Raw genomic sequence first — 70,563 nt, forward strand, 5'->3', positions numbered from 1 at the left:
GGGCCATCTCCTGCTAGATTGTTCAGAAGGTTGTTCTCATCCATCCAGATGGAGGATCACTAACAGGAGCGTGGAAGACTCCAGAATCCACTCTGGCTGGAATCCTGTGAATATGCAGTGTGTACAGGTGAGACCGTTTAAACGGACAGCATTTATAGAACGACTATTAAAAGTCAGCGAGTGTCAGTAATGTTAACTTGGTTATCTTAGTAATACACCGAGTGCTAATATAACAGCTTTAAGATGCATTTGTAGATATTATTACGTGTTTTACTGTCTTTATGGTGCTAGCTTAAAGCTACAGTTTAAACGTTAGCTTATATTAGCAAAGCTGTTACTGTTTAAACGATGTTAGCACAAAAATATTAGCTTCTGTCATGACTGATGAAGTTACTAGTTAATAAAGTTTTCAGTAAAGTGATTAATCGCAGCCACAGATTGACAGTAAATATCTCGATTAGCTTCAATGCATCTGTAATAAATATGTGCAAGTTTCAGTGCTTCGTTTAAACTGTATGATACTTATACTGACCCAGGGTCAGTGTAAAATACAATCCCAGCTGTGTGAACAAAGCCTGGCTCCTTTAATCCTGCATGACAAACCTCAGGATGCAGGTTATTATTACTCTTTCCTGCTGGCACACCTGTCACACCTGAGAGTCAGCTAGAAACTTACAGTTATGTGGGCATCATGCAAAGACTGCCAGACTCTGTAATACTGTAAATGATCAGTGACTCAGGTTAACACTAAACTTTAAACGGCACCTCTGTGTCTCTGTGTGCTGAACATCTAGGATTGAGTCAGGCTGCATTGATTGTGGGACTTTTCTGTGTTAAAAGCAGGTTGAAGACGGCTCAGAAACATTTGAAGATTAAAATTTAGCATTATGGCTGCTGGTGGTTTGTAAAGCCTCTACTCAGCTGTATTTTTGTTACTAATTCATGTTTGTTGTTGTTTAACACAGATTTCAGAAGAGCAAAGATGGGCACTGTTGCTTAATCCTTAATAGTTTAACTGGATTGGAAATCAAAAAATTCCAGATTCTTCTACCACAGAAGTTTCATTTGTTGGTGTGGATCTGCTGAGTCACCTGAAGAACTCGTTTCATTCATTCTCCACAACGTTGACTTACAGAAATGTTTCACAGGAACTGATTCCTCCCAAAGGGTGAACTAGTGTGTTTCCATAGATTACCTCTGTATGAATGTACTTCTTAAATGAAGGCAAGTGTTTGTCCCTTTTTGTTCCTCAGGTACAGTACGTAATAAATCTGTTGAGTCAAATTATTGGTGATGTGATTCCACTTCATCCTAAAATATGTATTTTAAATATATACCTGGATAATTTTGTACCTGCTGCAAACAATAGAGCTCTGTTAACGATTGGATTTTTGGAAGCCAAGCGCTGTATTGCTATCTGTTGGAAAAATCAAAAAACATGTGGACTATCTTAATATTATTATTATTATTACTATTACTTTGTTTTTATTTTTTCTATTTTCACGGTGCACCATGTAAAACCGGTTAAAACCAATAAATAAATGTTAATAAAAAAAGAATTTAAAAAAATGCTGAGTTATGCACTTTTAATGAATTGGTCGTACCCATTTTAAAACTAAATTTAAAACCAACATTTATTTTTTCTTTGTACATTTCTAACAGTTAAAGCTCTCTAAGTGCAGCCTGCAGGCTGATGGTGGCCCTCGACTGTAACCAGAGACACTTCATTGATCAACGGTTCAAGTTAAACTGTGACTCAGACTCAGAGTAGAACAGCATTTCTATTAAAACTCTTCTGTTGCAGCAGTTAGAGCAGACTCGCCCTTCCTCACAGTGACAAACACAGCTCCTGTCAGCTCACACCTCACTGATGGCTGACTACAAAACTACAAACCAACACAAAAATGAAAATCAGCAACATAAACCAGCATCATGTGAACACACACATTAAAAAAAAAACACTTAAAGTTACTTAGGTTGTGTGAGTTTTTCTTTTCTTCCTCTGAAACCTTTAATCCCACACGGACTCCTTCAACAACATCCTTTCTCAGCATGACCCATTTTATTAGTGAAACTGTCTCCTCTCTCACACAAGGAGAAACTTGTTTGACTTGTTCTGCTTGTTGGCCTGAACAGTTATTCTGACAAAGAGAAGCACCAACGTTTCCAGTGGAATTGACACAGTGAAATGAAAGGCTAAGTGTGCTGTTGCAAAAGGTGGGCTTCACAACACCCACTGCCAAATTCAAACATATACAAAGGTCTCAAAGTGAATTAAATACTATCCCTGGCTTTCGTTTTTGAAATAAAAGTGTGATTTATGAACTTGGTGCAACGTTGCATTTTTTAAAATGAGCTGTAAGCCAATACCTATCAAAAGCTATTAGGCCTACACATTTTTTAATTTATTTTTAACTACCACGTTATAATAAAGAACACAACCAGAACAGCACCAGATTAATGAGCTTCATATCCCTGAAAATTCTTACAAGTGTCCCTGTGTGGGCCTCATCGCAGTACCATTCCCCAACTTGGATTAAAAACATTTTGAACCATGATGACTCACACACATGTCCCTGATGAATGACCTCTCAGACCAGCACGTTCTCACTCCTGAGGCGTAATATTTTTCTACACTTTGAACATCAGTGCCCAAAGTGGGGAAACGTAGCACCTAAACTTTTGAGTGCCAGTAAGTCACATTTGGAGTATTTAACTAGCACACACATGACACCAACGCTTTGGCCTGTTATGAACTACCCCTGAGCTGTTTAATATTACCACTATGCAGTAAATCCACAGTCCTGCCTTTGCTACAAAGTGTACTTGACTCTGCTGTATGCTGTGTAAATGTGACTTTTAGGCCGGGTGAAATCTGTGAGGCAGAATGAATATTTTATTTTAACACTGGTTGTGGCCATTCACATTATATGCTTAACAGTAGCCGCTATTTTATTGTATTTATTTATTTATTCATATTTATTTTTGGTTGATTGAGGCTGTTCGTGCTACTGGTGTGTTTGTGCAGTATAGGGTTAACCACAGATGACGTATTTGATTTCCCGTTTCAAGTCTATTAATGAGTTATGTTTTTACTACGAATCTGAAGGCCTAAAGTAGAGGTGACTGGGTGCCCTGGTGGTGGGATATTCCGTGGTTCGTGATTATTTATGCATTCCGCCCACTGGTAATCCAGGCTCTGAATCAGGTAACAGTAGCTACCCCTCCCCCTGCGACCCACACACAATTATTATTATTATTATTATTATTATTATTATTATTATTATTATTATTATTATTATTATTATTAACAACAATAATAATAATACAGCCCACGTATTTGAAAAACGCATAAAGAAAGCAATTGATTCTCCACGTAATTCTGATCTTACTGCAGCAATTTAGAACAACTGACTTTTATTTCTGTTATTTCGCTTTTCTCTCCGCTGCTCTAAATTATCGGGCTGCTCTGTCTGCAGCTCCAATATGTTCGCTCATCTGTTCCGGGTATTTAACCGAAAGTGTGCGAAATGGATGAGAACAAGGTGATTTAAATAATGTGTTGGTCCGTTAATCTGTAGCAGTGCATAACGGTGAGCTGATGTAGGGATGCTGTAAATGTAGCACCTTAAACGTATTTAAATAAATATTTGAAAAATTCTGTTCCAGATTGTTCAGTTAATACAGTTTAAATAGATAAAGTTTATAAAGCTGTGAAGATCGTGTTTGATTTTGTGTGTTGGACATTTTTCACATATTGTCACAAATATAAACATTTTTAAGGAAACAACGATGAAATGTCTCATCGTTGTTTCCTTAAACGTACGTTTGCTTTACTCGTAAAAGCGTGGGCACTGCTGTTCAGCTGAGCTAACAATAGAGAAACGAGGAAGTGGCATTCTATTCTCATCAGTAACCCGCGTCCGGTTTTTTTTTTTTTTTTTTTTGAGGGGGGGGGTTCCTTCCGCGTTTGGAGCCATGTGCAACTTGACGTGCAGTCTGAGCTCTGGAGAAGCAGGAATGTGGATTGTACCGCAGATATCCAGAGAAAACAACGTTTTTTGGGCTTTTTTTTTTAGTTGAGAATGCGCTGCTTCTGCGTCCGAAACTGGAAAGAAAGACACGGCAGTGAGTAGGCTACATTTGTACAAAAACCTTCCGCATCATACTGTGTTATGAAGACTCCTGATTTTCCTGACATTTGTGTGCTTTAAATGAAATATTATAAAAACAGCGCCCTCCTCTTAAGATCATAAACATGTCAGGCATGCTTGTTCACTGTATTTAGTTTTGAGTCGGGCTGCTGCATAAATACACAACGTCTTAAATCCACATTAGACTTCACTCCGCTGTGCATTTATTTGCATTTGCAGTTACTATTAAAAAAAAGAATAAAGAAACTGGATTTAATTTATCGTGTTTCTCCAAAGGATACACCTGTCATGATTAATTTATCAGATTTATCAGATAACAGCTGATAATCTGAGCTGCAGTACATAATATAATGCTTGATTATCTACTGGAGCTGTGATATGAATTAATTGTCTCAGTTAATAAATGTTGTAAATAATGATGTAGTTAAATGTTCTCGTTCTGCGGTTTCACACTTTAGGGCTCAATGAAGAATGCCAGGCTGCACAGCTCTCTTCCTCTCAGCAATAACAGCGACTCTCTTCTGTGCTGTAGTCGGTGAGTAGCTGCTAATGTTTCTGTTTCTAATATATATATTAAAAGAACGGCATTTAATACAGTAATTACACAGAATTTGAAAGGTTTGCTTCTACAGAAAATATGAGATGTGATATCACAACTGTGCATTTTGTATTTTATGTCAACAGAAATATTTTTATACTTCTAAGAATAATTAGAAGAATTCTTATATTCTTTCATTTATTTATTACAGAGGATTTATTCTTGCACCATTCTTCATGTTTAAAATAAATTATTACAGCTTGAGTAGCGAAAGTAGAGCAATTCTGACTTGCAGCTCTTTATTTGTATTTTTTGATACTGGGTTTTTCTGTAAGCTGCTAACTACCATCCTGCTTTTCCCTTCTCCATGAAGCATCTTCTGGTGGTTCCATTGTAGCTTCACACACACACACACACACACACACACACACACACACACACATATATATATATATATATATATATATATTTATATATATATATATATATATATATGAATTTGTGTTGGACTGTCCTCCCACTCACCTTGTAAAGATGAACACTGACAAAAGACCATTGCATATTTTTGAACACAGAAAACTAAAGACTTGTTTGTCTGAAGCAAGAAGTTGTGACTTTTCTCCATTTAGGCTTAATTTCTATGCTAATCTTAACCTAATAGCATTGTGTTCAATGAGTAGGTGGGTGGGGCTCACATTCATATGAGCGTGTCAGAGATTTCCCTATCAGGGATGTCATGTCTTTCACACAGACTGAAGATTAGACAAAAAAAAAAAAAAAACTTTCTAAGTGTAAATAACCAATTTGCCTTAAGTTGTTCATTATTTGTTTCTTTACTCATTTTTTGAGTTCTTTCTGAATTTTTTTCATAGTTCCTCACTTACTCTGTGTCTGTTTCCTCTTGCAGGTCAGACTAAATTCACTATGAGTGCAGAACAGGAGGTCTATCATGCAGAAGGTAACAGTAACATCACGTTGACCTGGCTGCTCCGTTTCGACACCAACAGGCCTCCTGACTTCCTACAAATAGAGATAATAAATGTGGAAAAGAAGACACGGGTTTTCTTCTATAACAGCAAAACTGGCACTGAGGTGTATCCAGATGAGAACTACAGAGGACGACTGCAGTGTGATCCACAGCTCGCCAGGAAAGGACGGCTTGAATGTCTCTTAACTGATCTCAGGCTCAACGACACGGGGACGTATCACTGCATCGTTGTCCTTAACGAAGAAGTTAGTTTCAAAACCTGTGACCTCATTGTTACAGGTAAGATGACATCACTGTTGGTATCCTGGACAATAACTAAATAGTAAACAAATATTTAGTCTTGGATAATTAAGGGATACTAAATCAGTGTGTGTCTTTTCAGTCAGGGACATTTTTCTATCTATATCACTGTAAAAAACAAATAAATAAATGACAAAAAACAACAACAAAGAAAACAACATTTTTTTAGTTCAGTTTGGTGACAATTTACAATTGTCACCATCTTGTATTATCAAGTCATCCAGTGTTGGCTAAAACACAAAGTAGCGTGATACTGGGATATTATTTTTCATAAATATATTAGTGTAGCACGTTTAGTAGTCACATTACAGTTACAATTATGTCAATTCAAGTAAGGTGCAAACTTTATCAAGGACAGAGCCAATTGGAGATTACTGCACTAGCCAAGCTACTGCTGGCTCCACTTTCACTGCTCTGAGATCAGTTTCAGTCTGTGCTTACTGTGGAAACAGAGGTAGCATTCGCAAGTACACAAGCACTTTCATTTATCTTTATAAAGTTGAGTGTGTGTGATGTGAGAAACTTTTAATAACTTGTTTAACACATTAGTAATGAAAGCTTTGATGATAGAGAGGGATAACTCGTGCCTTGTGTGGTTAAATGGCTTTTTAGTAAAAGTGTAATTTCGCTCGCCCCGCCCACTTAAGATCAGTGGCCGTAAGATCAGTAACTTCCTCATCCATGTGTTTATGGACCTTGTTCTGTTTACTGGTGTGCAGTCATATTGGAACAGGAAGGGGCCATCCCCAAACTATTCCCGCAAACTTGAGACCGTTAAATTTTCCAAAATGTCTATCTGAAGCATTAAAAGTCCCGTTCACTGCAACTAAGGGGCCGAGCGCAATCTTGAAAAAACAACCTCACACCATAAGCTCCCCTCCACCAAACTTGACTCTTGGGTCAATGCAGTCAGACAAGCACAGTTCTCCGGACAACCCAGACTCGTCCATCAGAACAAGGCAGCTCTGAAGCTAAATGAGGGTCCAGCCTGGTAACAAGATGTAATGAACAAAGCGACCAGTTGGTGGTTTTGGAAAATTGTTTTCACAAAACGAGGAAATAGAGTAAAGCTAAAATTCACTTGGAGTTGTGTAACTCCAGTGCTTGCTCTGCATCAGCTTCTCCAAACCAAAAATTTTAAGCTACTAAACACTTCACCTTCATTACTTACACTTTCTTGCCCACAGAAGTTTGCATTTAATGATCCTGTCACTCATACTTGTCCAATATCTTTGCAGCTGCTGTTGAAAAGAAGAAGACAGAAACACTGAAACCAGAGAGCCGTGAGAGGATCAGTCTCTATTTAGCTCTGGGTTTGTTTGTAGTGGTGATTTTTGCACTTTCCCTGCATTACGACGATTATGGGTGATCGTGGCTCAAGAGTTTGGAGTTCGCCTTGTAATCGGCCCCGGCTTGGACAGTCTCGGTCGTTGTGTCCTTGGGCAAGACACTTCACCCGTTGCCTACTAGTGGTGGTCAGAGGGCCCGGTGGCGCCAGTGTCCGGCAGCCTCACCTCTGTCAGTGCGCCCCAGGGTGGCTGTGGCTACAATGTAGCTTCACCAGTGTGTGAATGGGTGGATGACTGGATGTGTAAAGCGCTTTGGGGTCCTTAGGGACTAGTAAAGCGCTATATAAATACAGGCCATTTATACAAATACAGGCCATCACATAATTTTAACGTGTTGTAAATAATTAATATAATTTGTATTTATGTAAAGTAGTAGCCTTATTACAGATCACTCCTGAGGTCAACTCTGACTGTAGTGAGGCTGCTTACTGTTTTTAAAATATTGTCACAATTCCTCAGAGCTGTACAAACACAAATTGCACTTTTTTGTCCAAGGTTTTTTGTTTTTTAATGACTTCAGTCCACCCTGATCAGTTGCATCCCATGTTGTCAGGTTTAGACTGAAGATACATGGAAAAGAGAAAAGTGAGGACCAATTAATTGGTCATTTCTTATTTAGTAATCAACAATTATTCATTTTGTAGGATTTCATATCAACAAATTCAGGAGAGGTTTTGTACTGAAGGAGTTAATAATATGCTTCTAATTAACTCTGGAGCTAATGGAGTTCCTTCAGTTTACATAGAAGTGTTTTTGTATCAGCTTCTGTTTCCAAAGCATCTTCTTCTATGGAGCAGTTTAGACTTAATATGATCAAAATAGTTTGTTGTTTGTCATTAATGCAAACTAGTGTTATAAAGTTCACCGATCAGCATTTATCCATCATTGACCTTAAGAAGAATGCACTTTGTTCACAGCTGATGACAAAGACTTGATTGGAATCAGTAATTTAATGAATATTCTTTTCTTCTTTTTTCCCTCCTTCTACCTCATATTATTCAGTTTACATTCGTTTAAAACAGTCGTCCATTACAGATTACCTCTCAGTTCATCTCTTTCTGTAATGAGGCTGGTGTTAATATTAACTGGGATTTCCTGGCCAGCAGTCAAAGCTACACCAGACTCTGTCAAATGAAGGTTTTTTTTAAGTTGTTTTTTGTGACCAGAGAGGTCCAATGAAGTGAGACTGAGTTAGTAGAATATGTTTTATCAAAGGGAGCTAAGTTAAACACAAAATCATTTTCCCTACAGGAAGTACAGCTTCTTCTTTTTGTGGGTTATTACTCAGGACACTGAATCAGAAAAATAATTTCTTCTTAAATGTTTCAAATGTTGCCGTTAATAACTTAAAATAAAAATTTTCATCTCTGACTGGGGTTTTAGATTTTGTTAAACAAGCTAACATAAAGAAATTCAGGCTATGTTGAACCTGGTCCATATTATATCGCTCAGGTCTTAATTCCAGTGTTAGATCTGTTTGTTGTTTCACTTTTAGGCCTTTATTCCATCACCTCTCATTAACTCACTGATGTATGTTTACCAGCAAAATTGGAGGCAAGGTTTAACAGCAATGCACTACATGGGAAATGAAAAATCCACAATTTGTGGAGGTTTACTCAAACATACCTTAGCCTAATTTGCCTTATTATTATTTTTAAATAAAATGCATCAACGTTACTGACTGACACCTGCTCTGTCACCAATTTTGTTGGGGTGTGGAGATGTTGTTGGTGCACTGTAAAGTGGATAAACTCTGAGGGCACTGATTTTTATTAATATTTGTGTTGGTGCTGGCTTTTGCACTTTTTTTTCTCTCTTCTCAGAGCCAAGAAAAAAAAATACAAATTGTATTCAAACTATGTGGAAACAGTTTTTAGTACAGTATAAATTCTGTTTACCAAATAGTGAGAATTGGTTCCTTTCACTTTGGTTGGATAAGACTGTCTCCTTATGCATGTAGTCACCATCTAAATGTAAAATCTCAGCCAGAAGGAACTCTGTTATTTACTAATGAAGAAGGGAAAAACTCTTTTGGTGCGTATTAACACATATCATTTTCATGAATATGTTACAAAGCACTAAATGTGAAAAATCGGATGCTTTTACAAATTAATTATATCAGCTACCTCAAATAGATGTTAGTCAGTAGACCTCATCATGGTGCTGTTTTCATCTGTGAACTGAGAAGGTCCGCACTGAGCACTGACACTAACTTAAATGATGGTTATGTGTTAAATATTACAGACTAACTTGACCATTGTGATACCTTTTCAAAAACACTATCAATATCAGAGGTCAAAGTCTGTGTGACAGAAGAGTTATTCTCTGATTTACATTTGTCTTGTAACAGTTTCCTTCTTGTATAATGATACACTGAGATTATTAAACTAATGTAGTTAGCTCGTATGCTTTCAAACAATTTTTTTTGTTTGTTCTTCATCTTGTATTTTTAAAGTGGATCTATTCTGCTTTTCCTTATGTAATGTTCTAGTGATTGACGTTCATGTTAGACTTGGCCAAAGTTTCAGAAGCCAAAAATACAGGCTTCAGACTGACCCACCCACCCACTGTTGAAATGTTCTGTTTATAAGGGGCAGCTGCTTAAATTAAATTGGACTCAAAGGGGAGGACCTAAAACATCTGGTTTCCAACACAGGATGAGCTAAGGGGCTGCACCATGATCTGGTCTAAGATAAAGATTATTTTGGATTGTAAATCATGCATTAACACCCAGTTATTTGTAGTATTGTAGGGTTATTACCTTACAATATAAAGCACCTTGAAATGACCTTTGATTTGGTGCAATACAAATAAAATTGAATTGAAATTAAAATTAACATCATGAAGCTGGAAATGAGCAGAATACATCTCCTTTAAAGTTGTTTGTTTTGTTTTTTACAAAATCCTTAAAACCACACAAAGCTGACATAGTGAACAAGCCACACAGATGTTTTTAAACGCACTAAATACAACTCTTAAACTCTTAAAAAAATATGTTTTACATTTTCTAAAACAGTTTGTGTAATTTTTACATTTCCCCCCAACAAAGACAGACACACACACACACACACAAACCTGCCTGCCCAAATTGGCCTTCTGAAGAGTTTCCTACTGTTTATAATGTGTATATATTTATATCTGTTTCAAAGAACTTTTACTTTTCTGCATATAATTCTTTTTATCAGAGATCAAAAACTCTGAAAATATGCACAAAATAATTAACAAGTTCACTGTGAGGGAGAATAATAAGTAATAAGTTAATATGTTTCCGAAAGTTGAATTTGGTGCATTGGTAAGTGTGAAACAGATTTACAGTGAGGATGAACATAAAGAAAACAAAATATCTGATGCCTGACTAATTCATATGTGCCTTTTGTGTCTTTGGATTAACTGGTTGATCTGTTACATCAGATGTGAACAGACATTTCTCAGCAGCTCTTCTTCCATTCTGGCTGCAAAGGGATTGAAGAAGTTCTATATACATACATTTCATTCGATCAGCTGACCCTGAGCCTTGGTCCTGGTGTAATATTCTCAGGATGCTGAGGGACCTCCCATAATGCACTGATCATTTCTTCTCATTAACGCTTTTCTTTGTTTTCTTTACTCACCACTGCTGCATGTCATTAATGTGTCTCTCTATGCTCTCCTTTGTTCTCTTCTTGCCCCCATGCCCAACCAGTCATGGCAGATGGTTGCCCCTCCTTGAGCTTCGTTCCATCCAAATTTTCTTCCTGTTAAAAGAGGAGTTTTCCTTCCCACTGTCACCAAGTGCTTGCTCATAGGGGCTCATCTGATTGTTGAAGTTTTGTCTCCAGTATTTTAGGGTCTTTACCGTATAGTGTGAAATGTCTTGAGTTGACTGAATTGAACTGAACTGAATGACTGTTCTGTGTAGATTTATTCATTTGTTATTGTTTTAATATTATATACTTTGTGCTTAATGCTTTAATATTATAAATGTAAATGCATTTTAATTATATGCGTACAGTAAAAAAATAAAAGAGGAAATTTACTCTTTTACCACTGAAAACAGTTTGATTGTAAATAAACTTAACACTGCTCATCCAACAGTGTCAAAGAAAAACAACATATTTCTAAAGTGTGCATGTCCCAAACACAACCTATAATTGCACTTGATGACATTAGATAAAAATTTGACCTATTTTCAAAGCATCTGAACAAAAGCGACTGCTTTTCTGTCTACTGGGAGAGACTGACGAGAAGACATTAGTCAGATTCAAACATGAAACTGGCAGAGATGGGGTTTTCAAGGCCGCTTCAGCAGGAGGGACATTTAGTCTGAGAAATTGGAAAAGTAATTTTTTACCTGACTCACTGTCTCCCACTGTTTTTCAAAACCAATGCTGTCAACTAATAGTTTCATTATTAATTTGCTGAGCGGTATTGTTTGTGAATTTTCCTGCTGTACTCACAGTTCCCTGTGGTGCTCCTGTGCTGCTGACTTTTATTTTTATTTGTATTAATATACTTTTATTTATTCACTCCACATAAAATGTAATAAATAAATCATATAATACAAAAGCCAACTATTAGCGGTTCAACTTTTAACTATTTAAATTTTCAGCTTTTTCCTTTTAAACATCTTTAAAGTGAAACAACACAAAACACTGCAAACCACAATACAATTAAATATAAATTATAATATGAAAACTAAAAGAACATGCATATTCTCTGTCATATGGACCTGCATGAATAAACTTTCTGAATCCTTTATCATCCGCAACTGAAAATAGTTGTGGATGATTACTATACCTTTCTAATGTGACGTTGTTGTCCCTGTCTCTCTTTCTCTCTCTCTCCCTCCTGTAGTTACCTAGCATGTGTAACTACCGCCCCTCCCCCCTCTTCCCAGCACAAAGCACAAGGCTCGCGTGCGGAGTGAAGCAAAAGTGCGAGAGAGAGGGTGAGAGAAAGAAAAAACAAACCCAGGGCTCGCGATAAGGAGCCGGCTCGCGTCATTCACGTCAAAGACCCGGCTCTAAGAGCCATTTTGTTCGCGACCGACACATCACTAGCATTTAGGTATAAACACAAAGAAAAATGAATACCAGCACAAAGAGATTTTAAAGTGATCGCCATTCTGATTCTACTTTAGAAACATGGACTGTATTATTGTAGGGTCTTTACCTTACAATATAACACACCTTCAGCCAACTGTTGTTGTGATTTAGTGCTACATAAATAAATAAAATACCATACAATACAAAGCAATTTGTCCACACTGAAAACTATTTTGCGAGCGTGTACATACAATATAACACAATACAATATAATAGGACGACCACAGATATGAGTCCACTGTCAGAGGCCATCAGAAGATCATTTGATGATCAATAAGCTGTTTTACAACTAATCTTTTAAGCATTTTTGAGATAAAAGGAAGGTTGAAGATTATCTTATAATAAGCTATTAATGATGAGATTTTTTTTTTTAAATTACAGCCACCTTAAAGGCCTGCAGTATGTTTTTGGTTTCAGAAAAGGTGATCAAGTTCGGTTTAATCTATTCTGAATGTCTTCACCCTGAGTTAACCTCATGCATGAGAAAGAAAGCCATGAATGAAACTCTGATACTACAAATCATCGTGTCAACGGTTACAGAAAGGGAGGAGCCACCATTTTAAATGAGTGCTTGGAATATGAATGTGTCAGTGTGGAAACTGATGAAATTGATATCTATCGAAATCTACTCTACATTTTATTTTTAAACATAACTAAACTGGGATAAAAGGCAAAGAGATTGCAACTTAAAAAGAAACACTGTCATCTAGTTAGACCTAGTAAGACTGCATGCTGCCTGACAGCACTTAATAATGCAGTGACAGTCTCATTTAGATTAGCAAGAATGAAACTAGTTCAGGAGAGCACTGCTAGATAAACAATGAGGTTTGTGACGATGTGGTTGTGGTGAACCCGGAAAATGCTGATTGAAGATTAAGAACAACTCAGGACACAATAAGTCTGTAAAAAAGAGAGAAGTGACAAAATGGTAACAAGAGAGTATTCTGATGAAGAGACCAAACCTTTAAACTGAACTGAAACATAACCATCTTCCTATAATGATATGCATGCAAGCTTCTCCTCATCCACATGCACAGGAAGTTAAGTTTTGCATCAGACACATCTGGCACAGAATGACACAGCAAAATAAAGTGAAATGTTATTTATGCCAAATAATAGTTGGGGGAAAAAAAGGATAAATGTGAGAAGTACAATTCAAGTTCAAGTTCAAATTTTATTCACCACATGCAGTGGCAGGTTGCCCTGCAGTGGAATGAACCCGCCCCCCGACCTTACACACACAACACAGACATCACATGGGGATACAAGTCAGAGAACGGTTGCATTACGCAAAAACCACTGAAATGTACAATGGGAAAGTACAAGAGGGAAAAAAAGAGACCTCTACTCATGCTGGGCTACAGGAGGACAGCATGAGAACAGGAAACAAAAAAAAACTCCTCTACACAGAAAGCACATAAATGTCCACAGTACAACATTATAGAGCACTTGACCAGCAACAGGGTTGGGTAGGGGATAAGGAGTAATTCCAGGCAACACAGCAGCCATCCTGCCACTGCGCCGACTCTCCAGCGCGGGCCCAGACCCGCCTCGTGTTCCCAGGAGGCAACAAGCATCGAAGGCATTGGAAAGGGAGGGGGGATGTGTGAGTGCTTATCAGTGTAAGTGTATGTGTGTGCGTGTCCATAGTTCAGCTGAGACAGTGTCCTTCGCCCTTCAGGCTAAGTAAACAGTCTACCAGCCAACCCAGGTGGCCTTGCATATTTATATATATGTGTATATACTAATATCATACTGCAAAACTGTACTAACAAAAGCTGTATAAAAATAAAGAGACTAGGTCTCCTTTTCAGGATGAAAAGTTCATGTAAAATGAGGCAACAGCAGAGGGGATATATATTATTATTATAACTGCTATAATTTATTATAAGTAAATCATTATTAGTGTTATTATATTTTAATATTCGGAACTGTTTTCAAATTGTTATAGAAAGGACAAACAACAGCCACTGGATGTTTTGTGTCTTCTCACAGGAGCTGAAGAAGAAATACAGATCACATGACTGGAATAAAGTTTAAACTGTTTTTGTGTAAAATTAATTAAATGTGTTTCTATTACTGATGAATCTCAAATTCACTATGACTGCACATAATAATTTACATTAACAAATTTTAGGATAATTTGTTGTTTTCTGTGTTTAGCATAATCTGAAACAAAATTCAGTCTCCGCTGGTTTGTTTTATTCTGCACTGAAACTGCATAACTCGATAATGTGAGGGGACTTTCTAACCACTAAACGGGTGCCAATTCTTCAAAGCAAACACCAGCTATCTGTATTTGTACCTATTTGACAGAGTTATACAGTTATGAGTGTGTCTTTTTTAGTGGCCGTCTGTTTTTTGACAACACATCATTCATTCCATTATGACTCAGAGCTGAGGCGTTACATAAAGTGGCAATTTTCTCCCCAAGTCTTTTCATCTTTTATAGATATGAATTCTTTTGAAATCATTTCTAAAACCAAACATTTGTCCAAAAAAAAAAACTTAGTTAGAAATATAAAATGTGAGTGTTCGTTAAACAGTTTAAAGTGTGCCTTACTGATTTTACTGGGTGAATGTAGGACTTCAATGATCTGACTGACATTTTTTACAGTGTTTTGGCTCAAACAGCTTTTTAGATTAGAATAGAACAAAATAGAATAGAATAGACACTTTACTGTAATTCAGAACATACAACGGTTAGTTGTCATCAGAACATAATTTCACTACATTTAATTGCCATTGGACTACAAGTTATAAATTTAAAAAGATCTAAATATAAAGACAGTAAGTAAAAAGGTATGACATTGTGCTGCTCTGAATATGCATTTACAATGTGCACATATACGGGGGAGGGGAGGGGTTGAGTTTGGAGGGGCAGCTGTGTGTTTGCGTGATCAGGCTTAACTTGAACCTTTTCATTGTATGAGCTCTGAATGTTTAAATCATATCTAGAATCAAAACTTTCACAAGAAGCTTGTATATCTGCAGAAACTGAAATAGACTGATTATATCTGGGCCTAAGATCCTGATTCTTATACTGATCGCTTCAGCTCTCATCTCACGAATCGTCCACTGTGGATTGGCACTGATCGTCTCCCAGCCTGATCTTCAATGTCTTATCTCTGACATGTCACAATATTGATCACGTAGATCATTTGATGCTTCTCTTTCTGCCTCCTCATCCGTTTTAATAATTTGATCGATTAAGGCCATCAAAGAAAGAGAAAATTCAATAAAAGATTCGCTTACTAATTGTTTACGGTTGAAAAATCCGTGTTGCAAAGAAATGTGAGAATCGAAACAACCTTAAGTTTCTTTCAGAGCACCAAAAATTTTCTCATCATTTTCTGTTTGATCATTTGGCAAAAAACTATCTCAATCCTCAATCCACCTCTGTCATCATTTTGGGGGGGGGGGGGACTGGCACAATCGGTGGCTGACTAAATACTTTTTTGCCCCACTGTATCTCAATCCATGGCATTACCCTCTAAAACATTACAAACAATTTGAGCTTGCTCCTCTTCTGTTTGGCCTCTTGTGTGCACAAGGTCTCTTATCTGTTCAATCCAGTCATCTAGAGTCAGTGAGCATGTTGTCATACAGGGTTGTATCTCAGTCTCTGACTCACTTCCTGTAGCTCCTGTTGAACCCATTAGGTCTGCCAACTTTTTAACTATCAAATAAGGGACGCTGTGGTGTGCCGAAGCACAATGCACAACCAGCTGGACATAGTGTAAATATGATGAATGACCTCTCACCCCCATGTGGAAATGTATCGCCTAAATTTTTGAGCGCCATTAAGTCACATTTGGACTTCTTTGCTTGCAGATGACACCAACACGTTGGCCCATTACGAGCTGCAGTAATACAATCCTGCCTTAATAAGTGTACTTGACTTTGTTGTATGCTGTGTAAATGTGACTTTTGGGCTGGGTGAAATATGCAAAGCAGAATGAATATTATATTTGCTAATTGCTAATGACTGGTTAGTGGCCAGTCATGTGACATGGTCCTACTATCAGTAGTAGGTGTTATTTTGTTTTATTTTATTTATACTTATTTTTGGTTGATTGCTTTTGTAGAGATCACCTGGGGATTGTTTCCTCTGAAGTCTTCCCCCCGTGGATTACGAGTATGTTTTTATTTTGTGCTGTACATTCATATATTGCACTCAGTTAAGTTAAGAGTTGTGTTCAAGGGTTGGTGCTGCAGAAGCTTACTATTGGCCTTTGCTGCCTTTTTTCCATTTTGTTTGGGTTTCCTCCTGTCCTTTCAGTAACTGGGCAGTAATTTGCTTTAGAGTCAGCTTTTTGTGTTAGATTTTTGTGGTGACCCAGAAAATTTGATCTGTGTGTTTTACTTGGGTTTTGAAGTCTCCTTTTTATAACAGTGTTTAAACCACATGTGGGATCTATGGAAGCTATTAATGTTTTTTTTAATGTAAGTTATCTAATTAGTGAAGTTTGTTTCTGTAACATCTTCACAGTACTAATCGATAGGTCATCTGCTCTAAACTGAAGATTAAATTTATTTGGTAGTTTGAGTGTTTGGTTTCTGAAAGATGGATTTATAAATGCTTAATTTTGCTAAATCACTGGAATGATGCCCTTTTATTAGCTGCAGGTCACCAATATGTTTGTGCAGTAGTGTTAATCACAGAGGACATATTTGATTTCAGATTTTGAGTCTATTAATAAGTTATGTTTTTACTCACGATCTAAAGGCCTAAAGTGGAGGTGACTACTTGCCCTGGTGGTAAGATCATCCGTGGTTTGTGATTATTTATGCATCGCCCACTGGTAAGCCACAGCTCTGAAACAGCTAACAGCACACGCAAATAAATTATTGGCTCTTCTGATGTCTGTTTTACATTTCTGTTAATAAATTATTTATTTTACACTCTGAACCACGCCCGTGTCTCAGGTGTTGCAGACCTGGGTGCCTTCTTAGTAATTTGCAGTGTTTCAAACGCCCCCACCACGATGCCGCCCTGGGGAATTTCACCCAGAGAATATGGGTGGAATTCCCCAGGGCAGCGTTGTGGGGTTTACCCCGTGACTGTGAAACCTTCAACCTCCTAATCGCCACAACAACATTTTGTGTTTGCAAAATTTGATGAATTCGGGTCAGCTGTAGATAATAGCACCAAAACAGGCCTGTTTTGGTGCACTCCCTCCCTCAAAGTTTGTCCATTCTGCGCTGCAGATGGGTTGCTTGTGTTAAAAATTTTAATTGCCTTAATAGCGATAACGGCGTTAACCTTGATAGCCCTAGTTTTTTTTTTTTTTTGTTGTTTTTTTATTTTGTTTTATATTGCGAGTTGGTTATTAGATGCCGCAGCCAGCCAGAGCATCCCCGCCGTCCCGCCCCTCTCCTCCCTGTGCAGCAAGCAGCAGGCGCACCTCATGGATGGAGGGCACCCAGTAAGCAAATGGGCAATAGAAAACGGCCTTTGCGATCGCAAGAATGCACTGGCATGATGTCAGGGCAGTAAGGGTGCGAGCAACCTTTTTTTCTTTTTAATACATGATGCACCACGATGCAGCCCTGGGCTACGGCCCATGTCGCCCATATCAAAAGCCGGCACTGATAATAGCGGCAATATACAGTAAACCCAAGTCTTTGAAAACCTGAATGAACTGAATTTGGATAAATTCCCTGAACTCTGTTTGTGTCTGACAAGACTGACAGACTTTGCAGTTAAATTATGGTCATTGGTTAGAACACATAGTTCCCCTTCCCCACAACCCACACAGTTCAAGGCCCTTCTCACTGTGGTAAAAGAGGAAATGTGAAATATGAGCTTTTAATATTGTTTTATGTGTTTGTTGTTTGTTCTGCTAAATTGCGGCCCAACATCTCAAAACAGAAACCATTCAAAGCAGTAAAGCATCATTATTATTTCTGATTCTGATTAAACATTAAACTAGTGACATATATACTCATGTGACTCCTCAAACAACTAACACGTTTTGTCACTTTACGTTATTTCTATGCTCTGTCTGCAGCTACATTTATTTCATCTCCCAGTCTGTATGAACTTCCTGTCCGTCCACGCTGGATGAGGAGTACAAAGTATTTTTGAATAATGTGTCCTGTAACCATGCATCAAACGGTTGTTAAAAATAACACAAGTGGACCCCGGTAGCAGATCACTCAGACACGCTTGGTAGTAGTGAAACAGATTTATTTAGAATGAAAAACACAAAAACATTAAGGGGGCGAGGGAGCGCGCACACGGAGACACTCGAGCGTTAGTAAACAGGGAAAGGTGAGATACTTCAATGGTGGACATTGGTTGCACACAGATGTTTTACTTTGGCAGCAACTTAAACAACTGAGTCAAATTAACACTTAAATCTTAAATTCAAAACACATAAACCCAAGAAGGTGGTCAGTCTTCTTTTTTTCAATCTAAAAATTGGAGCGCTTACTTGTCACACATTTACTGAGGACTCGGACGAGGTGCGTGGACCTCGTGGCGGGGTTGGCCATGATAGTGTAGGCGGGCAGGGTGACTGACATCCAAAGGTGACAAACGAAGGAAAGGTAATGCAGACTGGCGAGCGCTGATGTGACCCTCAGGTTGTGGACGGCTGGGGTGACAGCGAAGCAAGGTGGCAGTAAAACAGGCGAAAATAATCCCAAAAAGACTTTGATTACTGGAGGATTTCCACACGAAACAGGACTGAGTCATTACCATTTGCTCAGACAATACTCTGACAACAGACTTCTACCACTCCGCTATTTAACAAGTGTGTAGGGAAATGCCGTGAGTCACCCCCCGCGCGCCTGCTACATAATGGGGAACCACAGCAAAACATGCGAAGCAGATGTAACAACAGACAGCTGTAGGGACCGAATGCTTTAAATGTAAAGGATATTTCAGTGATTATTTTGAAATATTGTCAAACGCTGTTACAGATTGTTCGGTTAATAAAGATGAAGTTTATACTAGACCGCGTTTGATTGAGTGTGTTGGACAGCTGTAATTATGAAACGGGCTTGAGACGTGTGCAAATTTGAAAGGGTGGGCAGGGCTTTTCGGCTGAACTAACGAGGAAGTCCTGAAAGTTTTTTCTGCTTGAAAAGCTGCGTCATTTATTTATTCCCCATGTTGGGAGCCATGTGCAGCTGGATGAACAGTCGGAGCTCTGGATGAGCAGAAATGTGGATTCTACCGCAGAACGTTTGAGAGAACGATCAAAGTTTGGGTTTCTTTTTATTGAGGCTGCTTCTGCGTCCGAGTCGGGAAACAAAGACACGACAGTAAGTACATTTGTGTTGAGGCCTGCTGCATCATACAGTGTAATGAAATCTCCCGATTTTCCTGACATCTGTATGCTTTAAAATGGAATGTTATAACAACAGTGGCCTGAAATTGAAACCCACGAAAACATCACCACAACTAATTGAAAAAAAAAAAAGTCGTTTGCATTTCTCCGCCTTGCATTGACAGGGCCTAAATTATTTTCTGCTCCTTCCATGTGTTGCTTGCCTGTGTTCCTGCCAGATGTCCAGAAAAGATTAAAAAAAAAAAAAAAAACAACAACCCCAAAACAACAAAAAAACGTGTCAGAATAAATGTATTACATAACAGCTGATAATCTAAGATGCACTATATAATAAAATACTTGATTGTCTACTGGAGCTGTGATATGAGTTATTTAATAAATGTTGTAAATAATGATGTAGTTAAATGTTCTCGTTCTGCGGTTTCACTCTTTAGGGCTCAATGAAGAATGCCAGGCTGCACAGCTCTCTTCTTCTCAGCATTAACAGCGACTCTCTTCTGTGCTGTAGTCGGTGAGTAGCTCCTAATGTTTCTGTTTCTAATGCATACACATTCTAAAAATAAATGTGTAAGCTAAAAAAATGTCAGTTTAAATTAATTTTTTGAGTTACGACAATTTATTTCAAAATTATATTGAACCCACAAACTATATAAAGTTAAGGGAATTTTGTCTCTACAATCAAAAGTCATTCTAATGAACCCTTACTTACTTTTGAGTAAACACCTTAAAATGTTTTTAAGTCAACCAATTAATATGTTCCTTAACAATTTTTCTACATTATTTAAAAGTATTTAATCTGTTATGCAGTTAATCACAGTCATTACAAAAGTTAATCATTAATCATTTAAAAAAATTAACTTGCTGATTTTCTTCATCATCATTTATTTTAGCGTTTTCTTGTTTTTGCATTTGTAATAGGTTATTAAATAAATTAATCTTAAATAAATTAAGTCAACATTGTCTAAGCAACTAATGATTTTATATGTAACTGTAGATATTTCAACACTTTATGTTTAAACATTGAAAATAAACTTGAAATGTTTTTTCCCCAAAATGTATAAACACATTAGCCTTCAGTAAATCATTTGTAACATCAAAGTAAATTTACACAATCAGCCTTTATGTGTTTAACGCCACAGTAACAAATGTGTTGAATCTGTAACTCCACTTACAAAAAAAAACATTTAGCAAAAGGACTACCTTCAACCAATTGTTAAATACATGTTAACTTTCTATGCACTCTGAACCTCTTAAAGTCTTGCATCTTTCTTTTATATAATGCAGTAAAAAACGTTTAAAATCAGTTTTACACATACAAGACTCAGTTTTCATAACAACATAATTAACAGTATTGTGCAATGCGTAACAGAGTTCTATTATGTGATATTATGCACATGTGTAGAGCACAGCACCTTGGCATGTCCTGTCCCTCAAGGATTTTTGTTCCCTCCACCACACTGATTGTAGTCTTATTGTCAGATCCGGGCGTGTACTGGTCACCAATCAGCACACCAATTTTTTTAAACACCTGCTTTTCAAGGTTAGCCTTAAACTCTTCAGTATGTTAAAGAAAATCTAAAAAAAGGTTAGTGGATTATATCATACACTGTTATCCTAACTAAATCTTAATTAATTTAGATCATCAGTTTAGTTCTTATTTATTTTTTAAAATTACGATATCATAATACAAGTCAATAAAAACAGATTCACTATTTTTTTGTTTTATATTCCTCCCAAAGCAGATGTTTGGTTAATATATCTAACTCAAGTTATAATAATTAATTAGAAATTTCCAGTTTGTTATTAAATTTGTTTCCCTCTTCCACTTCTACTTCTATTTTGTCATGCAGACACTGAAATGATTAAGTGAAGCCCTAATTTCCTTATTTAAAAATTTTAAGGAGCCTTTTGCAATGGCCAACACCTATGCTGAATGGGCCACTGACATGTGTGTGATATGGGGCGATTATTGATCAAGATGTGACCTAAAGTGACTAAGACGGAATCATGATGAAGGGTATGCAGTTCTGAATAAATGGGTTTTGCAACATGATTTCAAAGTTGTGAGAGAGTGACTCACATTCATTCCTATGGGCAATTTATTGTTTCCAATTAACCTGTCCCCACCACTAACTGCCTGTCTTTGAACTGTGAGAGGAAGCGGGAGTACCTGGGGAGAACCCAAACAAACATGTAAAACCCACACAGAAATTGGTGGAATTGAACCCAGGCCATTCATGCTGTGAGACAATAGTGATAACCACCAAGCCCACCAAACTCCATGAAAAGGTTCTCTTCCAGGTTCAGTGGGTACTTCGATTGTGCCATTTAAGAAAAAACTCTAAGTATTGAAATAAGTATAAACCAACAAATTGAATTTTGAAGCCAAAGTTTTAATAATTATCATACTTCAAGACGCATGTCATTGATCTGCCCGATTCTCACTTCCCTTGATGAAACTACATCCATCAGTTTTGGGGTCCAGTGGTCAAGTTTATCCATAAAAGTAGATTCAAGGCTTGCAGTGGTTATTTCCCCGAGAAACTTCGACCATTTTTACAAAAAAATGTCAGGCTTCACAAATATTTTCTTTTCAAAGCACACATTGCTTATGTAAAGTTTTAATGGCAAGTAGAGTCACATAGTCTTTGCCAGGATCATACTACTGAAAGCTTATTAACATATTCCCATATAGTCTGGTGGTTAAGCCTTCTGGTTTCCACCTAGGCGGCCTGGGTTTGACTCCTGGGAACTGTTTACATAATTTTGTTAGGAATTAATAAAGGATTCTGATATCATTAATATTGTCATATTAACATAGTATTTCCAAAAACGCAACTATTCCAAGAAAGGTAATAGTGATAGATACTGGTCTTAAGATCAAGAGCGATACTTCAGTTAAGCTTTATCACAAGCGTAACCGAAATAGTTTACAATATAATATAATGTGTTAGGCAAGTTTTATAAAGACAGAACGTGTGAGGCAAACAGACCAACTCTACAGGACCCCTTCTCACAGACGTATTCACAGTTTAAAGGCTTCTAACTCTGGTTAAAAAAAAAGAAAGTGGTTGAAATTAGATAGCAAAATTTATAATATATGTATATAAGTCTTATCCATTCATATGCTAAAGTTCAAAATGGCTAAATAACATTGCTAAATAGTAGCATTACTTACATGTGGTAGTGCAATATTAGGTTGATGTAATTACCAAAATTATTAAGTCAACAGAACCCAAAAGCTCAGAAGACGTATCTCAATAATAAATTTGAGTTTTTCTGTTACAGCCATGCATTTAATCAAGTGGTGGTAACAGGTTTGATGAATTGTTTTTAGGGTGTGTACATGTACACATACAGACATGTACATACTTTAAACCTTTAAAAAAATGTATTTAGATTTATTTTCTTTAGAGCAGTCTAACTTCTGAGCTTGTCAGTGTGCTTAATGAATTTGAACGCCCAGTCTAACGGCTTGATTTGTCCGCTATTTGCTTATATACTCATTTAGTTTTGAGCATTTTTTTTAATTACTCCTAATTATTCTGTGTTGGTTTCTTTTTAACCCCTGAAGGTCAGACTAAATTCACTGTGAGTGCAAAACAGGAGGTCTACCGTGCAGAAGAAAACACTAACGTCACGATGATCTGGCTGCTCCATTTTGACACGAACAGGCCTCCTGACTCCCTGCTAATAGACCTAATGAATGTGAGAAGGACGACACAGATTTTCTTCTATGACAGTGAGAGTGACACTGAAGTGTACCCAGATGAGAACTACAGAGGGCGACTACATTGTAATCCACGGCTAGCCAGGAAAGGACGGCTTGAATGTCTTTTAACTGATGTGAGGCTCAACGATACGGGGACATACGACTGTGTGATTGTCCTTAACAGAGAAAGTAGCTACAAAACATGTGACCTCAATGTTAAAGGTAAGACGACATCACCATCTCCTTTGTTGGTATCCAGGACAATAACTAGACAGGAAAGAAATATTTTGACCTGAATAATCAAGGGATACCCAATTAGTGTGTTTCTTACACTAAGGGACATTTTTCCAGCTTTATCACAGTCAAAAAAGAAATGAATAAAAAGAATAAACAAATGTGTCATTTCAGGTTGGGAAAATTCACAAACTGTATATTAAAATATCTACATAGCCAACTTAATACTACTTAATACTTTAAAGGTATCTCCTTGAATGAAACGGTAACTAAACCCCATGCTATATTATCAAAATATAATATTAGAATTGCAATGAATGTACTCTGTTTGAATCTGCTTATGTAGGATACATACAGTAAATTTTATAGATTTTTTTTTTCGTGCTACCTACATTGTAGAGAGTAACTTTACCTCCACTCCTAAAAAGAGAAATTAGTATGGTATTACAGTGGGATTCAGCAGGTGGGGGGACCCTAAGACCTGTGTAGTGTCTCAGCATGGGGAAAATAATCACAACTTACATAATTAATATGAGCTTCAGTAGGTTTTCTTAGTGTACATGATGTGTTCAGCTGACCTGCTGCTCTTTGCGGGTTTACACAACTGAATTCAACAAGTAAGCAGTTTCACATGCCATCTTGGCTAATGCCCATCAACTACACTCACAATATATGGAGAGATGACCCAAATGCAGGACTCCAGGCTGGCTAAGAAGGTTTTATTACAGCGATATGAGGAACAGGTAAATGTGCAGGGATGGTTTGGGTCCTGGCCTCCCTAACCCTAGGAGCAGGAACAGGCGTAGGAACTCCCTGGACACCAGCCCTCCCCACCCGAGGAACAGGTACGGGTGAAGGAGTGGACTGTGTCTCAGCTGCCCTCGCTCTGGGAGCAGGCAATGGCTGGACACTAGTTGCCCCCACCTGAGGAACTGGCACAGACATGCTGAGCCCTAGCCCCTCTAGGAACCAGGACAGGGACTGGCTGTGCCCTAGCCACCATAAGCCAGGAAACTAAAGTAGTAGTAGTAGGTTGGGTCTGAACCACTCTGCAAGCAGAAACAGGCAGTGAGAGAGGTTCTGGCATGACCACAGGAGGAGAAAAATGATCAGGTTCAAAGTCGTAAATGTCCTTCGTGAAAGCCTCAGAGGGCGGAACAGTCTTTATGGATGTAGCTGAGTACTGAACAGTCACTAGCGCTTTAGCAGAGTGAACAGAATCTTTGACTTGGGGTGAGCAGGAGGATGTCTACATCACTCACCCAAGGGAAGTGCTCTGCATGAGAAGAGCAATAGCAGCGGGAGCCTTGCCTCCCCTTGGCGGAGGGAGCAGAGAAACTGGGTGATTAGTCTCTGGAGAGCCCAGACAGGAGGCAGAGTTGCTGAGCCATGTCAAGGAGGAAAAGCTGGCATGAACCATGGTTTCCACCTCAGTTTCCTTTCCAAAAAGGAAAGCGCTGACTACTGCAGCTCATATTTTTCAGAATCCGCTGGGTCCATTCCGTGTTCGAGTCACAGGTCTCGTCATTCTGTCATGTTCAGTGGGTGGAAAATGGAGAGAGGACCCAAATGCAGGGGTATTGAGGGCTTAAAAGAACTGGATAATGAGGAGGGTTGGTGTTACGCCCAGGGCTGGACTGGGACAAAAAATCGGCCTGGGAATTTTGACTAGAGACTGGCCCACCAGGATAAAGATTGAAAATGTGACGTCATTCAGGGGTAAAACCGCAAAGGATTCTGGGAACTTGTGGCAAGAGGTACTAGCGATAAAAAGAAACCCAAAAAATGCCAAGAAGCTGTTGTATTATTAACTGCAATAGCTGGTTGCATGACAGCCACGGGAAGCCGACGGGTAAAGAGATCGTTTTTTTTTTTTTTATCGGATTACGTCGTTGAAGAGAAATTTTTTAAGCCATGTTTCCGAAGTAAGAGCCGACAGATGGTCTGGATATACCAAATATAACGTCTCAGAACACTTCAGCTCACATGTTAGTCTGCTCCAAGCATTCCCACAAAGGTCAGTCTTCTGTTGTAGTTAATACGTCATTTTTCGTAACATAATTGGTGATATAGGTTACAAGCAAGTCTGGCGCTGAACAGAAATTGTCGCGCTATGCTCCTTTATTTATTGTGCATAAATAGTGAATTGTCCTGACACAATATTGCGTTTCGCTTCTGTTATTGCCATGGTACATTGACAAAAACATATACTTTTATTCACAGGGTAAAACAGTTGTTTTGTATCACTAATTGTCCAGTGCGATTACAGCATACAATATTATTGTCATTGCTACATTTCTGTAATGCTACCAGAAATTATTTCCACTACTAATTAATTACCGTTGAGCTCAAAGGTTATATTAATAAACGGTTAACGAATGTGTATTTATGACGACGATTTGTGAGACTGGTAAACTTACCTTTGTTCGTACGATGGTCTTTCGTTCTACACGGTGCATTTCAAGGTCCTGTACCCATCCGTCGGTAAACTGTACCTGGGCTTGTTGCAGTGACCTGAAGTTACTAAACTTCATGAGTGTATGCACTCACTCCAAGAACCGTATAATTATAAATCTGAGCGTGGTGAAAGTTGGGCAGCACGCTGACGTCTTTTGTCCACTCTGTGTGCTCGTAAGGGTCTGACCCTTTCACTGGTTTGATTTTTTCCTCGTATTTTTCTTTGTCTTTTCGTCGAGTCTGTCTTTGTACGGACCGGCATTGTTCTCCTTTTGTTATGTACATTCCTTTTTTGTGCGGCAAAGAAAAAACAAGAAGGTATTGGAACCGGAGAATGAACGTTTTGCGGTGCTGCAAATGCTTGCATTTGATGCGGTACTTGGATTGTTTTGCCACGAGTTCCCGGCATGCAATGCGCGAAAATCACGTGATTGCTAAACAAGGGGGAGGGTGCATCCAGCCTCCTCGGCTGTAATTGGTCCAGCCCAGAGTCGATCATGACCAATTGGCCCATCCAACACCTTCCTAAAAAAAAAAAAAAAAAAAAATCCATCGGCCCATAAAAACAAAAAATCGCCAGCGGCCCACCGGGCAAGTGCCCGGTATGCCCGATGGCCAGTCCAGCTATGGTTACGCCCCTAGTCTAGGCGTGTAGGGACGCACATAAGGTTGGAGGAGAGAGAGACAAATCCCCGCCCTGGTTCCCAAGCCAAACATCCAAACCAGTTGTGAGTAAAAAGGTGATTTTATCTAAGGAAAAGAAGCATAGCTCCAGGGTGAGCCCAGGCCAAAATAATAAACAAAACCAACTAAGTCCCACCAGAGAAAAACTAACTAAACCCTAGGAAAGAAACAGAACAAACAAATGACAGAGCTATCCCTCACTCCCTACCCGGAAAACAGGAGAAAACGGTTCCAAAAGAAAAGGCGGCTCACCCCTTCCGCTTCAGCCCAAGAGTGCCTACGCTCTCAGCTAATGCACTAGGAGCGGCTTTCACAATTCACGCTCACACAAATACACAATAAAAATACAGGCTGGGAAAACCAGGGTCAGGGCCGCGTCGGCTGTCAAGCTACTCGCTCGCTCCACTCTCTCTCCCTCTCCCTGTGGATCTGTCAGAGCGGCTTTTTGAAGGTAGTCACCCGCTCCATGGTCCAATCAGCCGCTCACTACTCTTCATTAGGGGAGGGACCTGGAAAGAGTCTTAAGCACAGTACAGAAACACAGAAAGAAAACAGCCCACACAGGGTCCTCATGGCCACAGCCGTAACAGTTGGAAATAGGTGAGAACACAGCTGGAATAAATCTAACTAGTGACCCTAATGACCCAGACAAAGTAGAACTAAACATAATGCACAAAGACAAGAGGTTATCACAATAAAACTGGAAACATACATGGGAAACTTAGTGACAAAAGTCCAAATGGAAAACACTAGGTCAAACACTGAGGTACCCTGACAGATGTGCACATACATTTTTTTTAATGCACGGCAGAACAAGAGCACAATGGTAAGGTGCAATCTCTATCAAAGAGAGAAACAACTGGAGATTACTGTACTAGCCAAGCTACTGCTGGCTCCAGTTTCACTGCTCTGAGATCAGTGATCAGTCTGCACTTATTGTGGAAACAGGTAGCATTTGCAAGTATAGAAGCACCTTCATTTATCATCATAACTCATGAGTATGTATTATGTTAGAAACTTTTAATACCTTGTTTAGCACATGATTAATGAAAGCTTTGCTGATGGAGAGGGTAACTCCTGCCATGTCTGGTTAAACCACTTTATAGTTTCACTAGCCCCGCCCACTCAAGATCAAAGTGGGCTGTACACTATATCGCCAAAAGTATTTGCTCATCTGCCTTCACATACATATAAACTTGAATGACATCCCATTCTTAAACCACAGGGTTTAATATGATGTCATGTATGATGTCTACCCTTTGCAGCTGTAACAGCTTCAACTCTTCTGGAAAGGCTTATCACGAGGTTTAAGAGTGTTTATGGGAATTTTTGACTATTCTTCCAGAAGCACATTTGTGAGGTCAGACACGTTGGATTAAAAAAAAAAAATTCACATAATTTATGTGCAGCTAACATAACTGTGTGATGTCATAATGTCAAAATGGACCCAATTCTCATAGAAATGTTTCCAGGACCTTGTTGAATCTATGCCATGAAGAACTGAGGCAACTCTAAAGGCAAACGAGGGTTCAGCCTGGCAGCAAGATGTAATGAGTGAAATGGCCAGTTTGTGGTTTTTGGAAATTGTTTTCACACACCGAGGAAACGTAATAAAGAAGTTGTGTTGTGTAATCCTAGTGCTTAGTCTGTACCAGCTTCTCCATTTTTTTAACTAGTGACTAGGTTTTCTCAGAAGTTCATATTTATTGATCCTGTCACTCATGCTTGTTCAATGTCTTCCCAGCTGCCTTCAAAACACCTGTGGCAGAGACATCAACACCAGTGAAGAGTGGAAGGAACAGCCTATATGCAGTGCCAGCTTTGTTTATAGTGGCGATTTTTGTACTTTTCCTTTAGTAAATAACTACTGTCTATTTATGTGAAGTAGCAGCCCATTACAGATCACTCCTGAGACTGTAATGAGGCTGCTGACAGTTTTTTGAAGTATTGTCAAAATTCCTCAGAGCTGAACCACAGAGCAGTGCAAAATTACATCATCCTCCACTGTCCCATATTTAACACAAACTTATGCACTTTTATTCCCAAGTTTGTTTGTTTTTGCAGTGATTTTTCCATTTTTTTTTCCTCTCTGACCTGCTGCATCCCATGTTGATATGTTTAGGCTAAAACATGTGGAAAAAAGAAGTTTAATCATCACTTCACCCAAAAATACTATTTATCCCAAATCTGAAACATGTTAGTTCATCCTAGCTGGATTGTTATTCACATCACAACATTGTCATTATTCACACAATGTATTTATTTTTCATTGGTACAATGTGTGACTAGCACAAATGCTAACCATAAACTGAAAGTAAAAGGGTTAGCAGCTGCTTTGTTATAGTTCTTACAGTTTTAATGCTACCTCAGCTTTATAAGTTCTGAAGGAGTTAAAAAATATGCTGTTAATTAACTCTGGTGCTAATGGAGCTCCTTCAGTTTACATATAAGTGTTTTTGTATCGGCTTCTGTTTGCAAACCATCTTCTTCTATGGAGCAGTTTAGACTTGATAAAGTTTTACGTGCAGCTACGTTTTAAACCTCAACATGGTCAAAATAGTTTGCTGTTGGTCATTAACACAAGCTAGAGTTATGAAGTTCACTGATCAGTGTTTATCCATTGTTGACCTTAATGCGCTTTGCTCAGCAGCTCAAGACTTGATTGGAATCAGTAATTTGATGAATGGTTTTTTTTATTTTTTTATTTCCTTGACGTTTCTACCTCATATTATCCACTTTACATTGGTCCAGAGGAGTCGTCCATTACAGATTACCTCTCAGTTAACCTCTTTCTGTAATGGAATGTTAATATTCACTGGGATTTCCTGGCCAGATTTGAATCATCCACCAGACACTGTAATGTCTGCTGGACATTTTTTTCAAGTTGTTGGTGTGACCAGGGAGGTTGGCAATGAGTGAGATTAATTACTTAGTGGAATATGTTCTAACTCATGTTTTATCAAAGGGAGCTTCATTAATTCATAAGATTCAGGCACGTGCAGAGGGAGGGGGGCTATAGGGGCTTGAGCACCCGCCCCTTTCCTGATGGGTGCCCAAAGTGCCCTTTTGATAAGGCAACTTTAAAAAAAAAAAAAAAATTAAATTTATTTTTATGTGTGTGTGCGTGCGGAGTCCTGTCTGTGCCCCTCAACAATAATATTTAACTATTAATCACAGTTTTGCTAAATAAAAGGCTCTGGCTTGCATCAGTCACATGATCACATTTAACCAATGATCGCCCTTGACGGCAGAACGCGCTGGTTACGAGCCGGGAACGAGCTCACAAAGAGCACGCGCATTTTTTGCGGTCCGGAGCTGTAGGAGAAACACAAGTTAACTCAGAGACACAGACTGATGCAACAAAACCAGTAAGTAGGTGTACAGCGTACACTGTAGTGTGTAGCACACAGGAGTATTAGCTTATTACGTACACGTTGGTAAGCTGTCTTGTTGCAACTGACGAACTGAAACAAACGAGCGTGCTGTGTGTGCAACAGCGCGACAAACATTACCTGTCCTTTTATTAACTGCACAAGTAGTGCTGGTCATAGCTGCTGGCTACCTGTGTAAGGCTGTCATGGGTCTGTAGCTCTGTCACCGTTTTAGGGAACATATTTAGTTTTAAAGTAAGTTACAGGGCTTTTCCTGCCTTTCTGGAGGGATTATATTTCACTAAAAAACGATCTAATATGCATGTCCACATAATTATTATAATTATAATATATTAAAAAACACAAGCTGTATTTTAAAGAACATACATTAAGAAGCAGATTATATTAGATTTATATTTTAAATAAGACAAAATTTGGATTTTACAGCAGTAAAATGATTGTATCTCTACAGTTTAAAAATGTAATAAGCTTTGCCCTGCACAGAGTGGATAGTGAAACAAATGGAATCATCATAATGACATTATTTCATATTTATTACTTCCTCCTCCTCATTGCTTTATTATTGTAGCTCTAGTAATACATAATAATGTAAGGATTCTGGATCAGCACCATGATGCCCATAGTATATACAGTATTCTGAAGAAGGTCTAAAATGTCACTGTGTGTGCGTGCATGTGTGTGTTTTATGTATATGGATTTAAAAAAAAAATATTACTCAGGATATAACATTGTCAAGACATGCCTGGTAAGGACATGAGGAGGAAACAGCAGGAGCTGTGTGAGGCTACTAAAGGCAGTGCTATAACATTTTTCTGTCATCATTTTATTATAGATTAAGTGCAAGAGTTGTTAGGTGTGGATAATTAGATTATAGTTTATTGCAATAACAAGTTGTGCCTTGTTCTCAGATAGACAGCAAGTGGAGAGTGATATATGAAAAGATGGGATGGAAGGAAGAAGAGAAGCAAAGAGTGATTCACAGGCAGAGCCTAAATTATTTCTCACAGTTTTTTGTTGCCTTATGGTTCCAAGCGCTGTCACCAATCTTTGCATTTTGTTATTATCTCATGACATTTAATCAGCTACCATCTCTCCTATGGACTTTTTACTGTCTACAGTCTCAGATCAACACAGCCCTGCCCTTCCCATATTAGATTCTTGATGAATGTGTGTTGTTGTTATTCAGCCTGGTTCAATGTGCCCCTTTTTAACTTTGAGCACCCGCCCCTTTAAACCTCTCTGCACGGCCCTGATAAGATTAACCAATGAGAGGCTCTCTCACCTTATTTGTTGCTGTTATACTTTCTAATAAGCTTTTTTGGTCTCTGACTGGGGTGTTAGCTTTTTCTGAGCATTTTGTTGAACCATAGTATATCCCTCTGGTCTTAATTCCAGAGTTAGATCCTCGAGGTCTTTATTCCATCTCCTCTTTGTAATCAACTGAATGAACACTGATTTAAAAAAAAAACATGATGACACATTGTTTTTCAGAAATTTCAGAGAAAAGCAGCAGAACAGCAGGAAAGTTTCACTGAGTAAAACATTCAGATTAATCTGTGGCATGTCTGCTTGAACTCTAGTGTCATAGTGTCCTGTTTTATAAACCTTCGAAACTGGACCATCATCATTAGCAGAGGTTGACAACGAGATCGACGCTCACACATACCACAGCTTCAGCTATTTGTTTATCAGCAAAACTGGAGACAGGGTTTGAGAACAATGCACTAAATGGGAAAGTATCCACAATTTGTGGAGGTTTACTCAAACACATCTCAGCCTAAGATGTCTTTATTATTTTTTTAAAAATAAAATACCTCAAACCTACTGAGAGAAAGCTGATCTCTCACCAACTTTATTGGGATGTGGAGATTGGGGGAATGCACTGCAAAGTGGGCAGACTCAAGGGCACTGATTTTAGGAGTTTGTAGAAGTACAGTACATGATCAACTGTAAAACTCTGCTAATAAAAACTGTATAAAAATAAAGAGACATGTCTAGAGCTCCTTTTCGGGATGAGAAGTAACAAGAGTCCAAGTGAAACGATGCAACAGAAGACAGGTTATAAAATATTATTATAACTGCTCTTATATTATTATTATTATTATTATTATTATTATTATTATTATTATTATTATTATTATTATATTAGTTATATATTATTATAGTTTAATAGTCCGCGTTATTTTCAAATCTTTATAGAAAGGACAAACAACAGCCACGTTTTTGTCTTCTCACGGAAGCTGAAGAAGAAATACAGATCACATGACTGGAACAAAGTTTAAACTGTTTGTGTGTAAAATTGAGTAATAGTGTCTCTATTACGGATGAATCTCAAATTCACTATGAACACACACAATAATTTAAATTGAATTTTTTTAGGCTCATTTGTTGTTTTCTGTGTTTTCCATAATCTGAAACAAGATTGAGTCTTGTTCCAGATTTGTTTTCATTCTGCACTGAAACAGAATAAGTTTTTATCCAATAAACAGGTGCCCATTCTTCAAAGCAAACACCTGTTTATACCTATTTGACAGAGTTATACAGTTATGAATGTGTCTTTTTCAGTGGCTGTCTGTTTTTTTTACAACAGATTATTCATTGCATTATTACTCAGAGCTGAGGCGTTGCGTACAGTGGCAATTTTCATTAATCATTTCTAAATCCAAACATATAACTACAAAAAACCCTTTCCAACTTTGTTAGAAATACAAAATGTGATTGTTTGTCAAACAGTTCAAAGTGTGCCTTACCAATTTTACTGGGTGATAGTAGAACTTCAATGATGCGACTGACAATTTTTATTTTACAGTTTTGACACAATCAGCTTTTTAGAATAGAATAGAATAGAATAGAGACTGTATTGTAATTCAGAACACACACCAGTTAGTTGTCATCAGAACGGAATTTCAGTGCATTTACTTGCCATCAGACTGCACGGTATAAATAAAAATAAATACAAATATAAAGGTAGTAGAAAAAAAAGAATCTAGGATATGTACACGTAAGAACATAGGAGACAATTTCTGTATAGACTATTGTTGGTGGAAACGATTGTACAGATTATTCAATGCTTTTTAATGTTTGGCTTCTTTGTGAGGTTGGGATTATCAGCTGTGTTGTGCAGAAGTCGGCTTTATTTGACAACTGTTAGAAACCATATAATTGTAAGAACCAATCACCTAAGTAAAGATAAACAGCAGTCCATCATTATTTTAAGAATAGTCAGTTCAGAAAACTGCTAAAACTTTGAATGTGTCCCTATGTACAGTTGCAAAAAGCATCAAGCACTATGATGAAACTGGCTCACATGAGGACCGCCCCAGGAAAGGAAGACCAAGAGTCACCTCTGCTGCTGAGGATAAATTCATCTGAGTCACCAGCCTCAGAAATCACCTCAGCCTCAGAGGTTAACAGTACCTCAGATTAGAGCCCAGATAAATGCCACACAGAGTTTCAGTAGCAGACACATCTCTACATCAGCTGTCCAGAGGAGACTGAGTGATTCAGGCCTTTATGGTCAAATAGCTGCTAAGAAACCACTATTAGGCAAAGCAACAAGCAAAAGAGATTTGTTTGTACCAAGAAACACAAGGGATAAAGATCAGACCCACAAGAAATAAAGATCAGACCAGTGGAAATCTGTGCTTTGGTCTGATGAGTCCATGTTTGAGATCTTTGGCTCCACCCGCCGTGTCTTTGTGAAACAAAGAAAAGATGAACAGATCTCTACAAGCATGGTTCTCACTGTGAAGCATGGGGCAGCTTGGAGGGGTAACTGTTGTTTGTAAACTCAGACCTAAATTTAACTTTTGAATCATATTCAAATTTGATTTTTTTTTTTTATCATATCAACAGCTGTAATGCAGACTTACATGAAGATGTTCTCTTGTTGTCTAACGTAATCTGGACTAAAATCCAGGAGGTAAACAGACAGAAGATGTTTTGTTGCTTTATTTAATTGAAAACCAAATGAAAAGATGACATATTTAATCAACGTGCAGGGTACTCCCATTAAATGGGAGCTCCCTTTGGTAGTTGCACAGCATTAGACTACAGTGAGAGAGACTGTTGTCTGTTTATTTATGTAATTCCAGAATATCATAGTTGTGAAACACAAATGTAGCAGGTGTCAATATATCATAAAATATAAGATAACTAAAGAACAGGACCTTTAATATAAAATAACTAAAGGACAGGACCATTAATATATTCTGCTAATATCCCAGCTGTAATTGGGACACCTTAAACCAGCAGTGAAAGGAAGTGTCACTGCTTCCTTCCGCCCTCGTGCTTTGAAGCTCGTGATTATTGAAAGTTGTGAATCAGAAAGAAGACATACAAGAAGGCGTATGAAACAAGAGGGAGGGGGGCACAAAACACATCAATCCACAAGTGTGCCTAATGATATGATCCCTTTGTGTTCGAATCCACACGAGGGGATTTATGAAGTTCAAATTATTAATGCTGTTTTTTTATGTCTGTTTTAGAGTTCTAGAGGATGCTAAAGACTGTGTGACCTGCAGAGAGTGACAAACAAAATAACTTTTTTTGATAAATGTTGTTGTTTTGCTTAGTTGTCCTCTCGAAGATAATAGTTGTGAGAACAGTTGCCAGAGTCAGTGGAAGAGCTGATTTTTATTGAAAGCTGTAGACTGTGCCTGAAAACGTACAAACACTGACTGTGAGTGTCTCGTTTTTTATCTGAGTGAAGCTCAAATGTGGAGTGGTTTCTGAAATCTATTCTTATGTTGCTGAGAGTTTTGTTACGTTAATATATTAATAAAGTTATGAAATATTATCATAGCATTTTAACTAACTAATCTTCTACACGCTGTAAACATGATAATAGTTATAAATGCTTTTAAAACAATGTGGTTTAACCAACATCAGGGTTTTCCCTTTAGTTTATCTGATGAAGTGGCGCCATCGTGTGACGTAAACATTTCTTTTTTCTGCAGGCTGAAGAACAACAACACACATTCATCAAGAATCTAATATCGTATCACACTATATCACTGTCATCAGGTGGAGAAAATGCAAAGAAAACTTAGCCTGTGTTTTACCTGATGGGTACAATGTTACTGTTGAGAAGTTGCTGCTGCTCCTGCTGCTGATGGTGCTGGGGGGAAGGGCTGTGTTGATCTGAGGCTGTAGACTGTAAAAGGTCCATAGGAGTGATGGGAGCTGATTAAACAAGTGTTATGAGATAACAATAAAATGCAAAGATTGGTGACAGTGTTTATAAGGCAGCAGATTAAAAAAGAAACTGTGGGAAATAAACTAGGTTCTGCCTGTGAATCACTCTTTACGTCTCCATCTGCTCAGGGCCGCGGTTACCATAGCTACTGTGGAAGGTACAGTGAATTAAACAGCTGGCACTGCGATGACTTACTGGCGATATGATTGCTTATGTTTTTCATTACAAAAGAATTGTCTGATGTGGCTGTGTCCTCGGAAATCTGGATATACACCCCGAGGTGAATACATATAAAAAAATTGGATGGTGTAATCATTTCTGGAGGCTGGAGTTTTCAGTATACACAAACAACAAGCTGCTTCAGACACTGATCCTCCCGGTGGAAATGCACCTTCTCTTTCATCCTTGTATAAAACAGACTTTTAATGTTAGTTTAAATTCAAAATACACGGTTAAAAATATATATGAACACTAGATAATAAAGCAGGAGTGGGGAACTCCAGGCCTCGTGAGCCGGTGACCTGCAGGTTTTAGATGTGTCCTTGATCCAACACAGCTGATTTAAATGGCTAAATTACAACTTCAACATGTCTTGAAGTTCTCCAGAGGCCTGGTAATGAAGTAATCATTTGATTCAGGTGTGTTGACCCAGGGTGAGATCTGAAACCTGCAGGACATCGGCTCTCGAGGCCTGGAGAGGCCAACTCCTGTAATTAAAAAAAGTGAATGGTTCAGTCTCATGTGTTCTCTAGTAAGACATTAAATTTCACTAAAACTATGCAGTTATGAAACGTAACTTTAATCTGAGCCAAATCGATTTGCTTAGTTGTAAATAAAAGAGTGCAGTAAACGTGACCTGACAGACAGAAGCTAATTATGCCCTACGGAGCCCCCCAGGGGACATGGGAGAAAAAAAAATTACGGAGGAAAAAAAAAAAATTAGGGAGAAAAAAAAAAATTAAGACGGACTTTTGCGAGATCTCGCAATAAGTATTGCGAGCGCTCGCAAAAGTATTGCGAGATCTCGCAAAAGTTTTAGCCGCATTCTTCGGAGGCCGCCAGCTCGAAGCCGACCGGGAGGTCGAGGCACGATGTGCCGGGAAAGCGGTGTTCCTCCCGGCTGTAGTAGGTCTCGACTTCCCGTTAGCTTCGAGCTAGTGGCCGTCAGCTCGAAGCCGACCGGGAGGTCGAGGCACGATGTGCCGGGAAAGCGGTGTTCCTCCCGGCTGTAGTAGGTCTCGACCTCCCGTTAGCTTCGAGCTAGTGGGTGTCAGATCTCCAAAAACGTCGGAACTCTTTTGCAAATATGTGATGTCTTGTAAACTGAGCAGGTATCTGACGTTTACACAACTACATTCACGCCTCAAAATATCTTAAAAGTGTATTTTGTGACCCAGAAGGAGTAATATTACAACTAAGTAGCTGCCGCCATTGTTGGAGTTTTGCGAGATCTCGCAATACTTTTGCGAGCGCTCGCAATACTTTTGCGAGATCTCGCAAAAGTCCGTCTTAATTTTTTTTTTCCTCCCTAATTTTTTTTTTTCCTCCCTAATTTTTTTTTCTCCCATGTCCCCTGGGGGGCTCCGTAATGCCCAGTGTTTAACCTCCACTGAGAATAAAAACTCAGCAAGGTTTTAAAGCTGTGTGCTGGTGAGCAGTAAACTGTGATTATCACCAGGTTAAATGGACACAGAGAAACGAAACCAGGTGGAATTGTAATTAAAATGATTTCATTGTTGGCTGAAGATAATACGGATACTAACACATCCATATCTGCCACACAGAGCTCTGCATTTACTGCTCATTTAGAACAAATGACTGTCTCAGCAAACGAGGACACAATCACACAGTCCACTGTCTTTGTTAGATGCGCGCCTGTTTCAGCACAGTTCACAAACTCCCTCGAACACAACGTCCGGCCCACTGTGCGGCTCCACCAATGAGATCCGAGGGCCCGCGCAGTGGTATTAGCATACAGCCTGTATAAAAAGCACTGCTCTCAGTCACGGAGCTCATTCGTTACTTCAAAGTATCGAAGAGAGAAAATACCTGAACCCGCCAAGTCCGCTCCCAAGAAGGGCTCCAAGAAAGCTGTGACCAAGACCGCCGGCAAGGGCGGCAAGAAGAAGAGAAAGACCAGGAAGGAGAGCTACGCCATCTACGTGTACAAGGTGCTGAAGCAGGTCCACCCCGACACCGGGATCTCCTCCAAGGCCATGAGCATCATGAACTCGTTTGTCAACGACATCTTCCTTACTTTTTAGACTGTAGAAAGAAACTCACTAAAAATCCAGCATTGATATGACTTTGCCACTCGCGCCTTTTTATTGCACAGTCTTGTGTCTGTATCGTTTTTGGTTGTCTGTCTTTGTTTTGTTGCAGGGTTGTTTTTTGTTTTTTGTTTTTTTGTTGTTTTTTTTTTTCCCACACATGCACATTTATGTGGTCATGTGTCTGTTATATGGAGCACCATGGTCTTTGGAGGAATGCTGTCTCGCTTCACTGTGTACTGTAGCACTGCACATGGTTGAAATGACAAACCCACTTGCTCACTAACCTTACAAACAAAACTAGACTAACTACTTTGATACATAAAGGGCTGATTTGTTGGACTATCAACGGGCAAAAATTGGCAACTACATGCCAAAATCTAAACTAAGAGAAATTCGTATTAGTTTGTTTTTTGTAATCCCCCCTTGGCAACCTTGGATGGATGACACCTTTAGCATTTGCCTTTACTGCCTATGCCACAGGCCCTGCTGTGTCCTTCACATCCAGCTTTTCTAGCTATAACCAAAGAGGAATTTCCATCAAAGCTGTCTTCAATCTAACTCCTAATTTGATGGCTCCATAGCCACCTTTTTTATCTGCCTTTATATAATGCAACTATTGTAGTAAGTGCTGTGCATAAGATGGAGGAGTTGTACAGGATGTCGGTAGGAATGATTTCCTGTGGTGTTCAGAGGTGAATTTTGGTTCTCAGTCTCTCACTCCTGTGACTGGTCAGCATTTTACTTATCTTGGACAGAAAATTGTGGTTACACATTTTTCAGTAGGTGGAAGAATCACAGAATCCTCCAGAAAGAAGAGCAGAGATATACTGGGCATAACTAAAGACACTAGATTAAACTGAGGTTGCTATCCAGGACATGAGATGAGCTTTATTAGTCCCACAGCTGGGAAATTCACCAACATGGGCAGAGCAGGATAAAATAAACAATTACAACAATATTACTATGAATAAAATGATTAAATATGTTTGACTAGTAGAGTCAACAAGACGAGGTTTAACTGGGAGATAAGCTGGATGTGTTTAGCAGGTATTGAGTATTACACATTGAGATACGCAGTGATCAGTTTGTGGATGTGTGTAGTCACGTGTTCGTTCACTGCTGTTGTTTATTGTAGAGTCAGTAACTGTAGAAGGAAACTGAGTCAATGCAGACTAAGAGATCAGAGCCAAAGTGTGGAAGCGAGCTGCTGTAAGGTCACTAATGAAGCTTCTGATGTACAACAATGTGAGTGAAACTGTGCTTTGGTTAGAAGCGAGCAGCTGTCACACAAGTCTCGCTGCTCCGTGGGCCTCCAGCAGCATCGGTGTGTTTGCTGGGAGCTCGCAGCGTCACTTTGTCCCAAAGCTGCGCTCACCAGATGCTGCTTTTAACTCTGAGTGTGTGAACAAACATGTGTATCAGCTGGAAAAGGCTTTTTACGGAGCTCTGCTGCGGCTCCACCGGTTTTAGCAGAGAAAAGAGTCAAAGAAGCCGCCGAGCAGCGCTGAGCTCCGCACCGAGTCACTGAGCTTTGGGAGCTCCACGAACCGAGAGCAGAGAGCACGAGAGTCCGACACGAGGCCTGTACGAGGAGACACAAGCCCGCTGTGGACGGCTCCACTGTCGACCTGCAGTGCTGCTCACACACTCACTTTAAGCTCTTTGATCCCGAGACACGAAACACAAAATGAAGCATTGCGAGGCACGCGCGAGAGCTGCGCGCGCTGCCTTCACTCTCAACGGTTCTCATGATGCGTGGGCTTGGAAACGACTTCCAAGCCCAAGAAGGCCGGCCCCAGCGTGGGCGAGCTGATTGTGAAAGCCGTGGCCGCTTCCAAGGAGCGCAGCGGCGTGTCCGCAGCCGCACTCAAGAAGGCTCTGGCTGCCGGAGGCTACGATGTGGACAAGAACAAGGCCCGCGTTAAAACCGCCATCAACGAGTGTGATCGTGTGTACACAGCATCTCTTTATGTTTGTCTCCACGTTGGTTGAGTGTGGAATAAGTGCATATGAGAGCATGAGGGTGGGAATGGATGTTTGTATCTGTGTGTGCCTGTATGTCTGTGTCTATATGTCAGGTTGGGTATCAGACGCCACCTCTCTGGGGACATCTCAGGCCCTCCAAGGTTTGGAGGCCTATCTCCCCCACCACCACCACCACTTCCCCTGCCAGTGGCGGACTCCCTCAGACATCGGTGCGTTGGTGGTTCTTTGTGTCTGGGGGTGGGCGTCCAGGTACACACCGGCTCACTCCTTGGCGGCCGCTTATCGGGGCCTGGAGCCTGGGGCTCGCTCGGGCCACTTCGGAGGTGGGGTGCCCCCGACCTCTCGGCCTGGGGCTCGGTCACTCAGGCACAGCTGGCTGCCGGCGGAGCTCACGAGCGCGTCACTGCAACCCCCCCTGGCTTCTGCTCCGCGGCTGCTGAGTGAGCCCTCATCTGGGACTCTCCTCAGCTCTTTCTGGGACAGTGGCGCGGCTGCCCCTCTGTTGGTCTTCCTTGGTCTCTTGTGTTCTGGGGCCCTCTGGATGTCTGGAGTTTTGATCTCCTCCATACCTGCTTCATGCCCTGGAGGACGGGGCTGTGGCCCCCCCACACCCTCTAGCAGATCATTACATGAAGGAACCTTTTAAAAACAAGCGCGTCCATGCTCACAGGTGTACACACGGGTGATCACACCCACAAACTACACCCTTTTTGGCTCCTACCTCAAAGCACACTGTGTTCTGTTGATCTTATGTGCTGCACAATAATGTTTAATATTTAGTATTTACTGTCATATTCCCATATATCATTGTGATGTTGTTTATTCTATTACTCTTGTTTTCTTCTGCTTGTTTTCTTTTTTCTTTCTCAGCAGGTGATTCAGGTGATCGATATATGCATTTTTTTTCTGCTCATTCTGTTGGTTTTTGTTTTTTGCCCTTCTCCCCCGTCCCTCTTCTCAGCTGTTTCTCTTTCCCTCTTTCTTTCTCCCCTTCTTTCCCCCAGTCAAGTCTGTCCCGTATTCAGCAAGTGAAAATAAAATAAACAATAAAAGGTGAATCAAATGGACCATTACGGCAAGGCTGGGATGGTCAATTTGGTAAAGTAAATCCGTTGGGCATCTTTCTTTGCCTTTAGACAACAATTCTGATGGCAAAAGAGTCAAACGGGACAGGCAAAAAAAAAAAAAAAAGACCGCCATCAAGAGCCTGGTGGCGAAGGGCACTGTGGTGCAGACCAAGGGCACCGGGGCCTCCGGATCCTTCAAGATGAACAAGAAGGTTACTGAGAGCAAAGCCAAGAAGCCCGCAAAGAAAGCCGCTCCTAAAGCCAAGAAACCGGCAGCAGCCGCTAAGAAGTCGCCCAAGAAGACCAAGAAGCGGCGGCCAAGAAAGCGCCCAAAAGCCCCAAGAAGGCGGCAAAGAGCCCCAAGAAGGTGCTCAAGAAGGCTCCTGCACCAAAGAAATCCCCCGCCAAGAAGGCCGCCAAGCCCAAAGTCAAGAAGGCGGCCACAGCAGCCAAGAAGAAGTGAGCTGACACCGCTCTCACACTCAACAACGGCTCTTCTCAGAGCCACCACAGCAACACACAAGAGCTCCTTCCTCTCACTCACTCACCACTCTGTCATTCACAATAATGTCCATGTTATTAAAACACGGTTTTTTTTTTCTCCATTGTCCTCATTACAATTACAACTTGGATTACTATCATGGTGCACATTAGTGCTGTTTAAGCAAGTCTACAACTCCAGAGGAATACAAATATTAACGACTTAATATTTATAATCACACCTTCGTAATACAAGTCATAAACTGTTAAAAGTTAGCAACTACATTTTAAAATATTCTATTAAACAACACATAATACATTCATAGATGCATGTTATTATTCACGTATGAAATACTGAGTTCTATTTTTTAAAAGCCTACACTGGCTGTTGTACTGGAAGTACACTGTATATTTTAATGATACCTAGCTAATATAATCCACTTGAAATGCTCTAATCTACAACCTTACCTGACTAAATCTAGTCCAGTTGAATTGATACTGTGTGATTTCAAGGACACATTTTACTCCAAGCTGAGCCCGTACTGCTATTTATTTTACCATGGAGCTCTGTAGCGTGAAGGATGAGGGGAATTAAATTATTTCAAAATAGTCTTGAGGTTTACTTCTTGACCTCACCGATTCTTTGGATATCCCAGCTGAAAAAGAGTCCGGGGCTGCCCTGTGTCCCCCTCCACAACAGTTTTCCACTAATTCTATTGTTCAGTCTGGGGGGGCTGTCCTCTAACCAGACTAGTAACTGTGGCTTCTTGTTCTTGGCTGAGGCAGCTTTCACTCACTTTATAACAGGCAGACCCTCACTGTCAATGCATTTTTCACACTATACAGTTACACACCAAAGTTTATAGCTGAACCAACTGATTTGGCACGTCAGAGGTCAGCAACTTAATGTCATTCTTGGGAGCTTTAAGGTCGCATGAAATGCTTTGAGAACACAAATCCACTATTGTCCTTAAAACAGGGGTTGACAAAGACATTCTAACAAAAGCCACACTTAGGAATCATTTCCTGTTCTTCTGATCACCAGCTGCCCCCTATTATCCAAGCAAACTCTATTGTAATAGTTTTATTCTACTCACAATAGACACAAAAACCTAAGCGTAGATGTAAGTGACTTTGCAAAATGTCCCAAATTCAGCAGCAGTGCTGAACACGTCGCAAACAGCTGCACATTTTCCTCCCTCTGTACCAAACAAGTCCACCTGTTTGGTGTTATGATTTCCTGTTGCGTTTGTGGTCTTGCCACATCATGAACTGTGTGTTGTCCGTTTCCATGAGCTTAGAAACTGTTTTAATTATAAAGCGAGTGAACCATGATGAGTGTCCACAGTCAGTTATGAAGCTAATAATTAGTGACATCCAATTTACTCTTAATTAGTAAGATGAGCAATGAGGTTGAACACGACCCCTAACCACAACGCAGGAGGCAGAGCTTTTTGCTTTAGTTTTATATCAAGACCTAAAGTTAGTTTTATTCACAAAAGAATAGACTAAACACACAGAGCTTTGGAGTTAATGAAAGTAGTTTTTCTTTGAAAGTGGATTTCAGTCCCTGATTATGTCTGATGACATGAATAAATATAAATTATAAAATAAATCAAGATGCATAATCTACATTTCCCAATACACAAAATGTTACAAACACCATAACAGAAAGAAGGATGTTTGCTCAGAGAGAAGTGTGTGGCTCTTAAAAGAGCCTTTGTTTTTGGTGAAGCCGAGCGCTTTGCGTTTACTTGGCCTTGGCGGGCTTCTCGGTCTTCTTGGGCAGCAGCACAGCCTGGATGTTGGGCAGCACACCACCCTGAGCGATGGTGACTCCCCCCAGGAGCTTGTTGAGCTCCTCATCGTTGCACACAGCCAGCTGCAAGTGACGTGGGATGATACGAGTCTTCTTGTCGCGGGCTGTGTTGCCTGCCAGCTCCAGGATCTCAGCGGTCAGGTACTTGAGCACAGCTGCCAGGTAAACAGGGGCACCGGCTCCCACACGCTCAGCATAGTTGCCTTTGCGCAGCAGTCTGTGGACACCACCCACGGGGAACTGAAGCCCGGCACGGGAAGAGCGGGTCTTGGCCTTAGCTCTGCCTGACGTTCATGCCTCCAAAGATGACTCATCTGGTTTCTGAAGATACTCTTTGACAAGACTGACAATTGTCGATACTTCTGCCATGGCACCTTTACCTTCATCTCCACACACTAGCTTTTTGGCAACGCAGGGGATTTCCACATATCCAAACTCTTTCAGTCTGGATACCTGCTGGGCTGTAATAGGATGCAGCCACATAGCTGTGTTCATTGCAGGGCAGAAGAGAAGAGGACGACTGGTATCCCAGGCTCTTACCACACACGTCAGCAGATTATCACAAATACCACTAGCAATCTTTCCAAGACTGTTGGCATCAAGAGGGGCAATGACAAGTAGATCTGCCCAACGCCTTAGCTCAATGTGTAGCACAGGGTCAGATCTCTGTTTCCACAGCTCCCATTCATCCTCGTCACTGTAGATTTTGACTGACACCTCAGCAGAATTATAGAAGTGCTTGGCATGCTCTGTAGTGACTACTCGTACATCCACCCCAGAGAGTTCAAGAAGCTGGGAGACCAAAAGAGGCAGTTTCAAGGCTGCAACACTCCCTGTCACTCCAACAAGGACATTAAATGTCCCGGAAGTTTTCAACAAATCAGTTTTTAAACTTGACATGTGGTCGTCTTGCTGCCTGTCAGCAAAAAGAGTCTTGCCGTGTCCACTCATTTTGACAGGTTCTTTTCTTCGTAGTATCGAGACTGAGAGAAAATGTGGCCCGATCAGCTCAAAGCCTCGCTTATATTTCCGCAGAGCGCGTGGAGCTTCGTCACGCACCAATCGCAGAGAGGCTTGCGGCAGCGCGCAACATCAATGCACTTTTCTCCAATGAGCAGCACACACCGAGGCGGGGCGATGCTCCACGTGGAGCCCGTCACCAATCACGAGCCGGAGCGGCACCGCGTCACAGCCAGTCACACACTTTAAGAGCAGCGAGTCTCCTCTGTTCGCTACATTTTCTGCTCGTATCACAAGAAAAGAAAAGTGAGGAAGAATGGCACGAACCAAGCAGACCGCTCGCAAGTCTACTGGCGGCAAAGCCCCCAGGAAGCAGCTGGCCACCAAGGCCGCTCGTAAGAGCGCCCCGGCCACCGGAGGCGTCAAGAAGCCCCACCGTTATAGGCCTGGTACCGTGGCTCTGCGTGAGATCCGCCGTTACCAGAAATCCACCGAGCTGCTGATCCGCAAGCTGCCCTTCCAGCGCCTGGTCCGCGAGATCGCTCAGGATTTCAAGACCGACCTGCGCTTCCAGAGCTCTGCTGTTATGGCTCTGCAGGAGGCCAGCGAGGCTTACCTGGTCGGACTCTTCGAGGACACAAACCTGTGCGCCATCCACGCCAAAAGGGTCACCATCATGCCCAAAGACATCCAGCTGGCTCGCCGCATCCGCGGAGAGAGAGCTTAAGCTGCACGCTCTCCTACAAACAACTGCTCTTTTCCGAGTCACCTCACTCACACCAAGAGCTCGCTCCAGTAGTAGCAGTAGCAGTAGTATCTCGTACTCACACTTCAATCTTCATGCTCTTTTTATTCTGGAAACGACAGTCGGCATGAACATGGAATTCACTAACTTCCGTAAAAAAAAAAAAAGAAAGTAGTTTTGTAAGCATGAATTGTTATGCTAAATGGCTCCCTCCTTTAATTATTCACATATTATTTTCCAACGCTCATCACATTTCAGTTCTTTGTACTAGACAATATGATAGACAAAGTGCTCCAGCGTAGACTCCTATTGTTTAAATATGCTATAAAATACTATAAACTATAGACATGACAGTAAGGCAAACATGTTAATATTAGTTTGCAGAGGCTGTTAAAATGTTATCTAACGTTAACATGTTGGTGACACAATTTCATCCTAATGGTACTGACCTATTCATAGGATTCATTTGAGACATATCAAGATCTTCACGAATTGACAGAAGCACTGAAGCAGCTACCCATTTTATTCTTGTCATCTATGTCCTATTGTCACGTGACAGAAGAACCAAAACAGTGTCCTATAACTGAACTAATGTTGTTAAGTCCTTAAAGTCATATAATTTTATTGTCATAACTGTATTTCAAGCTTTTTTTTTATTTTTGTATGATACCTGATTTATATGGAATATGGCTGAAGTAAACTAAAGTCTGAAATTCTTAGTTGGTCATTTGTTCAATAGTAATTTAGAAGAAGAAGAAGAAGAAAACTTTATTTGTCAATTTCTTCAAATGTACTTGCCATACAAAGTAATTGAAATTACATTTCACACTGTCCCATTGACAACAATAAAGTGCAGATGCACAACAAAAACAGCCCTAACAATAAGGTAATATTAAATAGGTAACAGGATAGAAGCGCCATTCGTCACAGGGAGGCGCCCGAGCGAGATGAGCCATACCACGCCTCTCATGCTTTCGGATAATAATTTGTCTTGTATATATATATATATATATATATATTTTTTTTTTTGCCTGTCCCGTTTGGCTCTTTTGCCATCAGAATTGTTGTCTAAAGGCAAAGAAAGATGCCCAACGGATTTACTTTACCAAATTGACCATCCCAGCCTTGCCGTAATGGTCCATTTGATTCACCTTTTATTGTTTATTTTATTTTCACTTGCTGAATACGGGACAGACTTGACTGGGGGAAAGAAGGGGAGAAAGAAAGAAGGAAAGAGAAACAGCTGAGAAGAGGGACGGGGGAGAAGGGCAAAAAACAAAAACCAACAGAATGAGCAGAAAAAAAGAAATAAATAAAAAATGCATATATCAATCACCTGGATCACCTGCTGAGAAAGAAAAAAGAAAACAAGCAGAAGAGAACAAGAGTAATAGAATAAACAACATCACAATGATATATGGGAATATGACAGTAAATACTAAATATTAGTTTCTAAAATTGACGGCGTCTTCATTAATCCCATGCAAACGTACACCTATCTGGAACAAGCCTGTCTTGTATATTTTTAACTATTAAAAGATTTTCATCTTGATTTGCATATTTATATTGAATTACACCTTCATTTTTGGTTTCATTAATTTTTTTATAGATATTTTTCGTATTATCTTGGAGAATATCCATCCATTCGCTTCCGCTTGTCCTTTTCAGGGTCGCGGGGGGCGCTGGAACCTATCCCAGCTGTCATAGGGCGAGAGGCGGGGTACACCCTGGACAGGTCGCCAGTCTGTCGCAGGGCCAACACACAGGGACTAGGGTCTCATCTTCATCACAGTCGGTCATAGGACATTTCATGGTGGTAACAAAACAACTCCACTTCACCACCGCCCTCACAGGGAGGCGCCCGAGCGAGATGAGCCATACCACGTCTCTCATGCTTTCGGGTAATAGTTTGTCTTGTATATTTTTAACTATTAATAGATTTTCATCTTGATTTGCATACTTATATTGAATTACACCTTCATTTTGTATTCCATTAATTTTTTTGTAGATATTTTTCGTATTATCTTGGAGAATATTTAAACCATAATGTTCCCATTGACTTAATAAATCACCAAACATAAGTCTGATGAGTCTTACGCTCCCCATGGTGTTATTTTAACTTTGAAATATTTAATTTATGATTTCACTTTATTTGACTTATTTTTACTTACTTTGTTTATATTTCCAATGTTTACATTTTCTAGCTTTCATAATTTAACTGATCATCTAAAACAGAACTATCTCCCACCTGGAATTAATAAAGTGTTCAAGATTCAAGAGGTTTATTGTCATGTACACCGCAAAACACAAATGGTTACACAGAGCAATGAAATTCTTACTTTGCAGGTTCCCTTCACACGACCAAAAGAAAGTAATAATAAGCAAAAGCAGTGTTTTGTAGATCTTGTAGCTTACATGCGGGTGGAAACTGAATTGAAAGTGCAAGTAGTTATAACACTGTCAACAGTCATTGTCAACACTGTATCTATCCACATATGTATATAACTTCCCCTATATGTGGCTTCATTACCTTGTATATAATTTATTTTCTGGCAATAAAACAGACGTAACAGTAAGAGATGTTTTTCCTTTGTAAAACAAAAATAATGACAGCAGACAAACAGAGCTGCTGCTGTCAGTCCCAGGACCATGTGGACTTTAACTCATGATGTTTATTGCCATGTACAAGATAATACAGTTCTTAACACCTGTCATTCACTTCTTGTTTATTTAAATAAAGATAAAAATAGCAATTATAATCATCTTACCAGTGACATTGAGTTGACATCTTCCAACACTGAAGCCATAATCAGTGTTCACCTCACACAGGTAAAGACCCGAGTCATCAGTCCTGAGCCTGGATTTATCACTGATAAAGAGTTCACAGAGGATGTTGAGAGTTTTGGAGATCTGTCTGGTTTGGTGGTGAACGTCCACTCCAGTGTGATGTTGTGGTTCTCCTCTGCCTGCCTGGAACAAATCTGTTGTTGAGCTTTATTTGGAGTTCATAAAGTGAAGCTGTAAACTAACCAGAGACACATGAGGTGAGGATGATGAGCAGCAGGATCCTGCAGATCATCTTCTCCCTGTGAGAGGAGACAGAGGCGAAGAGTCATCAACACATGAGGTCAAAGGTCAGTCAGTACAGCCAGAAGAAGGAAAATGTCAGTCAGATAATAACACTGACTGATCAAAACTACAAGACCTACAACCACTGCAGTAGAAACAACCAGAGGAAAAGCAAAAAGAGTCTTGCTTTTTTTTTTTTCTTCTTTAAAGTCTGTGAGCCGCCAACCGGCGCGCAATGTTTCACGTCCTGTGTAACTAAAACGATTTCCTGTGTGCTCTCAGTAACGTGCTGCAGGATTGTTTAAGATACAAACACTGCAGGCCGGCAGCTCCGCCTCCGTCCTCTTCACATGCTCAGACCGTCTGAGCCTCTCTGATTTCTGTCAAAACATTTTGTTCTTTACTCAAAGGTTCATTTGTATTTCTTTACATTTCCAACACTTTCTCCTTCAGCGTTTATTCATCGGCCACTTTGGAAAAGCTTTTCTTGTTTTTAATAAACTAAACGTCTGGTGACGACGAGGATGAAGAACACCACCATGAAATCATCATCACCATCACATTTATTTAGTCTCTGATGGTTTTTATCTGTGTGGAAATAAAACCATTAAAACCCTGATCAGCTGTTTCTGTAAACAAGTGTGACATCATCAATACGCATCATTTCTGATGATTCAACGACACAGGCACACTAGAGAAACAACAACAGAAGAAGAACTCTGGTCCACGTCTCCATCACGCCGTCCTGCTCCGAAGGTCAGGGTGTCGTTGGAATGATGTCATCAGACTCCTCTCTCTGCTCTTGAGTTCAGAAATGGCATTAACGCCCCGCCCCCTCCTGCTCAGTATCGTTTGTCCTCCAGCGGCGTGGCCACGGTCACCTCTTTGCTCCCGAAGTCCCAGAAGGCCGTCATGTGGAAGGCCATGTTGGAGAAGACCACCAGGTACTCGAAGGCGGCGAACAGGGAGTAGATTCCTGCTTCACAGTATTTGTTGTGGCGTCTGAAGAAGTAGGCGGCGATCACACAGCAGCTGATGTTGAACAGGAAGAGACGCAGCTTCCAGTGATATGATGTCATTTCCTCTGGGCTCATGTAGTGTCTCTTGATGACGTACCACAGCCAGCACGTAATGAGCATGTGCACCAGCGAGCTCCCTATGAACGTGATGAACCCGTACTTATGAACACTGTAGGTTTCCGTGGACGACACGTACGTGAGCATCACCAGGCCAGTGTTCTCGGCGAGGCTGCAGAGGAGCGCCAGCCCGCTCAGCAGCAGCTCCGGCAGCCTGTCGGCGAAGCGGCTGCGGTAGAAGCTGAAGTAGGCGAAGGCCACCAGGTACCGCGGCGCCGAGTGGAGCCCGATGCAGCCGCTCCAGATGTAGCGCTCGGGCGCACCGCTGATGGCGGAGCTGATGGACGGGAGGTAGTTGGACACCTTACAGTGCGTGTACGTCGCTTCCTCATAGTGGTACCAGAGGGAGATGAAGATACAGGCGATGAAGCCGGTCACCGGCAGCAGAAACGTCCCCACGGAGAAGCTTTTGAAAGGCAGCCGGATGAGGAGCCGGTCCCGGTCCAGGTTGCTGTACGGCCCCTGAAGCATCCTTCACGGCTCCCGAGGCTAGCTCCGATCAACTCAAAGCCTCGCTTATATTTCCGCAGATCGCGCGCAGCTTCGTCACGCACCAATCGCAGAGAGGCTTGCGGCAGCGCGCAACATCAATGCACTTTTCTCCAATGAGCAGCACACACCGAGGCGGGGCGATGCTCCACGTGGAGCCCGTCACCAATCACGAGCCGGAGCGGCACCGCGTCACAGCCAGTCACACACTTTAAGAGCAGCGAGTCTCCTCTGTTCGCTACATTTTATGCTCTTATCACAGGGAAAGGAACGTGCGGAAGAATGGCACGAACCAAGTAGTGTTTCTACAAGGCTTCGGGAAAATGAGTGGACGCATACAAGAGTAGGAAGCACGGGGGGTTTGGGAGCCCCAGACTTAGAGCTTGTTTTGCGAATTCCTTTTATAAAAATTACTCAAAGCGCAAGTTCTCGGGGTGCCCCGTGGGTTCGAGGGAAAGAGCAACTGTGGCAAAAGAAAAGAGGCAGGGCCAGAGCGGGTGTTCCATACCACAGACTTATGTTTCGGTGACATATCAAGTCAATGGGAACATTATGGTTTAAATATTCTCCAAGATAATACGAAAAATATCTATAAAAAAATTAATGAAACCAAAAATAACGGTTTAATTCAATATAAGTATGCAAATCAAGATGAAAATCTATTAATAGTTAAAAATATACAAGACAAACTATTACCCGAAAGCATGAGAGACGTGGTATGGCTCATCTCGCTCGGGCGCCTCCCTGTGAGGGCGGTGGTACAATGGAGTTGCTTTGTTACCACCATGAAATGTCCTATGACAGACTGTGATGAAGATGTATGTGAATTAAATAAAATGTGGAACACTGCCCATTCAATAATATCGATAGGGGAAGACAGCTCTGACGGAGTGGGTATTTTCTTTAAAAAAGATACGGTGAATATAATCAAAAGAAGAGACATAATACCGGGACGACTCCTCCTTGTTGATTGCTGTTATTACGGGCAAAGGTTGCGTATTATTAATGTTTATAATGCACCCGAACGAACGAAAAAGATACAATTACTGAAAAAACTGAAGTATTTATTAGAGATTGGTTTTAATATAATTTTGTGTGGAGATTTTAACATTGTTACTGAAGCTACTGATAGAATATCCAAGGTTGAATTTAGAGAACTGCGAGAAAGCAAATTGTTGGTTAAGGTTTGTAAGGAAGCAGCACTTCGTGATTTATACAGGCACTTGCATCCACATACCGTCCATTACACTAGATTCGATTCGTTTACTAAAACAAGGATTGATAGATTCTACATATCACATAATGTTCAAGGTCTGAAATATGACACTCTTTTAACAGACTTTTCTGATCATATGGTGGTTATGGCAACAGTATCGTGTTGCCCCCATGAATTTTTGAACTATTGGAAATTGAATACATCCTTGTTAGCAGACGAGTTACTTAGGTTCGAAGTTAAATCTGAAATTAAGAAAATATTAGATCTTAAGATTTTTACTACCTCTTTCTCGGAACTTTGGGAGCTCCTTAAACGACGTATGTGTCAATTTTTTAAATTTAAAGCGAGAGAAATAAACCATGCAAAGAATGTAAAATATAATGAAGATGTGAGTAGATATATATATTTAAGAAATAAGAAGGAGAAGGAAGAGGAGGAGGAAAATCAAATGATGTCTCTTAAAGAGGACATTGATCGAGTCAATAGAGAAGTTTTATTTAATATGTTGCGACGTACTGACTTTCACGGGAACAGTGATTATATGATTTTTAATAATCAAAAGAAATGTCGGAATGATTTTATTGTCTCAATTAAGGATAAACATGGAAAGTCAGTTTTTTAAAGAAGAGGGGAAAAGACAAGTAATTAGAGACTATTGTTCGGAGATGTTTTCATCCATAGTTACAAACAGCGACGCTATTAACAATTTTTTGAGTGAGGTTGAACCATTAGATCCTGTCATTTATGAAACTTTGATTGGAAAAATTAAAAGAGAGGAAGTGGAGTCAGTAATTAACCAACTTAGTACCGATAAAACACCTGGTCTGGATGGACTCCCCTCTGAATTTTACAAAATTGTGAGTAAAGAACTGTCTGAATTATTAACTCAGTATTTTAATGAAGGAATAGAAAGAGAAACAATGGGTAAATCGTTTTATGAGGGAGTTATGTGTTTATTATATAAGAAAGGTGATAGAGAAGACATTAACAATTATAGGCAACTGACAATAATGAATGTAGATTATAAAATTTTTTTCTAAAATAATTATGTCCAGACTAGAGGATGTATTAGATATTATCATTGAAAAAGAACAAACATGCGCAATTAAGGGACGATTGATGTGGGATAACTTAAGTATGTTAAGAGAAATTATTTATAATGGAAAGGATTCAGAACTCTGCATTTTAGGATTAGATCAAAGGAGAGCTTTTGATTCTGTTTCTCACTGCTATTTATGGAAAGTAATGAAAGCTTATAATTTTCCGGACCAATTTATTTCCATTATTCAATTGAGTTATAAAAAGTCCCTAGTGCAAGTTAAGGTAAATGGAAAGCTCTCACCCCCTTTTAGTGCTGAGTACGGGGTTAAACAAGGATGTCCTTTGAGTGCTGCGTTATATGTCCTTGCAATTAACCCCTTATTGAAAAGGATAAATGATGATAAACGGATCAAGGGATACGTCCTAGATAAATCCCATAAAATCGCAGCTTTGGCGTATGCAGATGATGTGTCGGTGATAATTAGAAATCAAAACGAACTGTCTTCAGTTATGGAGATATTACACCACTACGAACAGGCATCAGGTGCCAAGCTTAACCAAGAAAAAACTGAAGGGGTGTGGCTTGGACATCAGACCAGACAACCTAAAATGATGATCTCTCTTTGTAGGGAGATTAAAATTTTGGGTATATGGATTGATAATACGGACTCTAGTTTACTAAATTGGAATAAGAAAGAAAATGAAATTAAAATGGAAATTATGAAATGGGAGAACAAAGATACAAATTATAAAACGCGTATTAATATTGTAAAAACGCACATAATTTCGAAACTTCTTTTCCTTGCCGCAATTTTTCCTCCTCCGAGAACAACTGTAATGAAAATAACTAAGATGTGCATTAAATTTATCTGGGGATCCAATCGAGAAGTGACTAAGAGAAAATTTATGTACAAGACTAGGAAGCACGGGGGGTTTGGGAGCCCCAGACTTAGAGATTGTTTTGCGAATTCCTTTTATAAAAATTATTCAAAGCGCAATTTCTCGGGGTGCCCCGTGGGTTCGAGGGAAAGAGCAATTGTGGCAAAAGAAAAGAGGCAGGGCCAGAGCGGGCGTTCCATACCACAGACTTATGTTTGGTGATTTATTAAGTCAATGGGAACATTATGGTTTAAATATTCTCCAAGATAATACGAAAAATATCTACAAAAAAATTAATGGAATACAAAATGAAGGTGTAATTCAATATAAGTATGCAAATCAAGATGAAAATCTATTAATAGTTAAAAATATACAAGACAAACTATTACCCGAAAGCATGAGAGACGTGGTATGGCTCATCTCGCTCGGGCGCCTCCCTGTGAGGGCGGTGGTGAAGTGGAGTTGTTTTGTTACCACCATGAAATGTCCTATGACCGACTGTGATGAAGATGAGACCCTAGTCCCTGTGTGTTGGCCCTGCGACAGACTGGCGACCTGTCCAGGGTGTACCCCGCCTCTCGCCCTATGACAGCTGGGATAGGTTCCAGCGCCCCCCGCGACCCTGAAAAGGACAAGCGGAAGCGAATGGATGGATATTCTCCAAGATAATACGAAAAATATCTATAAAAAAATTAATGAAACCAAAAATGAAGGTGTAATTCAATATAAATATGCAAATCAAGATGAAAATCTTTTAATAGTTAAAAATATACAAGACAGGCTTGTTCCAGATAGGTGTACGTTTGCATGGGATTAATGAAGACGCCGTCAATTTTAGAAACTAATATTTAGTATTTACTGTCATATTCCCATATATCATTGTGATGTTGTTTATTCTATTACTCTTGTTCTCTTCTGCTTGTTTTCTTTTTTCTTTCTCAGCAGGTGATCCAGGTGATTGATATATGCATTTTTTATTTATTTCTTTTTTTTCTGCTCATTCTGTTGGTTTTTGTTTTTTGCCCTTCTCCCCCGTCCCTCTTCTCAGCTGTTTCTCTTTCCTTCTTTCTTTCTCCCCTTCTTTCCCCCAGTCAAGTCTGTCCCGTATTCAGCAAGTGAAAATAAAATAAACAATAAAAGGTGAATCAAATGGACCATTACGGCAAGGCTGGGATGGTCAATTTGGTAAAGTAAATCCGTTGGGCATCTTTCTTTGCCTTTAGACAACAATTCTGATGGCAAAAGAGCCAAACGGGACAGGCAAAAAAAAAAATATATATATATATATATATATATACAAGACAAATTATTATCCGAAAGCATGAGAGGCGTGGTATGGCTCATCTCGCTCGGGCGCCTCCCTGTGACGAATGGCGCTTCTATCCTGTTACCTATTTAATATTACCTTATTGTTAGGGCTGTTTTTGTTGTGCATCTGCACTTTATTGTTGTCAATGGGACAGTGTGAAATGTAATTTCAATTACTTTGTATGGCAAGTACATTTGAAGAAATTGACAAATAAAGTTTTCTTCTTCTTCTTCTTCTAAATTACTATTGAACAAATGACCAACTAAGAATTTCAGACTTTAGTTTACTTCAGCCATATTCCATATAAATCAGGTATCATACAAAAATAAAAAAAAAGCTTGAAATACAGTTATGACAATAAAATTATATGACTTTAAGGACTTAACAACATTAGTTCAGTTATAGGACACTGTTTTGGTTCTTCTGTCACGTGACAATAGGACATAGATGACAAGAATAAAATGGGTAGCTGCTTCAGTGCTTCTGTCAATTCGTGAAGATCTTGATATGTCTCAAATGAATCCTATGAATAGGTCAGTACCATTAGGATGAAATTGTGTCACCAACATGTTAACGTTAGATAACATTTTAACAGCCTCTGCAAACTAATATTAACATGTTTGCCTTACTGTCATGTCTATAGTTTATAGTATTTTATAGCATATTTAAACAATAGGAGTCTACGCTGGAGCACTTTGTCTATCATATTGTCTAGTACAAAGAACTGAAATGTGATGAGCGTTGGAAAATAATATGTGAATAATTAAAGGAGGGAGCCATTTAGCATAACAATTCATGCTTACAAAACTACTTTCTTTTTTTTTTTTTACGGAAGTTAGTGAATTCCATGTTCATGCCGACTGTCGTTTCCAGAATAAAAAGAGCATGAAGATTGAAGTGTGAGTACGAGATACTACTGCTACTGCTACTACTGGAGCGAGCTCTTGGTGTGAGTGAGGTGACTCGGAAAAGAGCAGTTGTTTGTAGGAGAGCGTGCAGCTTAAGCTCTCTCTCCGCGGATGCGGCGAGCCAGCTGGATGTCTTTGGGCATGATGGTGACCCTTTTGGCGTGGATGGCGCACAGGTTTGTGTCCTCGAAGAGTCCGACCAGGTAAGCCTCGCTGGCCTCCTGCAGAGCCATAACAGCAGAGCTCTGGAAGCGCAGGTCGGTCTTGAAATCCTGAGCGATCTCGCGGACCAGGCGCTGGAAGGGCAGCTTGCGGATCAGCAGCTCGGTGGATTTCTGGTAACGGCGGATCTCACGCAGAGCCACGGTACCAGGCCTATAACGGTGGGGCTTCTTGACGCCTCCGGTGGCCGGGGCGCTCTTACGAGCGGCCTTGGTGGCCAGCTGCTTCCTGGGGGCTTTGCCGCCAGTAGACTTGCGAGCGGTCTGCTTGGTTCGTGCCATTCTTCCTCACTTTTCTTTTCTTGTGATACGAGCAGAAAATGTAGCGAACAGAGGAGACTCGCTGCTCTTAAAGTGTGTGACTGGCTGTGACGCGGTGCCGCTCCGGCTCGTGATTGGTGACGGGCTCCACGTGGAGCATCGCCCCGCCTCGGTGTGTGCTGCTCATTGGAGAAAAGTGCATTGATGTTGCGCGCTGCCGCAAGCCTCTCTGCGATTGGTGCGTGACGAAGCTCCACGCGCTCTGCGGAAATATAAGCGAGGCTTTGAGCTGATCGGGCCACATTTTCTCTCAGTCTCGATACTACGAAGAAAAGAACCTGTCAAAATGAGTGGGCGCGGAAAGACTCTTTTTGCTGACAGGCAGCAAGACGACCACATGTCAAGTTTAAAAACTGATTTGTTGAAAACTTCCGGGACATTTAATGTCCTTGTTGGAGTGACAGGGAGTGTTGCAGCCTTGAAACTGCCTCTTTTGGTCTCCCAGCTTCTTGAACTCTCTGGGGTGGATGTACGAGTAGTCACTACAGAGCATGCCAAGCACTTCTATAATTCTGCTGAGGTGTCAGCCAAAATCTACAGTGACGAGGATGAATGGGAGCTGTGGAAACAGAGATCTGACCCTGTGCTACACATTGAGCTAAGGCGTTGTGCAGATCTACTTGTCATTGCCCCTCTTGATGCCAACAGTCTTGGAAAGATTGCTAGTGGTATTTGTGATAATCTGCTGACGTGTGTGGTAAGAGCCTGGGATACCAGTCGTCCTCTTCTCTTCTGCCCTGCAATGAACACAGCTATGTGGCTGCATCCTATTACAGCCCAGCAGGTATCCAGACTGAAAGAGTTTGGATATGTGGAAATCCCCTGCGTTGCCAAAAAGCTAGTGTGTGGAGATGAAGGTAAAGGTGCCATGGCAGAAGTATCGACAATTGTCAGTCTTGTCAAAGAGTATCTTCAGAAACCAGATGAGTCATCTTTGGAGGCATGAACGTCATATTGTACATCCAAGCAAAGGCCAAAGCAAAAGAAACACTATGCCTTGTTGTTGGATTTGTCAAACTGCCACGGTCCAACACACTCATGGTAAACACATTTACTTGCTTTCACCTGTTTTACTTCATAAATCCACTTCTTAGAATGTGTGGGTGTGTCCAGAACATCATGACTGAGATCTCTCTAAATCCTCTTTTGGTATTGTTAAACCTGTTGGGGCACAGCGGCTTTACATTTCAAAGACGTGCATTGACTTTTTCAACATTAATTCCCATCATATCACCTCTGGAGCCTGATCAGCCCAGAGGTTAAAAACAAAAAAGTTGGTAGTGTGAGACGTTAATTTTTAGCTGTCACCATCAGTTTTTTGAGGTACATTTTAAACAGTTTTGTGTTGTTTTTTTGTATATTTATTTTGTTTAGATAGTAACACATTATTTGGTATCCCAAGTAACATAAAAGATAAGGTAGCAACAGCTGCATCTCTCAGAGATGACATGAAAGTGCGTTTTGTATTATACATTTTTTCCTGACTTGAACAGACAGTTTGAGCCTGTTTACGATGTGCTCGACTTGTTTTTCCTGGAAAGGCTTTCCTCTGAATTTACCTTTGTTTATTCTTTTTGTTTAATGTTAGCTGACGTATTCAGATATAGATATAAGGATAATGAAAACTGCGACATGCCACATTACTGTTTGCTAAGTACCACCCTAAATGAACATCTAATAATATACCTGTTAAAAAGGCCATATTTATACTCCAAGCTGTAAAATGTGTGATTATACATTTTGTTTATTTGCTAAAGGAACTAAAATTTTTGTCATTATCAAAGGGAAAGAGACAAAAGTGCAACAAGTTAAAATTTCAGTCATGTATTCCCATCAGATTCATGAAAGCCGTTGTAATTTGGGGTTTTCTGTGGGTTTTAATTAGTTATTTGAAGTGTCCTTTTTCCAGGATCGATTATTGAGCATAATCAATCATATCAGACATACAGGATGTGCCTTTAATGACTTAAAAAAACAAGAATTGGGTGCATGAGAATTTCTAACTCTGGTTGTTTTCCTTTTAAGCATAGTCCACACATTTTCATTAGGGTCGGGGAAGGTGATTCCTGAAGCTTGCCTTATCTATTCCAAAACCAGGTTTAGTTTTTGGATTGTTGTCCTGTCCAGCTCTTGATTTGAGAAAAAGTTGACGAATTTGGAGGTAGTCCTCCTCCTTTAATATTCTGCCAGTATTGCTGGAAGCAAAACAGCCCCAGAGCATGCTGCTACCACCACCATGCTTGACAGTTGCTACAGTGTTTGTCCATTTGAAAGCCTCACCTGTGCTCCTCCTAAACATACCTCTTTATTGTCTCAATCTTTGTCACATCTTTGACCATAAAACATTTTTCCAGAAGGCTTGTTCACATGTGGACAGCTGCAAATTTCAGTCGAGCTTAAAGGGTTTGCTTTTGGAGGAGGAGCTTCTTTCTTGGTTGGCAACCTCTCAGTCACTAAAAGTTGTAATCAGTCGCTAACGACGAGTTATTAGACCTTGGCTTTGTCGACCTAAGACACTGTAGAACCGTCAGCACCAATTATTAAAAAATGTAAGTAAGTGCATGTATATATTTGAGCCTGCATTTATATTTTGACCCTGTGTGGATAAGAGACAATCCAAAATGAATTCTTGTTTTTTTTGTTTTTTAAAGTCACTGAAGATGAATGGTGAACAATCATTCCACTCTGGGAAAGTTTTAAAATAATAAAAAGCCCAAAATTACCATGACATTCATGCCCATGGTGTGTATATGTAAGCTTGGTTGTTCATATGTGTGTGTATATAAAATAAATGATAAAATATGCAAGACTGGAGGCAAAGCCAGAGCTAAGGCCAAGACCCGCTCATCCCGTGCCGGGCTTCAGTTCCCCGTGGGTGGTGTCCACAGACTGCTGCATAAAGGCAACTATGCCGAGCGTGTAGGAGCCGGCGCCCCTGGCAGCTGTGCTCGAGTACCTGACCGCTGAGATCCTGGAGCTGGCTGGCAACGCAGCCCGCGACAACAAGAAGACTCGTATCATCCCGCGTCACTTGCAGCTGGCTGTGCGCAATGACGAGGAGCTCAACAAGCTCCTGGGGGGAGTCACCATCGCTCAGGGTGGTGTGCTGCCCAACATCCAGGCTGTGCTGCTGCCCAAGAAGACCGAGAAGCCCGCCAAGGCCAAGTAAACGCAAAGCACTCGGCTTCACAAAAAAACAAAGCCTCTTTTAAGAGCCACACAATTCTCTCTGAGCAAACATCCTTCTTGCTGTGACTGTGTCTGTAACATTTTGTGTATTGGGAAATGTAGATTATGTATCTTGATTTATTTTGAAATGTATGTTCATTCATGTCATCTTACATAGTCAGGGACTGAAATCCACCTTCAAAATATACTATCATGAGTGCTTAAGCAGTGTGTTTCTTTTATTCACAAGACAAGAATAGACGGTCTTAATATAAAGTCAAATTAAAACTAAAGCAAAAAGCTCTCAGTCTCTCCTGCTGAGTGGTTAAGGCTTGTGCCTTGTTCAACCTCATTGCTCATCTTACTAATTTAGAATAAATAGGATGTCACTAATTATTAGCTTCATAACTACAACTGTAGACACTCATCATGGTTCACTCGCTTGATAATTAAAGCAGTTTCTACGCTCATGGAAACAGACAACACGTGGTACATGACACATGTGGCAAGATCACAAACCTTGTCAAACACAATAGGAAATCATAACAACGTGAGGAGAGGGACAGGTGGACTTCTTTGGTGCTGCAGAAACTACCCAGGTACAGAGGGAGGAAAATGTGGAGCTGTTAGCAACATGTTCAGCACCACTGCTGCTAAATATGGGACATTTTGCAAAGTCACTTACATCTACGCTTAGTCAACCCCTGTTTTAAGGACAGTAGTGGGTTTGAGCAGGATTCGAACCTGGGCCTCCTGGTCTCAAGGCGGCTATTCATCCCATTGTGTTCTCAGAGCATATCATGCGACCTTAAAGCTCTCAAGAATTCCATTAAGTTGCTGAACCCTGACCTCTGACGTTGCAAATTAGTTGGTTTAGCTATAAACTTTGGTGGGTAACTCTGTAATATCTATAAAAAAATTAATGAAACCAAAAATGAAGGTGTAATTCAATATAAGTATGCAAATCAAGATGAAAATCTATTAATAGTTAAAAATATACAAGACAAAATATTATCCGAAAGCATGAGAGACGTGGTATGGCTCATCTCGCTCGGGCGCCTCCCTGTGAGAGCGGTGGTACAGTGGAGTTGTTTTGTTACCACCATGAAATGTCCCATGACCAACTGTGATAAAGATGAGACCCTAGAACATCTTCTATTGGATTGTTATAGGACAACTGAGATCAGGCAGAAAATGACAGAAATTGGCTATGATGTGGATGTTAATATTAAAGCAGTTAAATATGGTTTGTTTAAAGAAAAAATGTGTGACGACAAAAGGAGACTCTTTTGGTTAGTAATGTGTGTAATAAACACACATATTTGGAAAACCCGTGCCAAAGGAGTGTTTGAACAAAAAATGATAAGTAGTGATGTGGTGAGTAAACATATCATTACAGATCTGCGGAGAAGACGAACAATGGACCTGAAACTTGGGAAAGTTTTCCCCTGGAATGTATTGAAATTGTAAGTTTTAAAAGTGGTTTGTGGACTCAGATGCTCGATTTTCCTCCTTGTTTGACTTTTTCTTTGGTGAGTGGTGTGTGATCACGGTTTTGTATATGTAATTGTATGTGTGTGTACATTTTATATGTAATTTTGTATACTTTAAATAAAGTGTTTAAAAAATAAAGTAAAGGAGGCGCCAAGCATCACCGTAAAGTTCTCCGTGATAACATCCAGGGCATCACCAAACCCGCTATCCGTCGTCTGGCTCGCCGTGGCGGAGTGAAGCGTATTTACGGTCTGATCTACGAGGAGACTCGTGGTGTGCTCAAGGTGTTCCTGGAGAACGTCATCCGTGATGCCGTCACGTACACTGAGCACGCCAAGAGGAAGACTGTGACCGCCATGGATGTGGTGTACGCTCTGAAGAGGCAGGGCCGCACTCTGTACGGCTTCGGCGGTTAAACTCATTCGCCCTAATCCATCAAACGGCTCTTTTAAGAGCCACACACTTCACTTTGAGAGCTGTTCTGTTATGGTGTTATATTTTTTTTTCTGAAGTCTTGAAAATATTAGTGAAATACCTGCCAGTATTTCCATACCGACTGCTGATGTAGTGTGTTAGAACTTCACGAACGATTACCGACTGACATTGCCTACATATTGTAACGGACTGGGTTACAAATTAGTTGACTGTTGTGTTATCAGTGTTCTGTGTTGAGAATTGCAAATACTTATGGCATAGTTGGACCACACCCGCAGCATGGTGATTTACTGAGTGTCCTTGAATGTGCAGTAGTCTAGAGGCCGGTTAGCCTGTCAATCAGATCAGCTACCAATGACAAAGTCTGGAGGAGAGCAGGTGTGTGTGTGTGTGGTTGGCGGAAGAGAGAAGAGTGTCGGTGGTTGTGCTGTTGCTGTAGAGCGCACTTTTTTCCCCTGTTTTGGCGTTGGCTACGGCCCACAGTAGCCCGTGTTACTATTCTGAATAAACACCGGTAACCGGAACGCTGATCGTCTGTCTTCTGTCGAGGGACGCTACAAGATTATATTGACTCTCCGTTTTGCTATAAGATTCAGCTGTAATGCGTGCTTTTCTTCACAACGTTACAATAACTGACATGACCACAAACTGAACTTCAGAAGTTAGAGACAATGTTTATGCTTCTGACAGCATAAACTCTGACAGCACTGAGCAGCTCCTTTAGTGGCAGGCTGCAGCACCCACGATGTGGGACAGAGAGATTACTCAGGTCTTTCCTCCCCACTGCTGTCAGACTCTACAACAAAGACTTGCAGCTGATCAAACACACACATCCACACAAGTGCAATAAGACTGCTATATGTGCAATTCTTTTTTTCTGACAAAGTTGTACTTTTCTATTTTCTTACTCAGTTGTATATAGCATTTGTATTCTATTTTATTCTATTGCATACCAATGTTTTCTAATTTCCGCTACATAACTTTGCACTTTTGCTGTAACGAAACAAATTTCCCACCTGTGGGACTAATCAAGGTCATCTTATCTTATGCACTTACGACACAGATCTCTGGTTTCAAAGCAAGTTTTTAAAAAGAAAAGTCTGGGTAATAACTTCACAATTTAAGTCAGTCAGATTTTTATTCATGTACTAAAACAACTAAATGTGTTGCACATACTGATAGACTAACAGGGCTGTCCCACTTCAGTTCTAGTGTGAACATGAGTTTGACACCTATGGATTAAAGATTTAGTTTCATTACTTTAACCAAGTGTACTCTCAGAGGTGAGTGGCTCTTACAAGAGCCGTTAGTCGGTTGAGGAAAGTGGCTGGATTTTATTTAGCTTTCTCAGTCTTCTTGGCCTGGATGTTGTGCAGCACACCACCCTGAGCGATCGTCACTCAGCCAAGCAGCTTGTTCAGCTCTTCGTCGTTGTGGACGGCCAGCTGCAGGTGGTGGGGGATGATCCTGACAAGGGCGTGTTTTGGCAGTGGTGGGGACGGATGATTCAACCACCGAACCCTGCCCTGCTTTTGTCTTTGTTTCTTGATAAAAAAAAAAAAGGAGAAATACACTTGCCTACATTTGCTATTCTACATGCGTTTAAACAATTTAAAATTACAGTTCATAGTTTTATATGTGAATTACTTAATGTTAAATTACCATTAAACAAATGACTGAGTAAGTATTTTAGACTTTTGTTTGCTTCAGTCATATTCCATATAAATCAGGTATCATACCAAAAAAAAAAAAAAAAAGAAGCTTGAAATACAGTCATGACAATAAAAGAATATAACTTTAAGGACTTAATAACATTACTTCAGTTATAGTACACCAACATCTCTTATACATTAGCACTAAGGGAACACTTATTGACCTGGTGGTTTTTGTCCAACTACGATTACCACAAAGTAAAAGATCTCTCAGCAAAATGATGCAACATTTTAGGCACGATATTGCCCCGATCAAATCAGTGAGCTGGGATGTTTTATTCTCAACATGAACTACTGTTACAGCAAAAGACATGGACTACTGGTGTCCCACACAACAACTCAATGTCCATGTGAAGGAGCCAAACACATGCCTGCTCCTCTCATTAACTGAGATAAACTGCTGGCATATTTGTTTTACATCTATACTGTCCAGTCTCTCCTGGTGGACATGGCATACATCAGGATTGTTTAATCTCATTTGAGTCATTGTTGACCTTAGCCATCTTTTTAGTCTTGTGAGAGCACTGAAGCTTCTTTCAGCCTCAGTACATGCGTTTTATCCTCAGATTAAAATTATTGTGTGCTTGATGTGCCTCACCTTTGGCCCTGGCTCTTCCCCTCTGACTGCACTAGGACATATTGCCACCTGATAAAATAACACATGGATTCGTGCCATATAAAAAGTGAGACATGTCAATTCAGATTCTTTGTCAAATATACACTAATGAAACAATTTACATCAGCAGCCTAACAATTGTCATGATAATAAATACTAGTTAATCTATAGCACCAAATCATCAGTCAGTCACCTGTGACCTCGCCTCTTCACCTCTGTCCGAGCTACAACATGGCAGAGCTGCCTCTGTCACCTGATGAATAACAATGAGCCATTCCACATACATGCAGTCACACATGTGCTTCAAATACAGTCATGAACCACCAAGTCATCATCCAACTTCACCTGTGATTCTTGTATCTCCATTACTCCACCACTACACCATTATTAAAACAATTTGTGCAAAGTGCACTCCAAGGTGGAATATTTGCAAAATCATGACTACCTCATGATATTTTGTCTCAAAAATTAACCCTATGAATATGTCAGGATATGTTTACATGTTTGTTTTGCATCTATGAACAGAATCAACTTTCTGGAGATTTACTTTCCTGGATGACTGAGAATGCATCAAGACGTAAACAGCTCCCTGAAAGGCACAGCCAATCACATTGACCATAGTGAATGAGGCAATTCTGAAAATAAAGTCAGTGAATTCCACGTTGATCCCAACTGTAACTTCTAGTATAGAAACAGCATGAAGATTTAAGTGTGAGCATAAGACTTATATTATAAAAACAATACTAATAAAAACAGTAAAGGAGCGAGCTCTTGGTGCAAGTGAGTGAGGTGGCTCTGAAAAGAGCCGTTGTTTGTAGGAGAGCGTGTAGCTTAAGCTCTCTCTCTGCGGATGCGGATGTGCAGAACTTGTCTGTGTCACCATTTCAGAGAATATGATCAAGAGATGACAATAGCCAAATTGTCCAGCAGGTGCCACTGTGGAGATGGTTTCAGATTGTTTTGAATCACAAACACTTCAAATCTTTCATGAAGCCTTGCTTTGCTCATCATGGTGACACCTTCACTGGAGATCTGTATCTCATCATTGCCATAGTTATGTCACAGTGTAGCTGGAAGCTGAGCCAAAATCCAGATTAAAGGGCAAACTTCATAAATCGCAAAACTGACCTTTATCTTCTGAAGCAGAAAATCCACATTTATTCCCAACTAAGGGTTTAAATGCACAAAGGGCCAAAATAAGACAGAAATAAAACAGGAAACAAACACTGAGACAGAGACTAAGATGCACAAACTTGACAGGGACAAAAAAGAAAACAAACATGAAGCTGAAACCAGCTAAACACATGTGACACAGGGTTCATAAGAACAACAGGCAAATTTTTACTCAAACACAAAGTCCCCAGAGAGATGCATGCTTCACTAGCACAAACCTATCATCCAGGGGAAGGACAAAGAGCCCAAAACAGTAAGTAGTTTATCTGTAATTCTGTTTTTATAAATTCCTTCACCTTCTTTTACTTTGTGTTTGTAAGTGTGGCTTTAAAAGGACAATACGAGATCTAGTAAGGCTATAATTAGGTAACATGTTCTTATTCTTATGAGGTAGGCCTGATACAGTTTGTTTGCACCATCTACTTTCAAAAAGTTTAAAAAGAAGAAAGATCAGAAACTAACAGAGATCAGTGGAATTATTTCCTCTCCTCAATCTAATCCACTGACCTTAAGTGTTACTCTAATTTAAAAGCTTTGTGAGCTCCTGATGTCATTTCAGTGTTAGAATTCATAGACACTGTTGCGTCTGACACTTTACTATCAGGATGAAGAAACCTTTTGTATTTCCCATCAGTTTCAGTGCAGTGTTTTCACACGTAAAGAACAACATGGGGAAATTCTGTAATTCTTCACCAACGTGTCTGATCAGATTAGTGGAATAAAGAAATATTTATGGCTTTTTAACTTATTGCATTTATTTTCTGTTAGAAAAAATTAAAACATTTAATTGTAAACTGATTTGGTTACTACAAATTTGTGTATGAACATATAAACTCTGTCGTTTCTTGCATGGTGAACTTCACAGTCACCATCATTATGTGATGTGTTGGTTTAGTGTGTGACCAGCTCAGTTAGAAGAGACTCCCCAATCAGGGCAGCAAACAATACAAACAAACAACAAATCTGCAGAAGCAAAGTTAGTCACCAGAACTATTCTGTTAGCAGACATTTATCACCGATGGCTGGTCTTTGACTCTGACCACACTACAAGGTGTCACCCCTTATTCAACAGAGCATGTCTGTATCAGAGTGTGCAGATCCTCTCTGGAAACCCTAACTGTAAAGCAGGTCTCAGTTTATTTTTCATAGTAAAAGGAAACCTCAACATCTGTCAGCCTACGAGACCCTCCACAGATTTTTCAGGACTCAGTGAACAAACACCAGAGATTTTTTTTTCTATTTGTGGACTAGGTAGAGGCACAGGACTCTCTCAGCCAACATAGGACCCCAAAACTACAAGCTCGACATCAATATTGTATCTAGATCTGCTCTCTCAAGTTACTGAAGTAATTATGTGCTTAAGAATGCATTCTTCGGGTGGCCAGAGAGAAAGGCCAGATTCTATGGCGTGGGGCGAAGATAATGTTTTTTTTCGGATTACTCCCGACTAACCATGGACCGGCGTGTGTCCTTTAAACAAATCAAGTTGGAGTTGAGGGAAAGAGGAGTGGAATACTCCCTGCTCTACCCTGCCACTCTAGAAATAAAACATAATGGAGCAAGGCACAGATTTTCTTCACCTGAGGAGGCTTCGAAATTCATTAAGAACCCCCCCCACGCACACACACGCACAAACGCATCCTCCAACCGTTTATGCATGGACGATGAATACAGAGTTTATCACGCAACATCAAAGGGATGTGCCTTTTTTCACGTCACGCTGTGCGCCACGTTATTGTTTACATGAGATGAATTGCAGAATGGCAGATAGAGACAAAATACTGTTAATGTTAATCTGACTATCTTCAGGTTTTACAGCTTACATATACACACGCAGTTACTGTCCCTCCATTTAGAAAGGCAGAGGCATCACAGTGTGATTATTTTACATGTAGTTGTTTTTTTTTTCCTGTGTAATAATATTCAACATTGCTATCAATACATTTTTCAAAAAATGCCTCTCTGTGCAAAATGGGTTCAAAAACATAAACAGCTGTGGGATCCTGTTTGTCCGTGATTTGAACGGGGGAACAAATCGTGGCAGGATCAGCCTGATGTTATTTGTATCCCACTGTAACTTTATTGTATAAAGAGCTAACATCTCCAAAATGTCAGGAGTAGTTAGTCATTACAACAAGTGTTTGTGAACTAAAAATCAAGAATGTGGGATACTTTAACTGAACAAACACACACATCCACACATGTGCAATAACACTAAGTGCAATAATCTTTTCTGGCATCGTTGTATTTTTACTCAGTTGTATATAGCATTCGTATTCTATTTTTATCTTATTGTATATATTTATTTTATTTTATTCTACTGTATATAGTATATTATTTTATTCTATTCTGTACAGCTGTGTACTGTATTTATTCTTATTGTATTCTAATTTTTGCGTCATAACTTTTGCACTGTCCACTTCCTGCTGTGACAAAACAAATTTCCCACGTGTGGGACTAATAAAGGTTATCTTATCTTACTGTTTGTCCGTGATTTGAACAGCCCAGCGCGTGCTCCGGACGAAGGGAAAAGCAATTACGCAGGGGAGACCTACCTTGGCACTTGTGCAGGTGAAGCCAAAGGGAAGATATGCTTCACCATATTTTCTAGTCTTTGGCTTAGAATGAAGTTGGTTTGGAAACATATTCAGCTATGCTTCCTCTCCTGCTTTGCGTTTCTGTGTGCTCCCCGTGCTAGCAGTGTCCAAGTATTTTTTTGGGTTTTTTTCCCTTTCATTGGTCCCCCTTTAAAAGCTGGCTTTCTCTAACTTGAAGAACAGAGGAGTAAGGAGAGAGTGGTGGTGTGGGGATTGGCGTGCGAAGAAAGAATAGGAAACCTCCCTTTGTCTTTGTTTTTTTTGTTGTTGTTTGTTTGTTTGTTTGTTTGTTTGTTTTTGAATTACTTATTTATGTATTTATTTTTCAGTTCTACTATCAAAGTTTAAAATGAAATAAAAATTGTTGATGACAAAAAAATGTAATTTTTTTCATATCTTTTCTTTTACTTTAAATATATAAACTTATACATATATAAAATATATAAACTTAAGCTGTAGCTGTGGCTCATGTTTCTGGAGTTTTCAATTCAGAATCTTCACTCTCAGGCTGTAGTGCAGTGAGTGACACCTACTGATAGGTACTAAGTGTGGTTGCTGTCAGCTTTGGTAACGTACTATACCTTTGTGCAGAAAAGAGTCACACTGACACATTCAGACAGTTTAAGAAGCGCTTGGAGAAAAATGATTTAAACAAAAATACCTAACTGTATGGAGTTTTTTAAAGGATAAATAGTCTACATACATGTCTGAAAGTGATAATTATGAAAGTACTCATTTTATCTGTAGCCACAGTCATGCTTCTAATTATCAGGTGCCCTCTGTATTGCTGTTACACTGCTTGGGTCAAATTGAAACATTTTCAGATAATATAGACTAATATCAGTGAAAGTGATAAACTTTTCTGTACTTAATCATCAGTCAGTGAAGGACTGAAAGCCAGAGAAAAAGACTTTTATAGTTTCATTTTCTTTATGAGTTGAAACATGGCGCCACCTTGTGGATAAAAATCATTTCTGAAGCTCTGAAGACTTTAAAATGTGAAATATTTTCAGAACACGTTAAAGTGCAGGTTTTTCCTCTGGTTGTTTCTATTGCAGTGGTTGTAGGTCTTGTAGTTTTGATCAGTCAGTGTTATTATCTGACTGACATTTTCCTTCTTCTAGCTGTACTGACTGACCTTTGACCTCATGTGTTGATGACTCTTCGCCTCTGTCTCCTCTCACAGGGAGAAGATGATCTGCAGGATCCTGCTGCTCATCATCCTCACCTCATGTGTCTCTGGTCAGTTTACAGCTTCACTTTATGAACTCCAAATAAAGCTCAACAACAGATTTGTTCCAGGCAGGCAGAGGAGAACCACAACATCACACTGGAGTGGACGTTCACCACCAAACCTGACAGATCTCCAAAACTCTCAACATCCTCTGTGAACTCTTTATCAGTGATAAATCCAGGCTCAGGACTGATGACTCGGGTCTTTACCTGTGTGAGGTGAACACTGATTATGGCTTCAGTGTTGGAAGATGTCAACTCAATGTCACTGGTAAGATGATTATAATTGCTATTTTTATCTTTATTTAAATAAACAAGAAGTGAATGACAGGTGTTAAGAACTGTATTATCTTGTACATGGCAATAAACATCATTAGTTAAAGTCCACATGGTCCTGGGACTGACAGCAGCAGCTCTGTTTGTCTGCTGTCATTATTTTTGTTTTACAAAGGAAAAACATCTCTTACTGTTACGTCTGTTTTATTGCCAGAAAATAAATGATATACAAGGTAATGAAGCCACATATAGGGGAAGTTATATACATATGTGGATAGATACAGTGTTGACAATGACTGTTGACAGTGTTATAACTACTTGCACTTTCAATTCAGTTTCCACCCGCATGTAAGCTACAAGATCTACAAAACACTGCTTTTGCTTATTATTACTTTCTTTTGGTCGTGTGAAGGGAACCTGCAAAGTAAGAATTTCATTGCTCTGCGTAACCATTTGTGTTTTGCGGTGTACATGACAATAAACTTCTTGAATCTTGAACACTTTATTAATCCGAGGTGGGAAATAGTTCTGTTTTAGATGATCAGTTGTATTATGAAAGCTAAAAAATGTAAACATTGGAAATATAAACAAAGTAAGTAAAAATAAGTCAAATAAAGGGAAATCATAAATTAAATATTTCAAAGTTAAAATAACACCATGGGGAGCTTAAGACTCATCATGAAGATCGATCACTCCACAGAGCTGGGAAACAAGCTCTGAGGACTGTGGTTCACGCCATCAGGAAGTTTTCTTCTGATTGGTCAGCAATCAAGGTGAGTGTGTGACAGTTCATGTAATCAAAGTTGGGGTAACAGGCAGGTCTCTCCCCTGACACATAAGATTGATGCGGATGAAAGCTTTACCCTTGAAATACACACAATCTTTACAAAGGATGTAAACATATTACAGTGATTATCACACCAAACATTAAATTAAACAAACCCCAAAATCACAGTTTTGTTTTCCAATCCAATGAAAGAAATAAACGATGGTAATTATGAGAAAAAAAACAAGTGTACAGTGTAAATTGCTCGTTTTGGAAAAATTGTGTAACAGAGGGCTGAATATGGATGTTTACTTATTGTCTCCAGTGTGTTTACTGGTTCTATGACCTGCAACTCTGGCACTCTCCCCAACTTCACACCACATGATTTATATCATTATGTTATCAACAAGGCCTCAAGTTATCCTGGATAGGATCTGAAGGCCTACAAAAGCTTGGATGCTTCTCAGTATTTTGTGCCATGATGAGAAACAGTGTTAGTGTTAGTGTTAGACCGTGGGTGCAGCGTGTTTCAGAAACACGCTGCACCCACGGTCTCTGTCACTGCTCAGGTATTTATGTGATGAGAGAAGAAACTGGCAGAATGAAAGTTGGAACGAGTCTTCTGCTCCTCGCTTTTTCCCCTTATAGACTGTAGACTTGTAGTCAAGACCGCCTAAACCAAGACCAAGACAAAGTCGAGACGAGACCGAGACAAAAAAGTCTTTAAACTGCAGCCAGATGCTGCTTCGTTTACGGGTTTCAGGCATATTTATGTGTTCTTGCTTTCACACAGCCCTCCTCACTTCTGTCTACTGTCTCACTCACTTACTGAGAGGACAGACACACGCTCCACTTGACTGTTGCGTCTCTCACCCTCTCTGTTTTTCACACAATGATATTATCCTATATCCTCGCATGTGATTGGCCACAATATGGAGGGATTGGAGCACAGCTGAGCCAAGAGCTGAGCAGTGAAAGGAAATTAATCTCATTTGAGTCATTGTTGACCTTAGCCATCTTTTTAGTCTTGTGAGAGCACTGAAGCTTCTTTCAGCCTCAGTACATGCGTTTTATCCTCAGATTAAAATTATTGTGTGCTTGATGTGCCTCACCTTTGGGCCTGGCTCTTCCCCTCTGACTGCACTAGGACATATTGCTACCTGATAAAATAACACATGGATTCGTGCCATATAAAAAGTGAGACATGTCAATTCAGATTCTTTGTCAAATATACACTAATGAAACAATTTACATCAGCAGCCTAACAATTGTCATGATAATAAATACTAGTTAATCTATCGCACCAAATCATCATCACCTCTGTCCGAGCTACAACATGGCAGAGCTGCCTCTGTCACCTGATGAATAACAATGAGCCATTCCACATACATGCAGTCACACATGTGCTTCAAATACAGTCATGAACCACCAAGTCATCATCCAACTTCACCTGTGATTCTTGTATCTCCATTACTCCACCACTACACCATTATTAAAACAATTTGTGCAAAGTGCACTCCAAGGTGGAATATTTGCAAAATCATGACTACCTCATGATATTTTGTCTCAAAAATGAACCCTATGAATATGTCAGTACCATTAGGATGAAATTATTGTGTCACCAACATTTTAACGTTAGACACATACTTTTAACAGCCTCTGTAAACCAATATCCTGGTCTGCTCGAGGCTGCCGTTTTCTCTGACAGTTTCAATCAAAATTGGAAATGCTACTGTGGGAGACTGAGAGAACTAATAGTGCTGCCTGTTGTGCAGTTAGTTTCC

At 40.0% G+C, this 70,563-nt stretch overlaps 8 protein-coding genes and 3 pseudogenes across 10 annotated transcripts; 7 read left to right on the forward strand and 4 right to left on the reverse strand.

The window, feature by feature from the left end:
* The first annotated feature begins 4,068 nt into the window (after positions 1 to 4,068).
* Positions 4,069 to 7,349, forward strand: LOC113018246 (programmed cell death 1 ligand 1-like). Its single transcript, XM_026161310.1, has 4 exons — positions 4,069 to 4,128; positions 4,613 to 4,689; positions 5,600 to 5,959; positions 7,219 to 7,349. Exons 2-4 carry the CDS (start codon positions 4,626 to 4,628, stop codon positions 7,347 to 7,349), a joined length of 555 nt encoding a protein of 184 aa, XP_026017095.1. The 5' UTR covers positions 4,069 to 4,128; positions 4,613 to 4,625.
* Positions 7,350 to 18,779: 11,430 nt separating this feature from the next.
* Positions 18,780 to 29,347, forward strand: LOC113018215 (programmed cell death 1 ligand 1-like). Of its 2 annotated transcripts, XR_003271729.1 has the most exons (4): positions 18,780 to 19,688; positions 20,149 to 20,225; positions 23,289 to 23,648; positions 28,546 to 29,347. XR_003271729.1 is itself a non-coding variant. In XM_026161284.1 (3 exons), the coding sequence occupies exons 1-3, from the start codon at positions 20,162 to 20,164 to the stop codon at positions 28,656 to 28,658; spliced, it is 537 nt and encodes a 178-aa protein (XP_026017069.1). In that variant the 5' UTR covers positions 18,780 to 20,161; the 3' UTR covers positions 28,659 to 29,347. The 2 variants fall into 2 exon arrangements, 1 of the variants encoding a protein (XP_026017069.1); XM_026161284.1 differs by having other exon boundaries at positions 18,780 to 20,225.
* A 4,580-nt stretch (positions 29,348 to 33,927) lies between these two features.
* On the forward strand, positions 33,928 to 37,669 carry LOC113018247 (histone H2B 1/2-like). The gene is made up of 2 exons (XM_026161311.1): positions 33,928 to 33,964; positions 37,335 to 37,669. Exons 1-2 carry the CDS (start codon positions 33,928 to 33,930, stop codon positions 37,652 to 37,654), a joined length of 357 nt encoding a protein of 118 aa, XP_026017096.1. The 3' UTR covers positions 37,655 to 37,669.
* A 1,746-nt stretch (positions 37,670 to 39,415) lies between these two features.
* On the forward strand, positions 39,416 to 41,241 carry LOC113018248 (histone H1-like; annotated as a pseudogene).
* Positions 41,242 to 42,897: 1,656 nt separating this feature from the next.
* LOC113018233 (histone H2A-like) lies at positions 42,898 to 43,297 on the reverse strand (the record flags this gene model as incomplete). Its single annotated transcript, XM_026161300.1, has 1 exon — positions 42,898 to 43,297. A coding segment is annotated over one exon (351 nt), but the record flags the coding sequence as incomplete, so codon positions are not given.
* LOC113018208 (phosphopantothenoylcysteine decarboxylase-like) lies at positions 43,232 to 48,146 on the reverse strand. Of its 2 annotated transcripts, XM_026161276.1 has the most exons (2): positions 47,963 to 48,146; positions 43,232 to 43,948 (listed from the first exon to the last, which is right to left on the reverse strand). In XM_026161276.1, exon 2 carries the CDS (start codon positions 43,913 to 43,915, stop codon positions 43,307 to 43,309), a length of 609 nt encoding a protein of 202 aa, XP_026017061.1. In that variant the 5' UTR covers positions 43,916 to 43,948; positions 47,963 to 48,146; the 3' UTR covers positions 43,232 to 43,306. The 2 variants fall into 2 exon arrangements, with proteins under 2 accessions (XP_026017061.1, XP_026017060.1); XM_026161275.1 differs by lacking the exon at positions 47,963 to 48,146 and having other exon boundaries at positions 43,232 to 44,035.
* On the forward strand, positions 44,238 to 44,720 carry LOC113018222 (histone H3). The gene has a single exon (XM_026161289.1). It carries the CDS (start codon positions 44,292 to 44,294, stop codon positions 44,700 to 44,702), a length of 411 nt encoding a protein of 136 aa, XP_026017074.1. The 5' UTR covers positions 44,238 to 44,291; the 3' UTR covers positions 44,703 to 44,720.
* A 188-nt stretch (positions 48,147 to 48,334) lies between the features above and the next one.
* Positions 48,335 to 49,656, reverse strand: LOC113018202 (post-GPI attachment to proteins factor 2 pseudogene; annotated as a pseudogene).
* Positions 49,657 to 54,320: 4,664 nt separating this feature from the next.
* Positions 54,321 to 60,411, forward strand: LOC113018231 (histone H4-like). Its single transcript, XM_026161298.1, has 4 exons — positions 54,321 to 54,344; positions 58,142 to 58,167; positions 59,033 to 59,056; positions 60,111 to 60,411. Exons 1-4 carry the CDS (start codon positions 54,321 to 54,323, stop codon positions 60,385 to 60,387), a joined length of 351 nt encoding a protein of 116 aa, XP_026017083.1. The 3' UTR covers positions 60,388 to 60,411.
* Positions 54,842 to 55,321, reverse strand: LOC113018221 (histone H3). The gene has a single exon (XM_026161288.1). The coding sequence runs from the start codon at positions 55,268 to 55,270 to the stop codon at positions 54,860 to 54,862; it is 411 nt and encodes a 136-aa protein (XP_026017073.1). The 5' UTR covers positions 55,271 to 55,321; the 3' UTR covers positions 54,842 to 54,859.
* Positions 55,613 to 57,284, forward strand: LOC113018212 (phosphopantothenoylcysteine decarboxylase pseudogene; annotated as a pseudogene).
* Positions 60,412 to 70,563: the final 10,152 nt, after the last annotated feature.

This window comes from Astatotilapia calliptera, unplaced genomic scaffold, assembly GCF_900246225.1.
Source record: "Astatotilapia calliptera unplaced genomic scaffold, fAstCal1.2 U_scaffold_5, whole genome shotgun sequence".
Classification (NCBI taxonomy): Eukaryota; Metazoa; Chordata; class Actinopteri; order Cichliformes; family Cichlidae; genus Astatotilapia; species Astatotilapia calliptera.

Bases quoted from the DNA above. Each gene is read 5' to 3' on its own strand.
- LOC113018246 (XM_026161310.1), top strand. From the start codon at position 4,626: ATGCCAGGCTGCACAGCTCTCTTCCTCTCAGCAATAACAGCGACTCTC. The intron at 4,690-5,599 runs GTGAGTAGCTGC...TTCCTCTTGCAG, and splicing joins TCTCTTCTGTGCTGTAGTCG to GTCAGACTAAATTCACTATG. The intron at 5,960-7,218 runs GTAAGATGACAT...ATATCTTTGCAG, and splicing joins CTGTGACCTCATTGTTACAG to CTGCTGTTGAAAAGAAGAAG.
- LOC113018215 (XM_026161284.1), top strand. From the start codon at position 20,162: ATGCCAGGCTGCACAGCTCTCTTCTTCTCAGCATTAACAGCGACTCTC. The intron at 20,226-23,288 runs GTGAGTAGCTCC...TAACCCCTGAAG, and splicing joins TCTCTTCTGTGCTGTAGTCG to GTCAGACTAAATTCACTGTG. The intron at 23,649-28,545 runs GTAAGACGACAT...ATGTCTTCCCAG, and splicing joins ATGTGACCTCAATGTTAAAG to CTGCCTTCAAAACACCTGTG.
- LOC113018247 (XM_026161311.1), top strand. From the start codon at position 33,928: ATGGTTCTCACTGTGAAGCATGGGGCAGCTTGGAGGG. The intron at 33,965-37,334 runs GTAACTGTTGTT...TCCACCAATGAG, and splicing joins GCATGGGGCAGCTTGGAGGG to ATCCGAGGGCCCGCGCAGTG.
- LOC113018208 (XM_026161275.1), bottom strand. From the start codon at position 43,966: ATGAGTGGACACGGCAAGACTCTTTTTGCTGACAGGCAGCAAGACGAC.
- LOC113018222 (XM_026161289.1), top strand. From the start codon at position 44,292: ATGGCACGAACCAAGCAGACCGCTCGCAAGTCTACTGGCGGCAAAGCC.
- LOC113018231 (XM_026161298.1), top strand. From the start codon at position 54,321: ATGGGTAGCTGCTTCAGTGCTTCT. The intron at 54,345-58,141 runs GTCAATTCGTGA...GCCAGAGCTAAG, and splicing joins GTAGCTGCTTCAGTGCTTCT to GCCAAGACCCGCTCATCCCG. The intron at 59,057-60,110 runs GTGCTGCAGAAA...TAAAAAATAAAG, and splicing joins GGGACAGGTGGACTTCTTTG to TAAAGGAGGCGCCAAGCATC.
- LOC113018221 (XM_026161288.1), bottom strand. From the start codon at position 55,270: ATGGCACGAACCAAGCAGACCGCTCGCAAGTCTACTGGCGGCAAAGCC.